The following is a 72,089-nucleotide window of genomic DNA, read 5'->3' as shown; positions in this document are numbered from 1 at the left end:
ATGCAGGGCGCTGGCACAGGAGGCACTGGGCTGTGAAGGTGCACCGGGGACACAGTGCGCAGAGCCGGCGCAGGATATCCTGGGCCGAAGAGACACACCGGAGACCAGGAGTGCTGAGCCGGCATAATCCGTCCTGGCTGAAAGCTCCCTCTAGCCCGGCAAATGCAGGGAGCTGGAACAGAGCACACCGGGCTGTGAATGCGCACTAGAGACACAGTGCGCATCACCGCATAACATGGTGCCTGACCGGTCACACGCTCCCACGGTAAGCACGGGGAGCTGGCTTAGGTCTAAACCCTGACTCCGCCAATCTCCCCGTGTGCCCCCCCAACAAATGTTTTTTGAGCTGTCTCGGGCTTCCGTCGTTTTCTTAACTCCTTGCATCATCACCGTTCCTCTCTTGCTGCCCCCGCCTGCTACCATGGCAGGGTCTTGTCCCCTGCCTTTACCTCCTCCCAGGTCCAGGATGTCCTCCACTCCATTTTCTCCCAGGCCCAGGATCCCTGCTCCTCCTGGCAACGTTGCTTGGTCCTTTGGTGGTGGGATCTTCTGTAACGGCTCTCGTCGAAAGGAGTGGACCAAAGCGCAGTGTGGAAGGAGTTCATGATTTTTATTTTCAAAAAACACTCAAACAAAATAACCAAAGTGAAAATGAACGCGCACAGTTCTGTCAGGTACAGACACGAAACAGAAAACAAGATCCCACAAAACCCAAAAGGTAAACGACAACATATATATGACCCCCAATCAGAGACAACGATAGACAGCTGCCTCTGATTGGGAACCACATACGGCCAAAAACAAAGAAATAGAAAACATAGACTTTCCCACCCGAGTCACACCCTGACCTAACCAAACAAGGTCAGGGCGTGACAAAAATGTTGCATTTGTTCATTTCCATTAACAAAAAGAGTGATCAAATTAAGATCCTACATCTGTACGGGCTAAACTGTCTCAATTCTCTCCACCTCATATCTCTCACACACACTCAACCGTGCACACACACACAAATACACATACAGCCCTATCAATTTACTTGTTTCCCGACTAGGAATTTTAGGGGTCCTCTGAAAACCATATAATAGCCATCTATAGGAATAATGCATAATAAATCTCACTTTATAGCTGTCAATTAGTTTATAGGTCCAAAGAGGAAGGGCCTTTGACTTAGTCAAAGTTAAGGAGTTTACAAACATGACCCCAGCCAGACCACCCAACAGTTACCATCATTTAAACGCAACAGAAAACACAGAGCCAACACTTTCTTAATGTAAGAATGCATTTGCTGTCTATCAAAATCATATAACAGTGGATTAAATATCATCATCTTTCGAAACAAAACATTGCTGTAATTGAGACAGCTGGGATGAATTTGGAGGAGAGGGGGCAAGATCACAGTCTTATTTGTTGTTCTTCCTTTGTGTGCAGATCTTGTTTTTTCTGGAACATGGCTGTTGCTGGTTACCAATCTTCTTCATTTACTGCATTGGGTTCAAATGCTATTTGAAATAATTTGGAATACTTTATTTGTGCCTAGTTAAGATTGCCTGGCATAATGGAGCCAATAGAATAGTCCCAAAATGGCATGCCCCTCCCATCTGGCCCTTCAGGCAGACGAAAGCAAATGCTCAAAGTATTTGAAAGATTCAAATAGTATTTGAAGCCATGTCTACTGTATTGGCTAATTGGCTGGATGGAGATTGTCTTCTCCCCTCCATGACACAGAGTGAATTAAAATGCTCTCTATAGTCCTCAGATGCAAATCAAAGGCATTTATTTGTGCATGAGAATTGTAATCTCTGGGAAAATACGCCCTCTCCAGCGGAAACTTTTCGGGGGATTTTATTTGATGCAAATCTTTCCATTCTGGACTGCATTTTCAACCGCCATAGTTTGGCTGTACTGCTTTGCTTGCATTGCTGAACTCTTCTTGACTTGGTATGGATGGGTTTATTCTGTAGGCTTACATTGGGGTTGTAATGATCACATTTAAATGTTCACATTTAAGTTCATACTCAATGTCTACTGAATCTATTGTGATTTTATTACAGAAGTAATATCCTACACACCGTTGGTGGATGTCAGTATGATGTCAGGATAATGTGGGGGAAAAGAGCTTATAGCAACTTTTGATCCCCTTTTGATCTGTTGGTAAGATCCAGTAACTGACAAAAAAATGACGAGAAAGTCGAAATGTCAGAATAAGACGAAAAAACAGCAACATAAAGTTTAGAGAAACTGCTCTTTGCTCTGAGTTTTGATTGGGGCAAGTCATTGACATCATCACTGTCTTTTCGAAGACTTTCCTCTTATTAAATATTTAACCTCAACAGAGACGGCCTCCCACTGGAGCACTCTGAGATGAACTCAATGTTTGGGCTGTGAGCAACATGCCAGGAGCTCAACTGACATTTACACTCCCAGTGGTAATTTACTTTGGTGTGTGTGTGATTGTGTGTGTGTGTGTGTGTGTGTGTGAGTGGGCGCAAGTGCACACAGACTACATATGACCATCAGTATGTACATGAGTAATGGAAGAGGGTTAAAGGCTTCAACATTATCAAACCCTCTTGATGAGTCCTGTGTTATCACGTTTATTGTTCTAACAGTGTCATCCAAAACACGAGTTGTAGTATTTTACTGCATAACAAAAACAATCAATGGCCAAATACAACTTCTGTGCTCTATGTCCCATTGAACTCCAATCAGATGGAGAGTTTGAGTCTCTGTATATTGATACTGGCCTGCCTTTAGTTTCAACAAGAAGTGTATGACATATGTGTACATCACCCTTGCCTGGAGTGTGTACATCAACATTTGTGATCACTACTGATTTTTTAGATGGCAAGAAGCCATATTTCTTGTCGCCTACTGAGCAGCACTACTGGGGCTGGGAAGCTCGATTTTACTCATGATGTTTATCACACAGTGACAGACTAATCACGAGCACATTCACGTTTCCAATACATGGTCTCTCTCGTGTTTGATTGCTGCAGATGTGATACTTCTCCCGTAATCCGCAGCCTCCACCAAAGGACACACATGTATACTCAAAGGGTTTGTCTTTGCAATATGGGCGATTTACTCTATTTTAGAACACACACGCTTGTACGCAGGTATGCAACCATTGCAAGCACACACCTCACGAATGCACGCACACACCTATGCATTCAAATACACGAATGCACACACCCACATCACACAAACACACACAAACAAACCTGAAGATACATAGTAAAAAGGATAGCATGCAAAGGAGGGATATTCCATCATTCATGTTTCTCTTTGTTGGCAACATTTCGCATGAAAAAAATAAACGACCCAGTTACCAGATACACAATCTTGCAAACTACTTTTCTTTTATCTGTAGTTGTCTAGTTTATCTTTCATTGCGGTAGAGCTTAAATAACTCTAGCATAACATTAATAACTGCTCTCACTCTTGACATGTCCAATTCAGCTCCAGATTGAACTTTCCTGATCTATGGTCTGAATGTGCAATGTCACACTGGTTGGAAAGGGAATGACATGTGAATGTGTGCCTAATGTAAATAGTTTAAAGCCACTGGTCGCCAAACATTCATTTTCAACCACAAATAGAGTTAGGCCACCAGGGATGGATGGCAGCATTTGTCTGTTTGATGCCTCTGTTTGACACCTACATGGCGGAGAGGGTGCGAGACCGTGAGCGAAAAACTCCACATAGTGAGATACGATGCAAATAAAAGAGAGAAGATCTCACTTCTTGTAAAACTCTTCTTTCAGCGAGGAAACATAGCCCCATCCCTGGGTACACTCTCTTTGTTGAACTGCTGGTGAGGAAATGCCTCCTCTGGATGCCACCTTGGCCATCAGGGCCCCATGGCATGGATCTTTGTGTGGAGAAGTGGATCTGCGTTAATAATGTGTGACAAAAATAGGGCCAACTATGTAAATGGGATTTGTGGCAATACAAAAAAATATATATTGTGAAATCAAGTGAATACAACTGTTGACTGTTATGGTGAAACCTGTGAAACCTTTATGGAATTATAAAATACTTATGGCAAACATACTTACCCTCTCCCTCAGATTCAGGGCCTGTATTCACAAAGTGTCTCAAAGTTGGAGTGCTGATATAGGATCAGGTCCCTTGTCTATTCTAAAAGGCTGGTCCTAGATCAGCACTCCTACTCTGAGACACTTTGTGAATATAGACCCTGATCTCAGTAGCCTACCTGTGACTCAGCCCCATGACAGCGCTGCTCTGTAACAGGTTACATTGGAGAACCTGTTTCTTCTTCTTCACCTTTTTCTGTTTAACTAACACTAAACGTGTTGAAATATATATTTATTGAAGTTAGACTGTGAGAGTTGATTCAGATGGTTTCAATTCATCAGCCAGATCGGACATCTGTTCCTGGCTCTCAGACGAGAGAGAAGGAGAAAAAAGAGGCTTAACTTGCAACAAAAAAAGTGTTTATTTTGGATAACTTTTTCAATGGCTTCTCCAAGCCTAACAAGTTGTCAAGTATGTCCAACAGGCAGGTAGGTAGGCTACATTATATAGGGCTGCCTGTGACATCACCATTTACTATAAAATGTAATTAAATGATAAAATGATTTTTGCATTTCAAATCGTTTCAGATTGTGGAGAAGTGATTAGAGAATATACGCCTTGGTTTTATATAAAAGTTTGTTTAATATAAAAAATATAACGTTTTTTCGATCTAGGTTTCGATCTGACCAGGTTATCTGCATGATTACTTAGGCATTAGCTGGTGAAGGCATTAGCTGGTGAAGGCATTAGCTGGTGAAGGCATTCGCTTGTGAAGGCATTGGCTTGTGAAGCGAACACAGTTCTTCAGGTTACTTTTGTAGTTTGTTGAACCATCTCTGTTACACTTTGTCTGCCATTGAACTTGATTATTCCGCTGTCAGGACCATTAATGCATCATATGCAGTGGTGTAGAGGAGGGTAAATGCACGTAAACGCCGTTCACCTACTTTATTCACTGCGAATGGAGATCAGCGCTTACCCACCTATTTTATTCACCGCGAATGGAGATCAGCGCTTACCCACCTACTTTATTCACCGCGAATGGAGATCAGCGCTTACCCACCTATTTTATTCACCGCGAATGGAGATCAGCGCTTACCCACCTACTTTATTCACCGCGAATGGAGATCAGCGCTTACCCACCTACTTTATTCACCGCGAATGGAGATCAGCGCTTACCAACCTATTTTATTCACCGCGAATGGAGATCAGCGCTTACCCACCTACTTTATTCACCGCGAATGGAGATCAGCGCTTACCCACCTACTTTATTCACCGTGAATGGAGATCAGCGCTTACCCACCTATTTTATTCACCGCGAATGGAGATCAGCGCTTACCCACCTACTTTATTCACCGCGAATGGAGATCAGCGCTTACCCACCTATTTTATTCACTGCGAATGGAGATCCGCGCTTACCCACCTATTTTATTCACCGCGAATGGAGATCAGCGCTTACCCACCTACTTTATTCACCGCGAATGGAGATCAGCGCTTACCCACCTACTTTATTCACCGCGAATGGAGATCAGCGCTTACCAACCTACTTTATTCACCGCGAATGGAGATCAGCGCTTACCCACCTACTTTATTTACCGCGAATGGAGATCAGCGCTTACCCACCTACTTTATTCACCGCAAATGGAGATCAGCGCTTACTCACCTATTTTGTTCACCACTAATTACATGAGTATAGTTCACCGAACCAAACCACCTCATTGATGTGCTACAAAGGTCTTTCATTCATTTGAATCACATAATGATCATATCTTAGGGTGACTGAAAGACAGATGTATTGCTTTTGTCATTACCAGACAAGAAAGAAAACCTGGGCACAATTTGGCTTTTGCTAAAGCACCAATTTTCTGCTTGTCCAGAGCTGAAAACTGTTGTTCCGTGCAATAATTGACAGCCCTTTTAAAATTCCCCTATTATTCATTCCTGAACCCGCCATTAGTGACCAGGGGAGTACGGGGGAAGTTATTTCAATGATTAACGGCTTAGTTTACAAATGAATAAAAATGGTCTGGTTTCCTTTTTCCCAAAAACCCTGTTCCAATTTTCCTTGAAGCCTGAAATATAAATGAAAATTCATCCAAATGAACATTTTCCAAAAGGTAAAAGGTGTAATGGATATTACACTTAATAGAAATGTCAAGTAAACAGTGAAACATTTTGATTGATCGGGATGTATCCCATATTCCATTTTTGAAATCCCATATTATTTCTTGAGCAGACAAATGATTGAATCTGTGGCACAGGATTGGGGATATATTGCACTGGACGAGAGAAACAGCAAACAGTTGTAAATTCTCATCATCATGGGTGAGCCTTCATTGCGCTTTAATGAACCTTGTCTGAAGAGACAATATGTCTGGGGCTGCATTCTCTCATATTGGACGAGTTTTAGCTTTTATTGTTTTTGGTTCAGATTTAGAAATTAGGATCATAAATGCCCTACGAATTGGAGGCAGACATCTCAAACAGTATGTATATTATTTGACTACCATGGTATCTGATTTCAGAATCGATTCATGGTGCAGACTCTGCTCGTCAGAAAATGATGACAATTATAACTTTTGACAACATGTTTTTGACACCTGGGTGTTGAAAGGTGAACTTCAAGAAACTGTTTGGTGAGAAACATTTTAGCTTCGAAGATCACCAAAATCATCCTCTTTAAAGGGGTACTCTGATGGTATTCCTGCCAAAACCAAAATAAGCCCAAGGCCCCTGCCATGGTTGATTTTCTATTACAATGCACAACAAGCTAAGTACTACAGCTTAAGAGGGCTCCAGTCCCCTTCTGTAGTTACTTACTGTGTGGGATGCAAACAAAATGTGGGACATTTGGTACATTTCTGTGTACCCAGACTATTTTCTTAGGGTCATACTTGAGAAAGGGGGTCGCTTAAGGATAGATCTCAGTGGGGAAGTCATGAAGTTCAGAATCTCCTATTGGCTCTGAATTACTGCACTCCTTTGACATCCCTAGAGCATGAGAGCAGTCCAAGTTTTCTTCCTCAATGTGGTGCGTACTGGGGTGATTCTACCCATGAGTTTTCCCTAGCAGAGGCAGTTCTAAATGCAGTCAGTATCAAATAGAACCTCAAGAAAATCCAACTTTATCCTTCATTTGGACCCCAATAGCTGACGCCGTAGTGACCACTAGTCTTCATGGAGTCTTCCAACTCCTGTTCTCTATCAGATGTCACAGACATGAAGAAAGTTACATTATATGCCATTTGAGAGGCAGGATTACTGTTAGGCGGGATTGCGATTATGGTGAACAATCTTTATTTGAGACTGTGGATATATTTCTAAAGTATTTTATCTGAAATGTTTGGATATAGGCAACGGTGTTCCCTGACCTAAGCATTCTCAAGACTTTCTTACGCTGGTCAGTTAAGGACAAATCGTAATTTGAGACCTAACTCAAATTGTTGTGAAAATATCACATTTTGAATCCGACCTTCATTCTGAGCATTGCAGAATAACAGAATGAGCGTTAGTCATTGAAATCTGTTTGGTTGAGATCTTTCCCAAATTGACACTCCGGTTAATATCGTCATAATTTCACAAGTTCGTTCAATGACTAGCAGAACAGTGTCTTTTGGGGAAACGCATTTTGTAGCCAGCTGTCCAGCTTTTGAAGACGTGCATTTTCTCATTTTACATTGTGTGATCTATCAGGAATGGATAGCTTCTGATTGAGTCTCGGAGCAGGTGTTGTCATTTGATGGCTTTTGATATCTGGCTAAGATATTGCTATTGTGTGATTGTGCAGACATCAGGGCTTTGATAGTGAATGGCCACCTTCTATCCTTATGTGGATGAGCTACTAATGAGTTATTGAGTGTCAACAGCTTTTTAAGGATTTGATGATAAGTGTAAATGTGCGAAACATGCTCCGCAGCTGACTTCAAAGCACTGCATGCCTTCAGAGTTCATCGCAGAGAACAATAAACAGCGTTAATAGCTGTGAAATAACACAGCACATTGTCCGCGTGCTACAAAATTGTAAACTATGGCTGGACCCTCTCTGGACTGCAATTAGTCAACATCTGGTGAAGTTATGCCACCATTTAACACAGAGCAAACAAGTGTCACACTCTTCTTTGAAACTGCTGAAATATTGCAGAACATTTGAGGAATCACATGTGATGATATTACTGTCAACATAACAGTCTGCTCAGATAGACGTGCTTTTTCACATTCAGAGACCAGCATAGGCAACACGTGTACTGTGTAATGCATTGTATTGTGAGTTTAAATAGATAGTTCACCCAAATTACTAAATGGCAGTCTATGGCAGCCAATTCAATCAGTATACCAAGTGGATTCTCACATTTCTTCAAACACCTGGTAAGGCACGTTAACTTTCAAAAATATAAATAAATTGTATGATTGTTATAAAGTCAGAAGGATCAAAGAAACAAAATATGGTGACGTTATCTTGGAGTACGTCCAGATTCTTCAAATGTCAAAATATTTTGAAATGTCGGTATTACTTAGACCCTCTTGAACATACTCTTGGAGAGACAACCAAACAACGACCATAAATGGAAGAAAAGCTGATTTTAATAAAATTTCCTTCGTAATATGGTGTTTTGATTTCATAACGGGATGTCTCCTTTCATGTCGGTCACAGTCAAAGATCACTTTTGAATCCAGCGTTTCTCGTCTAAAGCGTTGGCAGCTGAGGGTGTCTTCTCACAAATCAGAAACCAAATCTGACATCTGAGTTCTGGCCTCAATGTTTCCAAACTCACGGTTCAAACCCAATCAGAGCATCTCTCCCAGAAATGCCTCCCCAAAAACCCATGGAGAGCATCAAACCTGTGGCTTTTGTTTGCCATTCAAGCTAAAAGACAGCTTGGAGCTTATATAATTTAAGACAATTTCACAAAGTCACGCAAAGCAATCTAATGTCCTTGCTCTAACATTGCCGGGGCCAGGCCGAAATTGTCACGTTCTGACCTTTATTTCCTTTGTTTTGTCATTATTTAGTATGGTCAGGGGTCAGAGTTGGGGTGGGTAGTCTGTTTGTTTTTCTATGATTTGGGGATTTCTATGTTTCGGCCTAGTATGGTTCTCAATCAGAGGCAGCTATCATTAGTTGTCTCTGATTGAGAATCATACTTAGGTAGCCAAGGGTTTCACTGTTTGTTTGTGGGTGTTTGTTTCAGTGTCTGTGTTTTTCACCACACGGTACTGTTTTGGGTTTCGTTCGTTCCACGTTTATTGTTTTTGTATTCAGTTGTGTTCATGTTAAGTATTTCTTATTAAAAGGAACCATGGACACTTACCACGCCGCATATTGGTCCTCTGATCCTTCTTGCCTCTCCTCTTCGGAAGAAGAGGAGGAAATCCCTTACAGAAATCAGATTTTCAAACAAAATCTGTGTTCCCCTCCCTTCTCATTTTTGTCCCTCTTCCGTTTTTGTCCTGCCTCTGCTTCTAAGTTTGTCTGTGTTTATCTCTAGTCAAAACAATGTTTTGTAAGTATTAAAGGTAGACTCAGCATTCTGCGATGAGCGCGATGCAAGACTTTGCTCTCACACAGTACAGAGTATCTGGGGCATGTGCACGGGTTCGGGGTCACGCTGCTACAACGTGGTAGCTACAGGACCAAAACAGCAGAGAAGTTTAGCCTCGCTCCTAGTTGTAACAACCCTGTCAAACTAGTACTGTAAGTTTGATAGCTTGCATCCCCAACGTTACAAAAAGTCCTCAAATTGCTTCATTTCAGGGACCCAGAAGCTATGCGAGGAGTCACCAGCATTAATATTTTATCCATTTACATGTAACTTAACTTGCTGTCCAAACAACTGTAAGCCAACTGTGGATAATCCGCATGGTGCATGGATTCGACAACGGCCAGCCCATGCGCCTCTCCTCTGACCAACGTTGCTTATGTTTTGCCTGAGCAGAATTCTCATCCCACACAGATGTTCTGGAACTGTCCTGGGTGTTAATCACAGGTAATGTCCTCCATGGTGTAAAGTAGCCCTGACCCTCTTGTCAATCTTTTCCATTCTCCCTTCCCTCTCGCCCTCTCTTCTCTGGAGCAATGGCTCTTGTGTTTTTCTCATTGGAAGGCTAGTGTGGGAGCCCTCAAGCAACGATGCTGACTGTGCTCAACGTTTGGATGGGCACTTAGCTTCTCAATTCACAATTTTGCGTGAACTATTAAAACATGTATCTGGGATTAATTGTCTGGTATACTATTTTCTCTGTATTGTGGCCTTCCAAACGGAGAATATCCTGGTAAGGAAACTTAGTCTGCGTATATTTACCTTAGTGTGAGCAACGGTCTCATGTTAAAAAAGTCACATTTTAACCATTGTAGTTAAATGTCACCCAAGCTGACATATTAGTAATACACACCTGTTCTGACACCTGTTTGCGGGAATGTGGCATGAATTGAACACGACAGGTGTTCATGATGAAACCTGTCAAATCCCTGTATTTCGGCAGATCTCCTGGTCTTGTAATTTACATTCTTGTTGAGTTTTTTCAATTATATTTTTATTGTCGTCTCATTTTTGGCGTAGCTACCAAATTAACTCCACATGCTAATTTTATGGGTCATGTTTCCATGGTTTCAAGAACATTATGTTTTCATCATGCTTTCCATTCACTTTGTTCACAGATTTGAATGATTTGGTTCTTACACTGTACAAGGCTACTCTTTCAATAGAAGTGCCAGTTGTTACTAGTCTGTCTATATATATGCAAATAATGTGTGTGCAGTGTCAGTCTATGTTTTATATCTTGATGAGCCTCCCTGACATATTTCACACATATTGAATATTACTGTTTTTCTCACATACACAGCCTAAAATGTATCCCTGGGTTTGTTGGATGATATTGGCTTTTAATTGCATGGCTGTAGCCTACAGACAGTATATGATTCATTATGAGCAGTAGACGCCTGTCTGCAGTTATTTAGACAAATTTAGATAATTACACATGATTATTTGTGAATTTTGCAGAATCATTAGTAGCACCGAGCCATAAATATTGCTCACAATCTCTGTGGCTCTAAAGTAACCATACCATGTCATTGTGTGAGCCGTATCTGCTTTTGAATGAACATATGGTACTTGTTTACATTTGAAATGAAAAATCATACTCTGAACTTACATCAGGGCAGGTATGATGTGTGGTCCTTCACTATAATATTTCATATTTTTAAAAAGAGTGATATGTTAATAGAAAATTGAGTATTTCGTGGTATTCTATTTTCGATAATGCGCCTCAATAAAGCCATGGGTAATTGTTATTACGGAAAACTCCAAGGGAGTACATTGCTCATCTTCTCCCCTCTTAAATACCATGGCATCCATCCAGGAATAACTTATTGGGCAAACTAAAGGTCAGAGTTGTTGCTGCGTTTACCCTCATTCTTCAACCTAATTTAATTATGAAACCACACAGCAAATCCCACGTAAACAACTGCAAATAATAGCAAGTCTATCCAATAAAAAACCAAGCACTTATCACAGTACAGGGAGGAAAGGAAAAGTTCAACTCCCTAAGCTCTTGATCTGTCAGTCATAGCGACTAGGCTAACCTTATGGCTGTCACATACTACTAGACTATATCCCCATTGTGTCACTTCTCAGGATGTACAGTAGGCTGCATGACCTCTGAGACGTTTGAGGAATGTAACCAAGGGCAGTTATCTCAGCACCTTCTTAGAGATTCTAGGTAAATGGTCAGTGATTCTGTTCAGGCTGTTCAAAAGACCCTTAAAAGACACCTGCTGTTGTGGTAACATGGACAGATCTTAAAGGTAGACTCAGCTAGATGACGTAGATGCACAAAGTAAACAGCAGTAACAACAACAGGTCAATTGTTAAACCATGCTTATTTGGGGTGTAGAATCCATGATAAGGTTGTTACAGGTACTTGAGTAAGTAATAGCCACCTGTGATCAATCCATTGGCCTTTTATTTTCTAAAATGGAGGGCAGTTACAAAATGATTTCCCAGGGACTGATACGCTGTTGTTTGCAACTCCCATTTTCAACTACTTTAGTTTGAAGCTGGCAGACCACACCGTTGTAATAACGGTACTTTGGAAATGTTAAGTCGTCCATAACTTAATCACAGCAGCACTATCCATGTATCATAGCCAATCAAAATATGTTTATAGAACAATGTCTTGTTACTGCCTGTCTTGATGACAGGGAACATAATACAGTATGAGAGTGAAAAACGAATAGGTTATTTTTGAAGTATCAAAAACATTTATTTCTGCAATATGTGGTTCACATGGACTATTTCAAATCCCTTCTCATGTTGACCTAATTATCTAATAAGATCTGAAAGCGATGCTGATGTGATGAATTTTGCACATTTGCGCTATTTTATCACTCCCCCCATTTACGCAACCTCTTCCTCCATCGAGTTTCTTTATTTTTTTTCAGTCAGTCTTCTCTTAATAGCTGAGTTTGCCGTGGATCCCGTAATAATGAAATGGCTTAGATACAGATGACATGAACTATACCCTTGGGTGATTGCCATGGGTGTAGTTTATGTGAACATAAAAGCACCAGCAGTGTTTCTCTCTTAGAGGGAATCAGAGTAGGGAGATGCTAGACAGTCAATATATGAGATCAGGGTACATAGTGGAGAGATGTCGCTTGCCAGGGTAAATTCTATTTCAATTCCAATGCCAGTACATGACTTAAAAACTGGTTGAGGGAATAAACTGTTCATAAACAAATTGTATAAAGGCAATAACTATTTGGAGAACATCGATTCTGCGGGAAACTGACTACTAGCAAAGTTGACTAGGATCTCAGTGTAGGGGGTCTTGCTTAAATTAGTCAAAAGGTCTTACCAAATCTCTTGATGAAAAGGTCAAATCTCTTGATGAAAAGGTCAAATCGATCATTCTAAAATGTATCTTAAGTGTTTCAAATGTCAAGGGTTGCATCACTGTTATTCTGTATCTGCCATTTCCTTGGGCTACAGTAACTGTGACAAAGACAGGTGTATACGGTGTCCATATTAGGACATAGTAACACATTCATAGAAGTTGAGTCCTAATATGGACACTCTGCTCATGGGAATACACCTTTAAAACAATCATTTAAAAAAGAACTTACGGGTACATTTTGTCTTTCACCGTTTCTGCTTTACTCTATTTTTTCTCCCTCTGGCATTCAGATTCCATGCCACATTGGTTTAGCCCTATAAATATTTATCAGACCAGAGCTGTTTTCCGACACACTTGACAAGCGTTAAGATTCCCAGTCTGATCCTCTGAAAAGCTCTCAGACATCTCCTGTGTGGTGAAGAGTTCAAACAGAGCCACGCACGAGGGGAAGTCCAACTAACCTGGGTCAGTGTTGACATTGCACAGACATTACAACATGGTCCAATGGGCTTAACTCATCTACTTTTTGGGCTCATTTTCAGTGGCGTGTCCAGAAAATGTTTTATGGAGTGGCCAAGGTGTGGCACAGATGCAGTTTAGGGGTGCCATAACATGTTTTACCTTAACTGATGCAAGGTGGATCTTTTTCAATATACAGTAATTATGATGGTTCCATGCATTTAATGCTTCAGCATAGGTTTGGTACATTTCCCTTTTAAAATCATAAATCAAATCCAGAAGCCTAAGGATATTAGCATATAGCAGTAAATTCATTTGAAAGTGCCACCCTAAATGTGAATTATACCGTGACGTTCGGGAGGGGAGGGGGGGGGGGGGGGGGGTATTTGAATGTAATGATATTCAGCCAACTAAGTGGTACGTATTCATGGATGCCAAAACAATTTCCAATTAAAAAAATGAACAAACGTATCAAATATTTCTCATTCGTGTCAATCCGTGTTTCATAACTTTCTTTCAATTTGCAAGAGGTTGAATCTACCAGAGAAAGCAACCGAGCAAGGCAAACAGCACCCCTATGTCGTCTTAGTATCTGTAGCCCATGTATCTGATCATGTCTCTTTTTGGCCAGACAGCATCAGATACTGTACATAGCCTAAGATAGAGGAGCGTCTTGCTGTCGGTGCACATCTTGTCAAGCATATCAATATATTCAGAGACGACCTATCAGATCTCAGAATTCCTGGGTGCGGGGGCACTGGGGTGGCCAATCAGATTTCAAGGGGGGCTGTTCATTGTCTCACTGTCTCTTCTTCACGTTTTCCATTGTTAAAGCAAACTCGCCATTTGAGTCACTTCTGATGGCTTTGGTACTGACATAGATGACATGCAAATGAGGGATAGTTCCTTGCATCCTTATAGGATGGTTAAAATTATCTGACGCTATGTTGGGGAAAAGAAAACACCTGACAACATCCAATATTCAGATGGATGTCATAATTATTGGATGTCATAAGCACCATAACATTTTAGTAGGATCTTGACGAGTCATGCCAAGACATACAGTACAATAAACAAATTCATAAAATATAGTTTTGGAAAGTTTTACTGCACTGCTTTTCTGGAGGGTATCTGAAAATTAAACGGGATTTGGAAATATGAGACCATCTTGAAATCTCGGCAGCGGCCAACTTATTAGTTCACCAGCCCTATTCGTGTGTCTGTCTATGATCAATGAGGCCTTGCTGTTATGGTTGTCTGAGTCTTCATCAAATTGGCATAAAACCCCTGAGAAGTATTTTTTTATGTTCCACCAACTAATATAGATCATCCGCTTGTACCTCTGCCAAGCACTATTGCAGGTTTTTGGTACTGGTTTTCATGGCCAGCTTCACCTTAGGATGCCTTTGCCCTCACGATGGAGGCACTGGTGCAGTGAAATGAGGGCAAACACTATATGACCAGTGCTTCATACCATGTGAGGTCATACATCTTCCTCCTTTACTAAATATGTGAATGTGTCAGAAAAGAGAGTCAAGACCAACGATCTTACAAACTAATTAATTAACTTAGAGCCTGATGTTATGAATGTAACAACACCGTTTAAGGAAAGAACCTCAACCACAATCCTTCATGTGAATTGTCACGTCAGAACCAGAAAAACCTGCAGCAGTGCTTGGCTTCTCTGTCTCGTATGTTCGCTAGCCTTTTATACTGTCACGTTCTGACCATCGTTCGTGTGTGTTTTCCTTGTTTTAGTGTTGGTCAGGACGTGAACTGGGTGGGCATTCTATGTTGGATGTCTTGTTTGTCTATTTCTATGTCTGGCCTGATATGGTTCTCAATCAGAGGCAGGTGTTAGTCATTGTCTCTGATTGGGAACCATATTTAGGTAGCCTGGGTTTCACTGTGTGTTTGTGGGTGATTGTTCCTGTCTATGTGTTTTCACCAGATAGTCTGTTTAGGTTTTCGTTACGGTCATCACGGTCTTTATTTTGTAGTGTTTGTTTTGATTCGTGTTTTACGTTTGTTCATTAAAACATGGATCGCAATCTACACGCTGCATTTTGGTCCGACTCTCCTTCTCATACAGAAAACCGTTACAGAATCACCCACCACAAAAGGACCAAGCAGCGTGTCAACAGGCAGGAGCAGCGCGAGGAGATGCGCAATAAGGATTTCTGGACATGGGAGGAAATCCTCGACGGGAGAGGACCCTGGGCTAAACCAGGGGAGTGTAGCCGCACCAAGGTGCAGCAGGAGAAGGAACAGAGGCAGCAGCAGCAGGAGCAGCAGCAGCTGCAGTGGGAGAGGCTGCACCACCTGGAGAAATGGACATGGGAGGAAGAACTGGACGGTAAAGGACCCTGGGCTCAGCCTGGAGAATATTGCCGCCCCAAGGAAGAACTGGAGGCTGCGAAAGCTGAGAGGCGCAGATATGAGGAGGCAGCTCGACGTAGCGGATGGAAGCCTGAGAGGCAGCCCCAAAAATTTCTTGGGGGGGGGCTAACAGGGAGTATGGCTACGCCAGGTAGGAGACCTGGGCAGACTCCCTGTGCTTACCGGGGGGCTAGAGAGACCGGACAGGCACTGTGTTATGCAGTGGTGCGCACGGTGTCTCCAGTGCGGGTGCATAGCCCGGTGCGGTATATTCCAGCTCCGCGTGTCGGCCGGGCTAGATTGAGCGTCGAGCCTAATGCCATGAAGCCGGCTCTACGCAGCTGGTCCCCAGTGCGTCTCCTTGGGCCGGCTTACATGGCACCAGCCTTGCGCTCGGTGTCTCCGGTTCGCCTGCATAGCCCAGTGCGGGCTATTCCACCTCGCCGCACTGGCAGGGCGACCGTGAGCATTCAACCAGGTAAGGTTGGGCAGGCTCGGTGCTCAAGAGCTCCAGTGCGCCTGCACGGTCCGGTCTACCCAGTACCACCTCCTCACCCCGGCCCTCCGGTAGCAGCTCCCCGCACCAGGCTTCCTGTGCGTGTCCTCGGCCCAGTACCACCAGTGCCAGCACCACGCATCAGGCCTATAGTGCGCCTCGCCTGTCCAGCGCTGTCGGAGCCCTCCTCTCCAGCGCTGTCGGAGTCTCCCGCCTGTTTAGCGCTGTTAGAGCCTTCCTTCTCTACAGCGCTGCCGGAGTCTCCCGCCTGTTCAGAACTGCCAGTTAGCATAGAGCTGCCAGTTAGCATAGAGCTGCCAGTTAGCATAGAGCTGCCAGTTAGCATAGAGCTGCCAGTTAGCATAGAGCTGCCAGTTAGCAAGGAGCTGCCAGTCTGCAAGGAGCTGCCAGTCTGCAAGGAGCTGCCAGTCTGCAAGGAGCCGCCAGAGCTGCCTGTCTGCAAGGAGCCGCCAGAGCTGCCAGTCTGCAAGGAGCCGCCAGAGCTGCCAGTCTGCAAGGAGCCGCCAGAGCTGCCAGTCAGCATGGAGCAGCCAGGGCCGCCAGTCAGCATGGAGCAGCCAGGGCCGCCAGTCAGCATGGAGCAGCCAGGGCCGCCAGTCAGCATGGAGCAGCCAGTCAGCATGGAGCAGCCAGTCAGCATGGAGCAGCCAGAGCAGCCAGTCAGCATGGAGCAGCCAGAGCTACCAGTCAGCATGGAGCAGCCAGTCAGCATGGAGCAGCCAGAGCTGCCAGTCAGCATGGAGCAGCCAGTCAGCATGGAGCAGCCAGAGCTGCCAGTCATCATGGAGCAGCCAGTCAGCATGGAGCAGCCAGAGCTGCCAGTCGACCAGACTCTCCCAGATCTGCCAGTCGACCAGACTCTTCCGGATCCGCCAGTCGACCAGACTCTTCCGGATCCGCCAGTCGACCAGACTCTTCCGGATCCGCCAGTCGACCAGACTCTTCCGGATCCGCCAGTCGACCAGACTCTTCCGGATCCGCCAGTCGACCAGACTCTTCCGGATCCGCCAGTCGACCAGACTCTTCCGGATCCGCCAGTCGACCAGACTCTTCCGGATCCGCCAGTCGACCAGACTCTTCCGGATCCGCCAGTCGACCAGACTCTTCCGGATCCGCCAGTCGACCAGACTCTTCCGGATCCGCCAGTCGACCAGACTCTTCCGGATCCGCCAGTCGATCAGACTCTTCCGGATCCGCCAGTCGATCAGACTCTTCCGGATCCGCCAGTCGACCAGACTCTTCCGGATCCGCCAGTCGACCAGACTCTTCCGGATCCGCCAGTCAGCCAGGATCTTCCAGAACCGCCAGCCAGCCAGGATCTGCCGGATCCAACCACCTGCCTGAGCTTCCTCTCAGTGCTGAGCTACCCATCAGTCCCGAGCTACCTCTGTCCCGAGCTGTCCTTCTGTTCCGAGCTTCCCCTCTGTCCCGAGCTGTCTCTTAGGAGAATCACCTATCTAGGGACGCTAAGGAGGTGGACAAAGACTATTATGGAGTGGGGTCCACGTCCAGCGCCAGAGCCGCCACCGCGGACAGATGCCCACCCACACCCTCCCCTATAGGTTTAAGTTGTGCGTCCGGAGTCCGCACCTTGGAGGGGGGGTACTGTCACGTTCTGACCATCGTTCGTGTGTGTTTTCCTTGTTTTAGTGTTGGTCAGGACGTGAACTGGGTGGGCATTCTATGTTGGATGTCTTGTTTGTCTATTTCTATGTCTGGCCTGATATGGTTCTCAATCAGAGGCAGGTGTTAGTCATTGTCTCTGATTGGGAACCATATTTAGGTAGCCTGGGTTTCACTGTGTGTTTGTGGGTGATTGTTCCTGTCTATGTGTTTTCACCAGATAGTCTGTTTAGGTTTTCGTTACGGTCATCACGGTCTTTATTTTGTAGTGTTTGTTTTGATTCGTGTTTTACGTTTGTTCATTAAAACATGGATCGCAATCTACACGCTGCATTTTGGTCCGACTCTCCTTCTCATACAGAAAACCGTTACATATACCTTCTGGCTCCGACACTTGCTCCAATATCATGGCTTATTTCTTTGCTGCACTGCACTGTCTTTCAGCTGGTCTGGGCTGTAACCTTGGCCTTGGAATCCGAAAATACCACTTAAGCTTCAACTCAATTACAATGATGTAAATTCAATTTGCTGAAAAGTATTTAGAACCCTTTGTATGGAGTATATTGAATTTGTACCTAAATTGCTTTGAGGTTTTTCAGTCAAAATTGTTTTCCTGTTTTGAAACCTTGGAGCATTTCGCTCACCTATTTGAAATTGTAGGGCAATAAAACAGAAAATGTCTCAACATTTCCAAACATAAACACCAAGAAGAATTTAAAAGAAATCCCACGATGTTCTACTGCATTATAAAACAGAGGATTTATTCTTTACGAGACATCAGATAACAAAGCATCCACTGTCCTCACTTTCCAAAGGGCATCTTAAATCACTCCCCGTCTCTAGCTGCCCTCAAGAGTAAAATGCTATACTGTGTACTTTGCTGTACTTTGAGTCATCTCTTGCACAGTCCGGGATGACATGTCTTCAGAAAATACCGTAATTCTTAAAACCAGTTACAATAGGACAACTAAGTGATACCTGATGTAATTAAGCAATAAGGCACGAGGGAGTGTGGTATATGGCCAATATACCATGGCTAAGGGCTGTTCTTATGTACGAAGCATCGCGGTGTTCCTGGACACAGCCCTTAGACGTGGTATATTGGCCATATACCACAAATCCCAGAGATGCCTTATTGCTATTATAAACTGGTTACCAAAGTCATTAGAGTCACTGATGTGATCTTCCTGTCTGGGTTGGCGCCCCCCCCCCTCCCCCCCCCCCCCCCTTCCTGTCTCAGGATGGTAAGTTGATGGTTGAAGATATCCCTCTAGTGGTGTGGGGGCTGTGCTTTGGCAAAGTGGGTGGGGTTATATCCTTCCTGTTTGGCCCTGTCCGGGGGTATCATCGGATGGGGCCACAGTGTCTCCTGACCCTTCCTGTCTCCAGTATTTATGCTGCAGTAGTTTATGTGTCGGGGGTCTAGGGTCAGTTTGTTATATCTGGAGTACTTCTCCTGTCTTATCCGGTGTCCTGTGTGAATTTAAGTATGCTCTCTCTAATTCTCTCTTTCTCTCTTTCTTTCGCTCTCTCGGAGGACTTGAGCCCTGGGACCATGCCTCAGGACTACCTGGCATGATGACTCCTTGCTGTCCCCAGTCCACCTGGCCGTGCTGCTGCTCCAGTTTCAACTGTTCTGCCTGCGGCTATGGAATCCTGACCTGTTCACCAGTCGTGCTACCTGTCCCAGACCTATTATTTGAGGTCATTTATTTGCTGGTAATTTATGAACATTTGAACATCTTGGCCATGTTCTGTTATAATCTCCACCCGGCACAGCCAGAAGAGGACTGGCCACCCCTCATAGCCTGGTTCCTCTCTAGGTTTCTTCCTAGATTTTGGCCTTTCTAGGGAGTTTTTCCTAGCCAACGTGCTTCAACACCTGCATTGCTTGCTGTTTGGGGTTTTAGACTGGGTTTCTGTACAGCACTTTGAGATATCAGCTGATGTACGAAGGGCTATGTAAATAAATTTGATTTGATTTGATCAGAGGAGTAAAAATAAATGTTTTGTCATACCCGCGGTAAACGGTCTGATATACTACGGCAGTCCGCCAATCAGCATTCAGGGCTCAAACCACCCAGTTTATAATTCAGCTTATACCATGGCATTGAATACTTGTTTCTGATTGGCTTGAAGGGCATTCTAGAGCATGCATTATTTCCCTATAATGCACTGTATATTTGCACTGTAAAATTCAATGGCTATAGTTCATTCTTACATGTTCTATGTTTCAGCTGCGTTTGAAAGCAAAATCGAAAACATTATTGGCATTGTTGATTTCGAATTTCATAATAGCAAGCTACGACTGATGGTTTGGTTAGCTAAACTGGCAAGTCTGTTTGTTTGAATACCATAGCAACTACTGTAGCTATCTAGTAAACTTGTTAGCAACTTCAGTGCATGTTAAATACATTTCTACCAGTAAATGAACACATTTCTTGCGGCAAATGTGTTAAATTATAGCCATGGTATAAAAGGGATAATCAACTCAGGGCTGTATGCATTCTCTGTTAATAATGCAACTCCGTGGAAGGTCGTTCATTATTTTCCAAAGAACACATAACCCCTCGTTGATTATCCCAATGCATGTCTTGCCTGTCTCTTGTAAGGAGAAGAGTGACAGAATACATCACAATAACACAAAGATGACATTTTGCCATGCTGGGGATTTTATGAGACAAAGAGAACACAGGTGATTAGTGCGAGAGATAGATCACATGCTTTTTGGCAGTGAAGAGGGTGGCGTTTGCCAAAACCTATTGAATTGAATTGATTACCTGTGAGAGACTGTAGATCTCTGTAGAAGATGTCATACCTATTTAGCGTCTCTGGCACAATTCTGTCTGTGGGTGGTACAGGACAGTCCGCTTGCTACATCCTTATGACGAAACTACTGGCACAGATGCATGAAATTAAGGTGATATTCTGCCTGTTCTTATGAGGACCAATATGGCAAACACATGTTGGCAGCTGCAAATGTTCTGGGCACATTGTTTCCAGTGTGATCAATCGTTAGTTTGAAGCAGTGGGAAGAGTTTCAAAGAAAAGCTTCCCATAACATTCTTGTGTTCCACATACATCTATTCAGATGACAGGATAGCTTTTATTTGAGTGTTCTCGATAGAAATGAATAAATTGGGATGATAAATTACTGTGCGGGCCTGTGCTCATCACAGGTGGTTACAGAGTGATTCCTCACGAAAACCATTAAAAAAATACCATGAATTGGGGGATTTTCACAAAATGCAATCCGTAGAATAGTCCTTTGGAAGAATGATTGTTGACATATTTGACATTTGTGTCACGCCCTGACCTTAGAGAGCTTTTTATGTCTCTATTTTGGTTTGGTCAGGTTGTGATTTGGGTGGGCATTCTATGTTCATTTGTCTAGGTTTTGTATTTCTTTGTTTTGGCCGGGTATGGTTCTCAATCAGGGACAGCTGTCTATCGTTGTCTCTGATTGGGAACCATGCTTAGGTAGCCTTTTCCTACCTGTGTTTTGTAGGTAGTTGTTTTCTGTTTAGTGTTCTGTACCTGACAGGACTGTTTTGGTTTTCCCTCTTGGTTTATTTTGTTTGAGTGTTTGTTGATCCAATAAAATCATGGACACTTACCACGCTGCGCTTTGGTCCAATCCTTCATGCAATGACGACCGTTACAATTTGTATCTAAAAGCATAAGTGAGAAATAATTCATCAAAGTTGGCATATTTATGAAATGTTGACCTTAACCAGGCCTCTTTAAGACTCCATAATGTTTAATCTGAAGACACTACAAAGCAAAAATGTGTATCATATGAAGCTTTACCACTTTCTCTGTAATATGAGTGGTATTTTGATTTCAAGTTGGACTTTATGGACTTTAATTTATAAATATTGAAAAATATAAACATGAAAATTGAAAAAATAAAATTTTGGATTTGGCAAATGCTTCTTTATATTGTTAAATATAATATACTCTACAGTAAGTTTGAGTGGTATCCAGATTTCCATCCCTTCATACAGTTCCCATACCACTCCAGGGAATACGTTATTACCGGATTCTAAGGGGATTCTATTTCTTTTTTTTATGCTAACAAAGTACTAGCAAATTCCCATAGCGGACACTAGCTTGAAAATCATTCCGTCGGTACTTCAAAATACCCCGGTATACAGTATATACAGCATACAGGCCAAGCATGTTTTAAAGTTATGGCCCATTTTATGCAGAGAAATTGGCATAGGAAGCAATGTAACCAATCACAGCCCTCCTTTTATTTGGATTGTTGCATATCCTGCAAATCACCAGCAGAGGGTGACCATTTTGAATCCATTTTCACATTCACTTAGAAATTGGAATCATAACATGAAAACTAGCAGAGATCCCACTCTGAAACTTTGACATGCCCGTAGAGTATATTATGTTCAACAATATTGAAACATTTGTCAAAATTCTAAAATGGTATATTTTCAATATTCATGTTTGTTTTTCTATATTCATATATATATATTTTTTAAGTTCCTTAAATCAATATACTACTCATTACAGAGCAATCGGTAAATCTCTATATGACACCAATGTTTGCTTTGTAGCACCTTCAGATTAAACATCATGGAGTCTTGAAGGAGGCCTGTGTAAGGCCAAAATGTAATACATTTTAATTTTGATTAATAATTGATCAATTATGCTTTTAGATACAAATGTAAAAAATAACAATCCTTCCTCAAAAGGACTATTCTATATAGATCAAATTTGGTGAAAATCCCCCAAATCAGGATATTTTTTTCTGGCTTTCGTAAGGAATCAATCTACAACCTAATATGAATAACTTCACGATCAATATTGTCCACGATCAATATAAGCATTTGTGGAGTTATTGATAAATTATATCCCAACAATGATTAAAGCATCACTTTCTAAAATATCTCAATTTATTTGTGAACATTCTGTGTACAATCAAGATTAGCCAACAGCTGGATAGGAAACACGGGGAGGTAGGAAATGTAGTGAAAACATATGGAGCAGAGCAGAAAGTCAGAAGTGTGTAAAAAGCTCCATGGAATTCCTGTCTGAACCCAACACGGTCAACCGCAAATTTACTGAGTAAATATGGTCAGCAGTAACGTAATGACAGGTTGTATGTTTGGAAAATGATTATCTGGGATATTTTGTACATATTTTCAGGGAGAATTGGAGCTTAGAGATCAATGCCAGAAACCCTCTGTATGCCATCTAAATAGCTGATTATGACTTATCACAAAATAATGTGATCATCTGTGAATCAGTCACCTTTTGATGGAAGTCATGTAACCTTATACTTGAGATCATGCTAATGTATTTGTTAAAAACCATCCTGACAGACACCTCGTTAAGTTCGCTGATGACACTGCCTTGATCAGTCTGTTGCATGATGACGAGGAACACCATGGCCCGATCCTAAATGACTTTGTAGAGTGGTGTGACGAATCACACTCAATACCAATAAGACCAAAGAGATGTCCATAGACTTCAGGAAGCATACAACACCTACCTCTGCAACATCTATCAGAGGTCAGAACTTAGAGATTGTAGAGGAAGAATACAAATATCTGGGTGTCCTCTTGGACAATAAGCATCAGTGGAGTAAATTTACAGACCTGATCTACAAAAAGAGTGAACAGAGGGTTTCTCAAAAAGCTGGGATCTTTTCATGTTAATTGTACTATACTGACTCTGTTTTACACATCTTTCATTGAGAGTATTTGAACTTTTTGTATTGTTCGTTGGTTTGGCAATTCCCCTGTCAGCCAGAGAAATATGCTGAGAAGGATTTTCACCACGGCAAGTAAGGTACTTTGGAGTCAAATAGACAGGCCTGGATGAGATCTTTAAGGTCCCTCCGCAAGGCTCACAAAATCATTTTAGACCCAAGCCACCCCCACCCAGACTTTGAACTTCTCTCCTCTGGGCGCAGGTATAGGGCACCCCTCGGCAGGAAAAACAGAACTAGACAATCATTTGTGCCAGGTGTGATATCCCTCCTAAATAGCTCGGGCTAATGTTCCTATCGACCCAGTAAGGCCAGCAGGCTAGTCTCTTTTTATTGGTATGTAACTGTTATGAAAGTTGTATTGTCAATTTGTTTTGTTATTTAAACGCCGCTTTAAACGTGTACATGACACTGCAACAAAAATTCCCCATGGGGACAATAAAGTCAGTAAAGTAAAGTAAACCATAGCATAATCCGAGCAAGTTTGAGGAACTGATTAATTTGTGGGAAGTGTGGATTTCCGATGAAATACATATGGGTTGAGTCAACATAATATTATTTGTTGATGTCATGCCAAAGGTGTGCACTATATACCATCCATAATAAAGGCTTAGACGTGGGAAAGAGGAAGAGATCCATCAATACTAAGTCCCCTGAATCATCACCCTCCAACTCTCTCCAGCATTACTAAGTGAAACTCTCCTGTGACCAGATTCTTGTCTGCCTAGTTCTATGAATTAGGCAATGGACCGAAGTGTTCCTGTTTTGGGGGCGGGGGGGAGGGGTTATGGGAAGAAGAAAAAAATAACTTTTCTGCAAATGCTGCAGACCTCGTTTGATCTACTAACGCCACTGTAGACAATGTGCGTGCGGGTGGATCCGGAGGATTAGGGTGTCTGCATCGCACCCTGTTTGGACCACGATTCAGGACGATATCAGCCCATTCAGGGCTGCAGAATCAGTCAAGAGACAGGGCCTGTACTCACAAAGAGTCTCAAGTGCTGATATAGCATCCGTTTTAGGTTTTAGATCAACATAAATAAGATTATATAGACAGGGTGGAACCTGATCCTAGATCAGTATTCTTACTCTAAGATATTTTTGAATATGAGCCCTCGGCCCTGGTCACAGAATCAACGGCAAGCAGTCTTCCACACAGAATGGAGGATGTCCTCTCTGCAATCAATTATAGCAGGATACACTCTGTCAGCACATAGACAATTATTCTTCTCTGTGTCAGAATCAGACATAAAAGCTATCCCGAGACTGTTGTTTCAAAATAAGGCTGAATTCCATAATTGTATTATTTTTTGCAAACCCATAATTTTACGATTTCAACGATGTATAATATTCTGGCAAAGTGGTCATGCTGAAACGGCTGCAGACAAAGAGAACATGACAAAATACAGACCAGCTGATTCATTTTTCATCAGTCACACAATGCTTGTTTTGTCTTTTTTATGCTCCCCAACATTGTAGATGGTGTCCTTCACTCCTTTTTATTCACTTATAGCCCTGCACCTCCTTTCATTCTGCCCATGGCCAAATATGATATTGGGCTGTGGAATGAAGGAAGGAAGGACATAAACTTTAGGACTCGATAAGATTAGGAGGAAGAAAAAGACAAAAACATGTCTCCGATTATTATACGGGTAATCGTTAAGATCAACAGAAAGACTAGGAGTCAAGAAGGGGAAAAATAAACCAATGATACTGGAGCCAAACTGGTCTAGTGCTCAGCTCTAATAAAAATGCATTTTATGGACTCACTGGAGAGACATTCAGAGATTCAATCAGATGGATATCTCAATCATTATTACGCCTAAAACACCAGTAGCCTGTGTCTCTTTCTATCTCTAGGTAAATCAGATATGCAGGAAGTGTGTTGGCATCTCTGACTCACAGTGGACCTGTCTGCTTCAAGACTCCTAGGCTGGGATTTAATCTGAGGTGCGCTATAGAACAGCTCACAAAAACATACTTTTAAAGGTAAATTACACCTCAGCTGGAAAGCGCAGTGTGAATGACATTCTACACTAGTCACTGATCAATGTCGATATTTGTTTAATCAAATCTATCTAGTCATGTATAGTGGGGAGAACAAGTATTTGATACACTGCCGATTTTGCAGGATTTCCTACTTACAAAGTCTGTAATTTTTTATCATAGATACATTTCAACTGTGAGAGACGGAATCTAAAACAAAAATCCAGAAAATGACATTGTATGATTTTTAAGTAAATAATTTGCATTTTGTTGCATGACATAAGTATTTGATACATCAGAAAAGCAGAATTTAATATTTGGTACAGAAACCTTTGTTCGCAATTACAGAGATAATACGTTTCCTGTAGTTCTTGACCAGGTTTGCACACACTGCAGCAGGGATTTTGGCCCACTCCTCCATACAGACCTTCTCCAGATCCTTCAGGTTTCCGGGCTGTCGCTGGGCAATACGGACTTTCAGCTCCCTCCAAATATTTGCTATTGGCTTCAGGTCTGTAGACTGGCTAGGCCACTCCAGGACCTTGAGATGTTTCTTACGGAGCCACTGCTTAGTTGCCCTGGCTGTGTGTTTCGGGTCGTTGTCATGCTGGAAGACCCAGCCACGACCTATCTTCAATGCTCTTACTGAGGGAAGGAGGTTGTTGGCCAAGATCTCACGATACATGGCCCCATCCATCCTCCCCTCAATACGGTGCAGTCGTCCTGTCCCCTTTGCAGAAAAGCATCCCCAAAGAATAATGTTTCCACCTTCATGCTTCACGGTTGGGATGGTGTTCTTGGGGTTGTACCCATCCTTCTTCTTCCTCCAAACACGGCGAGTGGAGTTTAGACCAAAAAGCTCTATTTTTGTCTCATCAGACCACATGACCTTCTCCCATTCCTCCTCTGGATCATCCAGATGGTCATTGGCAAACTTCAGACGGGCCTGGACATGCGCTGGCTTGAGCAGGGGGACCTTGCATGCGTTGCAGGATTTTAATCCATTACGGCGTAGTGTGTTACTAATGGTTTTCTTTGAGACTTTGGTCCCAGCTCTCATCAGGTCATTGACCAGGTCCTGCCGTGTAGTTCTGGGCTGATCCCTCACCTTCCTCATGATCATTGATGCCCCACGAGGTGAGATCTTGCATGGAGCCCCAGACCGAGGGTGATTGACCATCATCTTGAACTTCTTCCATTTTCTAATAATTGCGCCAACAGTTGTTGCCTTCTCACCAAGCTGCTTGCCTATTGTCCTGTAGCCCATCCCAGCCTTGTGCAGGTCTACAATTTTATTCCTGATGTCCTTACACAGCTCTCTGGTCTTGGCCATTGTGGAGAGGTTGGAGTCTGTTTGATTGAGTGTGTGGACAGGTGTCTTTCATACAGGTAACGAGTTCAAACAGGTGCAGTTAATACAGGTAATGAGTGGAGAACAGGAGGGATTCTTAAAGAAAAACTAACAGGTCTGTGAGAGCCGGAATTCTTACTGGTTGGTAGGTGATCAAATACTTACAGTGGGGCAAAAAAGTATTTAGTCAGTCACCAATTGTGCAAGTTCCCCCACTTAAAAAGATGAGAGAGGCCTGTAATTTTCATCATAGGTACACTCAACTATGACAGACAAAATGAGAAAAAAAATCCAGAAAATCACATTGTAGGATTTTTTATGAATTTATTTGCAAATTATGGTGGAAAATAAGTATTTGGTCACCTACAAACAAGCAAGATTTCTGGCTCTCACAGACCTGTAACTTCTTCTCTAAGAGGCTCCTCTGTCCTCCACTCGTTACCTGTATTAATGGCACCTGTTTGAACTTGTTATCAGTATAAAAGACACCTGTCCACAACCTCAAACAGTCACACTCCAAACTCCACTATGGCCAAGACCAAAGCGCTGTCAAAGGACACCAGAAACAAAATTGTAGACCTGCACCAGGCTGGGAAGACTGAATATGCAATAGGTAAGCAGCTTGGTTTGAAGAAATCAACGGTGGGAGCAATTATTAGGAAATGGAAGACATACAAGACCACTGATAATCTTCCTCGATCTGGGGCTCCACGCAAGATCTCACCCCGTGGGGTCAAAATGATTACAAGAACGGTGAGCAAAAATCCCAGGACCACACGGGGGGACCTAGTGAATGACCTGCAGAGAGCTGGGACCAAAGTAACAAAGCCTACCATCAGTAACACACTACGCCGCCAGGGACTCAAATCCTGCAGTGCCAGACGTGTCCCCCTGCTTAAGCCAGTACATGTCCAAGCCCGTCTGAAGTTTGCTAGAGAGCATTTGGATGATCCAGAAGAAGATTGGGAGAATGTCATATGGTCAGATAAAACCAAAATATAACTTTTTGGTAAAAACTCAACTTGTTGTGTTTGGAGGACAAAGAATGCTGAGTTGCATCCAAAGAACATCATACCTACTGTGAAGCATGGGGGTGGAAACATCATGCTTTGGGGCTGTTTTTCTGCAAAGGGACCAGGACGACTGATCCGTGTAAAGGAAATAATGAATGGGGCCATGTATCGTGAGATTTTGAGTGAAAACCTCCTTCCGTCAGCAAGGGCATTGAAGGTGAAACGTGGCTGGGTCTTTCAGCATGACAATGATCCCAAACACACCGTCCGGGCAACGAATGAGTGGCTTCGTAGGAAGCATTTCAAGGTCCTGGAAGTGGCCTAGCCAGTCTCCAGATCTCAACCCCATAGAAAATCTTTGGAGGGAGTTGAAAGTCCGTGTTGCCCAGCAACAACCCCAAAACATCACTGCTCTAGAGGAGATCTGCATGGAGGAATGGGCCAAAATACCAGCAACAGTGTGTGAAAACCTTGAGAAGACTTACAGAAAACATTTGACCTCTGTCATTGCCAACAAAGGGTATATAACAAAGTATTGAGATAAACTTTTGTTATTGACCAAATACTTATTTTCCACCATAATTTGCAAATAAATTCATAAAAAATTATACAATGTGATTTTCTGGATTTTTTTCTACTAATTCTGTCTGTCATAGTTGAAGTGTACCTATGTTGACAATTACAGGCCTCTTTTTAAGTGGGAGAACTTGCACAATTGGTGGCTGACTAAATACTTTTTTGCCCACTGTATGTCATGCAATAAAATGCAAATTAATTACTTAAAAATCATACAATGTGATTTTCTGGATTTTTGTTTTAGATTCCGTCTCTCACAGTTGATGTGTACCTATGATAAAAATGACAGACCTCTACATGCTTTGTAAGTAGGCAAAATCGGCAGTGTATCAAATACTTGTTCTCCCCACTGTATAAACAAATCCATCACTGAAACCCAATTGATTGTATGCTCATTACTTATTTTTTAAATATTTTTTTACCAATCCACACAATAGCCAGCATCTGCCTTTCACAGTCACACCTATCGTTGAAATAGCGAGCGGTGTAAATAGGCTGTACTGTGAGAACGAGAACCTTCCGTCCTACAAAGCCCATGGCAATGCCAGTGCATGGTGTAGAGGTTAAACCATCCATTAGTGTCTAATCCAGCCAGTTCAGTACTGCATCTGTGTCATTCAAAGTGAGCATGGCAACTGAGATACTGTTTGTGTGCACTCTGGATATGATAACATGGGGTCATGAAGATTTTTGCACAGATGACTGGGCAGATAGCTAACTAGCTTCACCGTAAGCCTCAGCTGTAGTTTTTTTTCTGTAAATAGGAGACATCAGCAAATAATTGATTACTGACAAAATTATGTTGATCTCTTGGGAAGAAGACTGTAAGGGACCTAAAATCATGCAGCGCATACATTTAACACTTCGCCAGCCAAATGCAGAATAACATCACACGTGGGTAAACCATCAAACTCATGTGCCACATTGGAGGGTACAGTGTAGGCTAAGGCAAGCCACTATGGTAAAATGGTTACATCTCTGAAGGAGTTAAATAATGTATCCAGTCAAGCATGCACTCATCATGTGAATGAATGAGCTAGTAAGATATTGAACAGGGTTGGCAAGAAGTGTGAGCTTGGATTAGACTTTTGAAGAGATGTGCACGTTCGCATTACTTATGCTTTATTGGTCCCCGTTCTCAATAAATTGCCTCGTGCATTGTCTACCAAGCTGTCTTTGTCGCAGTTTTAAATATTTCCCAGCCAATACAAACCCCCTAAACTCCAGCAGCAGTAAGTGTGATGTCATCTCCGGTGGGGAGTTGAAAGCCCAGTTTGTGTCTGATTGAATGAGAGCTCTGTATTCATTGCATGCGGCAGTGGAAAAGCACATAACTCATTTCAGAGGGCCTTGAGCAAATTTAAAGTGGCTGCAAGTGTAGTAAGTGTGCCTGACTGAGATTTTTTTTAAAGACTCCACTGAACTCATTAGTTATATCAGACAAGAATGAGACATTCTGGAAGATAGCATTTAAGTTAAGACTTTATCCAAAAACACTTTTTTCTGCCACCCAAATAAAAACATCACAATTTCTTCCCAATTATATTGACTTACATCTAGATTGTTAACTGCTGTATACCATTTCAGCCAACATAAACTTGGGATGTTCTGACTTATTGAGCAACATCTCATATGAACAGAATATGTAAAACCAACCCCCTCTGTTTTCCGTTTTTTGGGCAAAAACGTCAACTTAACTGCAGCCAGTAGAACATTTATCCATCTACAGTATCTGTGTTTTATATGACATTCAACAATTATTCCCAGCCAGTCCCATCTATTAGTTTTGAAGTGCTCATGATCAAGCAAGGCTTTGTACATGCCCAAAAGGTTAAAGTACTTATGTTAGCACAGTAGTCTGAGAAAGGCTGTTCTTATATTCTGCATGCTAGGAACTAGGCATGTTTTTGCTATTACGTGGTGAACAACAGGGATTGTGCTTTATTTCATACATTTTTTACAATTTATTTCTTTCCTCTCTTTGGCAACTTAAGTTGATATTATATTCCTTTGTGTGTGATGGATTTGAAGCACATTGATATATTTTATTTTGACATTCATGTCCCGCTGTTCCGAACAGTCCGATTTTGGAGTCATAAACCTATCATTAGACATCATTAATCCCCAGGCCCCTCGTTAAACTGGCTCTGCTGCACTCTACCCTGGAGGTATTACGACGACCTTAACTACCGTTGGCTGATAGACTTTGACAGAAATTATGACCTTAATAAAGTCTATTTGGTAACATTTGCATGCATAAAAAAAATCTCATATCTGACACCAAAAAGACTGTCTGACTCGGTTTTAGGGCTCCCTCAGGACGTCTCTTGGCAGGCGGAGCGAGATGTGGCACTCCAACTTCGAGAGGGATTGCAGTGGATGTGTGTATGACTAAATGACCATTACGGTCGTTAACAGCGACTTATAAAGTGCTTAGGGATCTCCGGTCAAAGTGGCCCCATCACACATGGTTTGTGCTGCTTTTTATTTTCTCTCTCTTTCTGGTATAATGTGAAAATAACAGTGTTAACTAGAAAGTGGTAACGTTCCTTCTGATGCTCCAACTGAGATCTTAAGTACATGGCTTATAGAGACTGTGTGGTCACCAAATGTAAGGCTCAAGAAAAACACTGTGGTCACATCAAGAATATACAGACAGCCGGGTTGGTGGGTTCAAATGACGGCATTAACTTATTCTAATCTTTGACGTTACAATCTGACATAGAAGGTGCCAAATTCAATTCAAATGAAAAGTTGGATATGTCGAATAAACGATTAGAAGCTGATCAAGGTGGTTGTTTGTTACTAGGGCTCTGCTATACAGTGTCAATATGTATGCTTTTGTTCATAATATCTACCTATTAAAAAACAGGAAACAGGACCAAATGTATGTAAATTGAAGAATCTTTAAATTTTTCTCCCAAGGCTCCTAATAAGAATTTGCCCCTAACTTGTGCTTTGGAATGTGTACAGAGTTCTCGTTTTCCAAATTTAGACGTTTAACAGAACAACTGTAAAGAAAGTACAACAATAAAGCTGGGCTATGATGCTGTAAAACAGAACATGAGGGTGCCCCATGCTGTCTATATACACTAACTGAGTAGTTACAGGCAACTTAAGTTGAGTACCAAGTCAAAACTATAGCAAAAACAAAATCACACTTAAATCATAAAAAGGGTTATAAACCCAACAAATTGCCCAGCATGTTGTGAAGACATGCTACTGTAATTATTATATCTAGTCCATCAATCAAACAGACTTGCATCATCTTCAACTAGTGTCTGCATCCAAAACAGATAAATCACAAACAAATGTGTGGCAGACAGTACATACAATCAATCTACTACATGGCCGATCATTGGTCGCCACCACAGTGCATACTGTCCCTACCACATGATAATCCCCCTGGTAACTAAAGCTCAGCTCGTTACGGTTTATATAGTGAGGGAAGGAAGACAAGCCAAGTAGAGGCCTGAGGATAAACATGCATAGATGCTCCCTCAAACTCAAACCACATGCCACAAATCACAAATAAACAAAGCTCACTTTGAATATTAGATTATGCTCACTGTTTTTGATATTTCAAACTGATTACCCCAAATGTATTTGGTACTGTACTTTCTATATCATTGACATGTTGCAAAACTACCATCTGCCTGTCCATCTACTTTTGTGTTTACCCTCTTGAAATGATGCGCAGGACACATTAATAAAGAGATGGCTAGTGGGGAAGATTACTGTATTAAAGTTGTCCTTGGGGAGAATGTTGATGTTACTGTTTAAAGCTGAAATATGTCACTTTTCTGGCGACCTGACCAAATTCACATAGAAATGTGAATTATAGATCTGTCGTTTTCCTTGGAAGCAAGTCTAAGAAGCGATAGATCTGTTCAATGTGCACTGTTTCTTTCTAGGCTTCCTGTTCTTAAATTTCCTTTCATTTAATTTCACATCAGCTTCAAACAGCTGAAAATATAATATTTTTGATGATGGAAAAGATATTTCACAGCGGTTTAAATGGTGCAATGATTCTTTACACTATACATTGGTTGTTTTGTCACATTGACTGAAATTAAGTGAACTATTAGAAGTTAAGCGACCAGGAAATGGCGACGCGATTTGTGCATAATGCACCTTTTGTTCAAGGCCTCTTTTATTGGTTATAAAGCAATTATTCTGTTTGGCATCAGTTCAGCTTTTGAACTCCAGTCTTCTCTCAGACAACATGACGGGTCACTACTATCTTGCAGAAACTGTGAATGCCATTAAACTCATGCTGTAGGACAACCTTAAGTTCCTCAACATAATAATGGCCACTGTTGCTACACTCTTTTTTCAGAATGCATTGGATTAAACACCTGGGGGGTGGATTTCAGCAATCACAGATTATTAATTTACTCATAACTGACTGAAAAGAACAGCCTGGTCCATTGAGGAAAACTAGAGGAGAAAATGAAACTTTCTTCAGGCTTGCTTCTGCAAGAGTCATTACTGTGTGCAGTTCTTATACAAAACGGTATTAAAGGAAAAATCATATTTTTGAACTGAGACCGTTTTTCAAGCACTGTTGTATGAGTTGGAATTGCCTTATAAGAAGATAAATAACCTCTGTTCGCCTTCTTCAAAGACTGCTCCCCTTGTTGGGATCTCTCCATGCTTATTTATTTTTTTGCTTAAAATTTCACCTTTATTTATCCAGGTAGGCTAGTTGAGAACAAGTTCTCATTTACAACTGCGACCTGACCAAGATAAAGCAAAGCAGTTTGACACATACACCAACACAGAGTTACACATGGAATAAACAAACATAGAGTCAATGATACAGTAGAAAAAGTGTATATACAGTGTGTGCAAATGAGGTAAGACAAGGGAGGTAAGGCAATAAATAGGCCATGGTGGCGAAGTAATTACAATATAGCAATTAAACACTGGAGTGATAGATGTGCAGAAGATGAATGTGCAAGTAGAGATACTGAGGTGCAAAGGAGCAAGATAAATAAATAAATACAGTATGGGGATGAGGTAGTTGGATGGGATATTTACAGATAGGCTATGTACAGGTGCAGTGATCTGTGAGCTGCTCTGACAGCTGGTGCTTAAAGTTAGTGAGGGAGATATGAGTCTCCAGCTTTAGTGATTTTTGCAGTTCGTTCCAGTCATTGGCAGCAGAGAACTGGAAGAAAAGGCGGCCAAAGGAGGAATTGGCTTTGGGGGTGACAAGTTAAATATACCTGCTGGAGCACGTGCTACGGGTGGGTGCTGCTATGGTGACCATTGAACTGAGATAAGGCGGGGCTTTACCTAGGAAAGACTTGTAGATGACCTGGAGCCAGTGGGTTTGGCGACAGTACAAATTATTACAGAATTGTATATTTTGCATGTAAACTTGTTCGTCTACTACAGATTTGGAGAACTACATAATGAAAATGTATGCCTGTAAAGTAGAAACATAAAAAATGATATATACTCCAATGTACTACTATGATGATGACTATTATGATTATACTTAACAGTACATTTTTTAAACATTTGATATTAACAAGATCAGAGATGTACTGTATGTAACAAATCAAATCAAAATGTATTGGTTGCGTACACAGATTAGCAAATGTTAAAACAGGTGCAGCTAAATGCTTTTCTTTCTTGCTCCTACAGTGCAGTAATACAATAGCAATAGAATACAATATCGATACGCAAATAATTGAGAACATCCAAAACAAGCGAGAAATGCATCCCCTATATACAGTAAATATGTTTTACTAAAATTGCATTGGCCAATACAGTACAGTAATACATACCATTTATGGAGCAGAGACATTTATCCAAAGTGACAACAGTCCACACATTTTGGTATGTGACCCCAGTGGGAATCGAACCCGCAACTCTGGTGTTGCTAGTGACATGTTCTTATGAACTGAGCCACATACAGGACCACTATGACACATAAGAGTAATACAATACTGTAAATTACAATACACGATTCTACATCCGATTGCTTGCTCTCTGGGGTTTTAAGCTCGGTTTCTGTATAAACACTTGGTGACAACTGCTGATGTAAAAATGGCTTTATAAATACATTTGATTGATTGTATTGATTGATTAAAAAACAGGTGGAAAATGTATGATTACCATCCCCATGAGCAGACCACCCTCCTACAGGCCATCGATGAGGCATGAAATGATTTCAATCCAGACCTATGTTAGGCTTGGATTCGCCATGCCAAAAGGTTTTTCCCCAAGTGCATGAACAATGAGGATATTTACCGCAATTTCGATGAGAACCTAATGCCAAATGCTCAAGACATTCCCTATGAGCGTACCACCCTCCTCCAGGGTCCATTTTAATGGGTAGTGTAAGTCTATTGCCAAATGTGAAAACAGTGTAATGTACTGTAATTTACAGTACTGTAGCATACAACATTCAAAGGGCAATTTTTGCTATTGGATTAACTGGTTGCTAAAATAACTAGATTGAGAAGATATGATTATGTTGTGTTTTGGCGATTAACCAATGTACTCATTATATTTCACAGTATATTTTGGATCAATGCTCACTTACATTTTGGATCAATGGTTGTGTGGTGAAAGATGTCTACAAACAAAATGAATACACAATGAAAGGTTTTGAATGTAAGACTGGCTGTGTTACAAGTGTTACAAGTTTGGAGTTTTTACTAAGAGTTTAAAAAAATTCACCACATGCTTGTGAATATAGTACCAATGCGATTTATAAACTGTAAGTTGTCTCACATATTGTGGTTTGAGCTAGAGGAGACAGGGAACCTCTAGCCCAAAATTCACAGTTTACAAGGATCACTGCTCTGAAGAATCTCCAGGAATTGCTGTTTATGGCCCCCTGTTGGATTATGAGGAAATGGAAACTGTGTTGAGATTGATGTTAATTTAACATACACTGAGTGTACAAAACATTAAGAATACCTTCTCTTTCCATGACATAGACTGACCAGGTGAATCCAGGCGAAAGCTATGATCCCTTATTGATCTTACCTGTCAAATGTACTTCAATCACTGTATCAGGTATTCCCAAACTGGGGTACGCTCATTATAAATGTGATTCACATTTAAAATATATATATATATATATAAAATCATTTTTCAAACAGTACATTTATATTTTCCAACGGGGCTATTACATTTGTGTGAGTTTTTTTTCTGCCACAGTAGCCTCGTTTCACTGCCCAAAATAAAATATAACCATCTAGTGTTCAGTGAAATAACAACACAATGTCAAATACAGGTAGCCTAGTCAAATAATTAACATCCAATCACAGGAACCATTACTCTCTCGCCTTCACCTTCACTCTTGCGCAGAAATTTAGAAACAAAACATGACAATTTGAAAAATAATCCATGGGAGTTTTTGAGCGAGAATAAAGACCCATACTATTGTGGAGGACTTCATTCTTCCTTCTGCCGCGTATATGGCTGGGACAATACTGGGGAAAAGGACAAAAAAAACTATACAGACAATTCCTTCATCAAACAACATTGTTTCACGACGCATCAGTGACATGGCAGGAGATGTTTTGAAACAATTACAGCTTCGCATACAAGCCAGTGAATTCTATGAGTTACAGCTGGATGAGTCAACAGACGTGGCGGGCCTGGCACAGCTCCTGGTGTACGTCTGTTACTTTTATGGGGGGTCAAATAAGGAAGACATCCTCTTTTGCAAACCACTGGAAATCAGGACAACATGAGAGGATATTTTAAAGTACTGGACAGCTTTGTGACATCAAATGGGCATTGGTGATCAAGATGTGTTGGTATCTGTACTGATGGCGCAAAAGCCATGACAGGGAGACATAGTGGAGTGGTAACGCGCGTGCAAGCAGTTGCTCCCGACGCCACTTGGATACACTGCAGCATCCACCAAGAGGCTCTTGCTGCCAAGGGAATGGCTGACAGCTTGAAAGACATTTTGAACACTACAGTGAAAATCGTTAACTTTGTTAAAGCAAGGCCCCTGAACTCTCGTGTATTTTCTGCATTATACAATGATATGGGCAGCGACCATGTATCGTTTTTACAACATACAGAAGTACGCTGGTTATTAAGGGGCAAAGTATTCACCCGTTTTTTTTTTTAAATTGAGAGACAAGCTTAAAGTTGTCTTTACTGACCATCATTTTCACTTGTCAGACCGCTTGCAGGATGACGAGTTTCTCACACGACTGGCCTAACCGGGTGATGTTTTTTCTCGCCTGAATGATCTGAATCTAGGATTACAGGGACTCTCCGCAACTATATTCAATGTGTGGGACAAAATTTAGGCTATGATTAAGAATTTGGATCTCTTCTCTGTCTGCATTAACAAGGACAACACAAAGGTCTTTCCATCATTGTATGATTTTTTGTGTGCAAATGAACTCAAGCTTACGGACAATGTCAAATGGGATATAGCGAAGCACCTGAGTGAGCTGGGTGCGCAATTATGCAGGTACTTTCACAAAACAGACGACACAAACAACTAGATTCGTTATCCCTTTCATGCCCTGCCTCCAGTCCACTTACTGATATCTGAACAAGAGAGCCTCATCGAAATTGCAAGAAGTGGTTCTGTGAAAATGTTATTTAATCAGAAAACACTGCTAGAATTCTGGATAGGGCTGCACTCAGTTTCTTGCCTTGGAAAATCATGCTGTTAAGACACTGATGCCCTTTGCAACCACTTACCTATGTGAGAGTGAAGAGTTATTCACAATTTTTGATGAACAAATAAGGTTTTATATGTAAGATGGCTAAATAAAGAGCAAAAGTCTTGATTATTATTATATTGTTATTTGTGCCCTGGTCCTATAAAAGCTCTTTGTCACTTCCCACGAGCCGGGTTGTGATAAAAACTCACACTCATTCTTATGTTTAAGAAATGTATTGTATTGTGTGTGTGTGTGGCAGGCTTACAATGATGGCAAAAAACAACATTTGAGAGTGCGCTGACCCTGGTGCTAGTGGGGGTACGCAGCTGGAGGTTGAATGTTTGAATGGATACATACGGGTCTATAAAACGTTTGGGAACCACTGTTGTAGATGAAGGGGAGGAGACAGGTTAAAGAATAATTTTTAAGCCTTGAGACAATTGAGACATGGATTGTGTATGTGCCATTCAGAGGGTGAATGGGCAAGACAAAATATTTAAGTGCCTTTGAACGTGGTATAGTAGTACAGTAAGTGCCAGACACATTGGTTTGTGTCAAGAACTGCTGCAACGCTGCTGGGTTTTTCACGCTCAACAGTTACCCATGTTTATCAAGAATGGTCCACCACCCAAAGGACATCCAGCCAACTTAACACAACTGTGGGAAGCATTGGAGTCAACATGGGGGTAGGGAGGGCAACTCAATATTTGGAAGGTGTTCTTAATGTTTTCTACACAATGTATACTGTCAGTGCCGAAGCTTATTAAGCTTGTCATTTCTTCTTCGCTTGTCATTTCTCTCTATCTTCTCTCACTCTCATCCTCTTAATCTATTGGGACAAATACTCTGATTGATTTGATGGGTATCTAAACATTCTGCAACACTTAAGCAAGAGAAACAAGTGTGCTAACTATTATTCATCATTGGGAAAGAGAGAGAGTGAGAGAGATTGATGGAACTATGAGTTTCCTATTACTAAACAACACTTTAAACATGATCATTCCATGTCATGCAAGATTGGTTTATATGAGGCCAGTTCTGGTGTAAATCATACATAATCTCTTTTAGGTTGATTGGTGGGCCAAAACTCATTAGAAAACTTTCCTGCTCCTTATTAGTGAATAGCACGCACTCTCAACCTTGCCCCTCTGTTAAATGGAGAGGTGGTAGGAAGGAAATATGTGGGGAGCGTTAAGAGATACATGACCGAAGTACACCATATTAGTTGAAAAAGTCCCAGGGTTTTAGAGGTAGATATAATATTTGCAACTTTTCTGTTGAAATTGTGTTTATTTTGCTCTCTGACTGGATAGATTATTGTTCATGGCAATAAGTGCAACATTTTGGGAACTCATTGGCTTATTCAACAACTTGCCATGACTCCAGGACCACTTTCCCTACTAGTCTACACAGCATAGCCTACATTTAATAATGCCCCTTCTGTCACAGTTCTATAATCTTATGCAAAACAGGTGGTTTTAAATAAGTTATTGAACATTAGAAAAGGTAGTACTTTTATACCATATTATAGAGGGCATATAATTTGAATTGTATTTTATTTTACTTATTTATTTAACTAGGCAAGTCAGTTAAGAACAAATTCTTATTTACAACGATGGCCTGAACCGGCCAAACCCGGACGACGCTGTGCCAATTGTGTGCCGCACTATGGGACTCCTAATCACAGACAGGCTATCAATTGAGACAAATGAACTAACCTTGCTCTTCGAAGTCATACTGTATGTCCGAGTCATGCCCATGTAACAGTTTCTTCCATCCTTCTCATTGCCTTTCTTTTCTACCTGAAGACAAGGACAGTTCTTTTAAAATAATGATTGGCAATCAGTGGTGTAAAGTACTTACGTAAAAATACTTTAAGGTACTACTTAAGTCGTTTTTTTGTGGCATCTGTACCTTACTTTACTATTTATATGTTTGACTACTTTTACTTTTACTCCACTACATTCCTAAAGAAAATAATGTACTTTTTACTCCATACATTTTTTCTGACACCCAAAAGTACTCGTTACATTTCAAGACAAGAAATTTGTCAAATTCACACACTTATCAAGAGAAGGTCCCTGGTCATCCCTACTACCTCTGATCTGGCAGACTCCGTGAACACAAACGCTTAGTATGTAAATAACGTCTGAGTGTTGGAGTGTGCCCCTGGCTATCCTTAAATGAAATAAAACAAGAATATCGTGCCATCTGGTTTGCTTAATATAAGGAATGTGAAATGATTTATAATTTTACTTTTGATAGTTAAGTATATGTTGGCAATTACATTTACTTTTGATACTTAAGTATATTTAAAACCTAATACTTTTAGACTCAAGTACTTGTTTTACTCAAGTAGTATTATACTGGGTGACTTTCACTTTTACTAGTCATTTTCTATTAAGGTATCTTTACTTTTACTCACGTATGACAATTGGGTACTTTTTCCAACACTGTTGGCAATCAATATTACTTTAGCAAAACTGGACACTTCAAAAGAATCAAACATACTTAGATTAGCTTGGCATTTTTCACCTTGTTCGCACATGGCGCCAAAACGCCCAGTTCTCGTGGCAAGCACCTGTCAAGGACAGTTAAGTGTTATCAGCCACTGCAAATAAAATGACAGATGCACAACTACCATGGACGATATATTTTGGCTACTATCCTAGATAATAAGAGAAAGGTAGCACTTTTGGTAAATTACAACTTTTGTATCCTGTATAGCCTTTGGCTATGAGTAGAAAACGTTGCCCCTCAAATTCATCCAGTATGTACTCTAGGATGATAGCATGGTAATGGCATAGCCTAGCTAGTAACCAAACGTTGTTACCTCAAGTCAATACTATTTCATTTAACAATTCAAATTGGCAGTTAATATTAGCCTACCACAAATATGGCCAATTCTAAAAAAGAAACCACAAATATGGCCAAGTCTAAAAAAAGAACATTAGAAAAAATAAACGAACAGCTAACTCAACATTTGAATGGTGATTTCGATTTGGGCATAGTCTACATTTCTTTTGCATTTTTTGCACCGTTCTTACCCTGCGCCAAAACTGCACCTTGACGCGCTGGCAGAAAACAGACGTCTAGGAGATATATAAATGATCAAATGTATTCAATAGTCTTATTAGTGTAGGTCTAGTTGTCAGTAAAAATGACTAGGCCTGTGCACAGCCACTAAGGACTATGTATTTAAAAGTAAAGTCAAAATATATTATATTTTTAGGAATGAAAATATTATCGTTATAAAATTCGTTTGGCCCGTAAAATAAGATTGTATCCAATCGGTTGTCGGAATATGCCTAATTTAAATGTCTCACTTTAAACGTAAACCAATCCAGCTGGGCAAGGCTTGATGGCCGAACATTACGGATATTTTTTTCGTGCTTCATTACAACACAGATTAGCACTAATGGGATTTTCCAAGATTTGATGACATTAACAAACAGTACACTCCAATTGAGTTCCACCTCTGGTTTTTAGTCTCGCAGTCTGTGAGTTTGAGGGGTGGGGCCAACTCAACTTCATGCATGCGGAGACTCCGGCAATAGATGGGGTTGGACGCAAATAACCCAGGATTATGACTGACTTGTCTGAGTTGGAAGGTTTCCGACGCTTAAAAGTGGATTTATGTGGAAATTGCATTAAGAGAGTGACTTACTATCAAGAGCCTTCTTATAAATAACTGCGCTGACTGAAAGAAATAGCAAAATACATACAAACATTTTTCAGTGGATTGCATTTGAAAGATTACTTTCTCATTTTATTTGAAATGAGTTGCAGATTTTTGAATTGCCATAAATAATGCACATGGAGAGTCCAAATGTTTGATGGCAACATAAATTGCCAACTGATAAAATACAACAAAGGGAATGATTTGTCTCTCTATAATGATGATGGATCTCTTTCCCATCTCATGTGGAGGTGTCATGTAGGAGGAGTTCTTTGAAACCAAACAAGTTACGAATTTTCCCTTATAAAATAGGAAATTGAGACCCGACACCTCACTGGATCTCACCATAAGAGGTTCGCAATGCACAGGTAGGTGGAATATTCCAAGATGTTATTCCGCTGTGTATTCTGTATGACTGGATACTGATAATGCATTTTGGAATAGTTTAGATCTCTGTAATTATGGGAAATATTATGGGATCTCTAAGTAATATGGGAAATCAATTATATCATCATCTAAATTACATATTTATTAGGCTAGCCTATTAGCTTACTATGGCTTAATTAGCTTTTAATTAATGATGAATAATAGGCCTTCCTCTAATAAACAACCCTCATTTAAATGTCAAAATGAAAGTATTTTTGAAGTGTTATTATTATTATGTTTTTTTTCATTATGGCAATCATTTTAGTATTCAACTTTTTAAATGTCAGTGACATTGAATTTGATCTTGTTTTATTTTGTTTGCCGTTATTATGTAGAACCAGGTCAGGTGTAAGGAAAAATAGTGTTTGTCTGAACAATATATTTTATGTTATTAACACTCAAAAATGCATTTTCGAAAGAGGAATCATCTAATTTTCAGTAACCTATGTGCATGAGGAACCTCATGATGTTTAATAAAATAGATTTCTCACTTTTTCTGGAAAGAAATCTGAAATTTGAGACATCCTAAATGCCTCCGTTTGTATCCATTAGGGGTGCCCTGATTGTATGGAGGCATGCTTTTGGTTCTGCTGGTCGCTATTCAAGCATATTTAGGGAATAGAGTGCGCAGAAATTGAGCATTTATTTTGGCACTCCGATGTGGCAGCAGCAATTTGGCAGTTAATTAAAACAGCACTGGCCTCTTTTATCTCCCTCTCTCCTTCTTGCTCTCCTCATTCTCCCTCTCTTTCTTTCTCTCCGTTTTTCTGTATCTGTCTGTCTCTGTCTGCTTCTCCACCAGTCTTACATAAACACTGACCCCTTGAGTTCCGCTTCAAAGAGAGAGTGATAGGAAAGGTGGGAGACAGACAATTGGAGACTGAGATTATGGTAGAGAGAGATGCTGGAGTGGACTGGGGCAGGTGGAGATCTCCAATAGATTTTCTTTTCTCCTCAGAAGACCATTGTAGGCAGCTGAAAGTCAGCATGGTGTGCTAGCATGTGCAGCATGCAGACACACAGTGCAGCTAACCCTGACTGCTGGCGCCCCATAGACTATGAGTGCGTTTGAAAGGGCAGGGTGGTGCTGGTAACACAGAGGAATTCTCCTCCTTGTAGATCTCAGTGGGAGCTACCAGACAAGGAGTTGGAGGAGGAAGTAAGGAAGGAAGGAAGGAGAGAGATCTACTGTACTGTACAGAGCAGGCAGTCCTGTAGTGTTATAGTCAACATCTGTAGCACATTTTACCCAGCTTTCCCTGTACAGGAAGTGATTACCCAAATGGGCTGTGGAGGCTCCTGAAGCATTCCAGTGGCAGAGCCAGGTGTTTTTCAGCACACGTGCACATGCAAATGCCCTGCATGGTGCTACTACTACCTGCTGCTTTAGATTAGAGAGTGTTGATGGTGCTGAGCAGTCTTTCGGGTCTAGAACATGAAGGAGAGTGACTACTGATAACGCTTTCCTACCACCTACAGTTGAAGTCAGAATGTTACATACACTTAGGTTGGAGTCATTAAAACTCGTTTTTCAACCACTCCAAAAATTTCTTGTTAACAAATTATAGTTTTGGCAAGTCAGTTAAGACATCTACTTTGTGCATGACACAAGCAATTTTTCCAACAATTGTGTACAGACAGATTATTTCACTTATAATTCACTCTATCACAATTACAGTGGGTTAGAAGTTTACATACACTAAATTGACTGTGCCTTTAAATAGCTTGGAAAATTCCAGAAAATTATGTAATGGCTTTAGAAGCTTCTGATAGGCTAATTGACACCATTTGAGGTAATTGGAGGTGTACCTGTGGATGTATTTCAAGGCCTACCTTCAAACTCAGTTCCTCTTTGCTTGACATCATGGGAAAATCAAAAGAAATCAGCCAAGACCTCCACAAGTCTTGCTGGCAATTTTTAAACACCTGAAGGTACCATGTTCATCTGTACAAACAATAGTACGCAAGTATAAATACCATGGGACCACGCAGCCGTCATGCCGCTCAGGAAGGAGACGCGTTCTGTCTCCTAGAGATTAACATACTTTGGTGCGAAAAGGGCAAATCATTCCCAAAACAACAGCAAAGGACCTTGCGAAGATGCTGGAGGAAACAGGTACAAAAGTATCTATATCCACAGTAAAACGAGTCCTATATTGACATAACCTGAAAGGCCGCTCAGCTAGGAAGAAGCCACTGCTCCAAAACTGCCATAAAAAAGCCAGACTACGGTTTGCAACTGCACATGAGGACAAAGATCGTATTTTTTGGAGAAATGTCCTCTGATCTGATGAAACAAAAATAGAACTGTTTGGCCATAATGACCATCATTATGTTTGGAGGAAAAAGGGGGATGCTGGCAAGCCGAAGAACACCATCCCAACTGTGAAGCACGGGGGTGGCAGCATCATGTTGTGGGGGTGCTTTGCTGCAGGAGGGACTGGTGCACTTCACAAAATAGATGGCATCATGAGGGAGGAAAATTATATGAATATATTGAAGCAACATCTCAAGACATCAGTCAGGAAGTTAAAGCTTGGTCACAAATGGGTCTTCCAAATAGACAATGACCCCAAGCATACTTCCAAAGTTGAAGCAAAATGCCTTAAGGACAACAAAGTCAAGGTATTGGAGTGGTCATCACAAAGCCCTGACCTCAATCCTACAGAAAATGTGTGGGCAGAACAGAAAAAGTGTGTGCGAGCAAGGAGGCCTTACAAACCTGACCACAAACCTGTTACACCAGCTCTGTCAGGAGGAATTGGCCAAAATTCACCCAATTTATTTTGGGAAGCTTGTGGAAGGCTACCCAAAATGTTTGACGCAAGTTAAACAATTTCAAGGCAATGCTACCAAATACTAATTGAGTGTATGTAAACTTCTGACCCACTGGGATGAAATAAATAAAAGCTTAAATAAATAATTCTCTCTACTATTATTCTGACATTTAACATTCTTAAAATAAAGTGGTTATCCTAACTGACCTAAAACAGGGCATTTTTACTAGGATTAAATGTCAAGAATTGTGAAAAACTGAGTTTAAATGTATTTGGCTAAGGTGTATGTAAACTTCCGACTTCAACTGTATATCCTCACTATCATTGCTTCTCTCCCTCTCTTACTTTCTAACTACTCTCCACACTCACTCACTCACTCACTCACTCACTCACTCACTCACTCACTCACTCACTCACTCACTCTCTAAATTAATTTAAAAGGGATTTTCTGGCATGGGAAACATATGTTTACATTGCCAAAGCAAGTAAACATATAATTTCCACGTTTTGTCACCAAAGCCCCACATACCACCCACCACTGTGACCTCTATGCTCTCGTTGGCTGGCCCTTGCTAGATATTCATCGCCAAACACACTGGCTCCAGGTCATCTATAAGTCTTTGCTAGGTAAAGCTCCACCTTATCTCAGTTCACTGGTCACCATATCAACCCACACCCGTAGCACACGCTCCAGCAGGTATATCTCACTGGTCATCCCCAAAGCCAACACCTACCTTGGCCTCCTTTCCTTCCAGTTCTCTGCTGCCAATGACTTTAACCAATTGCAAATATCGCTGAAGTTGGAGACTTATATCTCCCTCACTAACTTTAAGCATCAGCTATCTGAGCAGCTTACCGATCGCTGCACCTGTACACAGCTCATCTGTAAATAGCCCATACAACTACCTACTTCATCCTCATATTGTTTTTATTAACTTTTTTTGTTGCTCTTTTGCACACAAGTATTTCTACTTGCACATCATCTGCACATCTATCACTCTAGTGTTAATTTTCTAAATTGTAATTACTTCGCTACTATGGCCTATTTATTTCCTTACCTCCTTACTCCATTTGCACACACTGTATATAGATTTTTCTATTGTGTTATTGACTGTACTTTTGTTTATCCCACGTGTAACTCTTTCAATTCTGTCTCAGAGCTCTACGGACTATTCCTTCGACCTCATGGCTTGGTTTTTGCTCTGACATACACTGTCAACTGTGGGACCTTATATAGAGAGGTGTGTGCCTTTCCAAATCATGTCCAATCAATTGAATTTACCACAGGTGGACTTCAAGTTGTATAAACATCTCAAGTATGATAAATGGAAACAGGATGCACCTGAGCTCAATTTCAAGTCTCATAGCAAAGTGTCTGAATACTTACGTAAGTAACGTATTTCTGTTTTTTGTTTTTAATAAATTTGCTAAAAACCTGTTTCACTTTGTCATTATGGGGCATTATGGGTAGATTGCTGAGGAAATTGTTTTTTAAATCAATTTTAGAATAAGGCTGTAATGTAACAAAATGTTGATAAAGTCAAGGCGTCTGAATACTTTCCGAAGGCACTGTATGTGTCTCTAATATGGCCATACATTTGACAGGAGGTTAGGAAGTTTCCACCTCATTTTGTGGGCAGTGTGCACATTGCATGTCTTCTCTTGAATGCCAGGTCTGCCAATGGCAGCTTCTCTCAATAGCAAGGCTATGCTCACTGAGTCTGTACATAGTCAATGCTTTCCTCAATTTTGGGTCAGTCACAGTGGTCAGCTATTCTGCCACTTTGTACTCTCTGTTTAGGTCCAAATAGCATTCCAGTTTGCTTTGCTTTTTGGTCAATTCTTTCCAATGTGTCAAGTAATTAAAATGTTTTATTTTTCATGGTTCGGTTGGGTCTAATTGTGTTGCTGTCCTGGGGCTCTGTGGGGTCTGTTTGTATTTGTGAACAGTACCAGCTTGCTTGGGAGACACTTCTCTAGGTTCATCTCTCTGTAGGTGATGGCTTTGTTATGGAAGGTTTGGGAATCGCTTCCTTTTAGGTGGTTGTAGAATGTAACAGCTCTTTTCTGGATTTTGATAATTAGCGGGTATTGGCCTAATTCAAATGTTATGTTAGTTTTGATGGTGTGGTGTAGAAGGCCCTTCTTGCCTGGTGTTTCAGATCGTTCACATGTTTGTGGAAGTTACCTGTGGTGCTAATGTTTAGATCAAGGTAAGTATATTATTTTGTGTGTTCTATGGCAACGTTGTCTAGATGGAATGTGTATTTGTTGTCCTGGCAAGTGGACCTTTTTTGGAACACCATTATTTTTATCTTACTGAGATTTACTGTCAGGGGCCAGGTCTGACAGAATCTGTGTAGAGCTTCTATGTGCTGCTGCGGCCCCGCTTGGTTGGGGACAGAAGCACCAGATCATTAGCAAACAGTGGACTTTCTCTCTCTCTCTCTCTCTCTCTCTCTCTCTCTCTCTCTCTCTCTCTCTCTCTCTCTCTCTCTCTCTCTCTGTTTATGCTGGACTGTTGTCTCGAAGGCAGCTGGCCATTGTGTTTGTCTCCCCTACCATCGACCTGTGGGCGGGTTTGGCTAATGCGACTGGAGCTTACAGCTCGGAGGCAGAGATGGGAGTATAATAAAATAAAAGTAAATCAAACATTGATGTACTGTATGCCTGGGTGAAAGTGCACATAACCTCCCTGTTTCTTCGCTGCCTGCAGTTGTTGAACCAAATAATCTGGATCTGAATCCAAAGAAAATAAAAAAGGCTCAGTTAAAAGCCCTTACACTGGAGCCAATCTCTCCATTCGGTGCCTATGTGGCAGGCACCACCTAGCAGTAATTTCATTATATTACAAAAATAGGAGGTGTGTTGGAGTCCATAAGTAGCACCAGAGCAGGCTCTGTAGGCTGCCACAGTTTTTAGGTGTTTCCCTGTGTCTGTGTGGAAGCAGAGGAAAGCAAAGGCAGCTTGTGGGGCGGACCGGGCCTGAAATTTGGGAGTGGAACGAAACGCTTGTGTGTACTCTTACTTTATTCAGTGCTTTAACACAGGTTGTGTTTATCGCCTGTTTACTGCTCGGCTCTTTTTCATTGGCTCACTCACACTTGCTGCTGATTGCAACTGCCAGAGTTATCTTTCCCTCATAAAGTAGTGTCTAGTGTTCTGGGTTTAAAGGTGCACTATGTAGAAATCTCTCTGCCATTTCCTTGTTGGTAAAATTCGAATAGTTCACCTAATTCCAGTTAATGTGACAAAATAAGCAAGTGTACAGGATCATTGTACCATCTAAACCGCTGTGAAATCTATTTTCCGTAACCAAAATTATTGTATTTTCAGCTATCTGAAGTAAAAGATGCATAAGCGAAACTTAAGAACAGGAAGCATAGAAATGACGCACATAGAACAGTTCCACCGCTTCTTAGACTTGCTTTTAATGAGAATGATAGCTAGAACTCATATTTCTATGTGAATTTGGTTGGGTAGCCCAAAGAGTTACATATTGCAGCTTTAAAATGGAAAAATATGATAGAGAGCTAAAGACAGCTTTTTAAAATATTGTTGGATTTAGGTGCAGTTTTTAGGGAGTTTTATTTACATAGAAGTTGACAGTGGAGATGGCTGTTTTGGCTTAATGACACTACAGTATAAGCAGTGCTTGATTTAGGCAGGAGATCACCGGAACTTAGTACCGGCACCTCTGATTTTCTATTGCTTGAGTTCTTGCACCTGTTACAGAATAATATTATTAGCTCAAAAGTATTGCTGAGTTCCTGAACCTAATTCAGTCCAAGTCAAACACTGAGCATAAGTATGTGTCTGATTTTAGGACCCCAAAAATGTACAGTGTTCTGGGAGTCACAATCAGAACATTGGTTTTGGCTAACCATAATAATCAGGACTATTTGAATGTACTTTTGGTCTCTTGAATGTCGTTGAATTAACTTAATTTACATTATGCAATAGAGTATGGTACAGTGTCACTCCATTACTGCTTTACTGAGCTCACATTTTCTTGTACTACTCCTACCACATCAGCCAGTGAATTAGGCCTCTGAGATCTAGATGACGTTATTTTGACAGGTTCATCGGTAGGCTAGGTTTCTGACTCTGAGCTCTGTGTAGTGGCACTTTGTCAGTTTCGAAAAATTCCCAGAGGGCGGGAGTTCCCTTTCACTGGAGCCTGCCTGATTTAATAATTGATTCATCAAAAGGACTTACAAAGCAGGGCAATTGAATCTCCTGACTATTTGATGAGGGAGTTCAGTTCCATTCAGATGAATGGAGCCGGCTGTGAAGAAGGGGACACAGTGCTTGTGTCTGTTTAATGGATGAGGGAACCGAGACAGAGCACATAGAAAACTGTCAAGAAATGGCACTGTGGCCCCAGAGTAGCTCAGTGAGATGTTCCTCATATCCAGAGGACAGGTCAGCTGTCAATGTGGAAGGATGACTCTCATGTTGTCATGTTGTGTGTTTTGTGTCCATCTTGCTCCTCATCTGTTTTACTGTCTTATCACTCTACGCATTTTCAACCATCTTTCGTCCTCATATCTCTCTCGCTCTCTCACACGCTGCACTCTCTCTCGTTATCTCTCTCTCTCTCCTCTCTAGCACCCCTTCTCTCTCTCTATCTGAGTATCAGTGGCCACGCCGTAATATCAAGGTAGGATACGGATGGATGGGACAGAGTGTGCTTCATTGGCGGGTAGTAAAGTGTTGTAGGTGGAGTGCGGTGTGAAACATCTCTTAAATGGCTCAGCACCTGGTCTGGACGTGTTGTTCTAGGTTGTTCATTCCCCTGGTCCAGGACATGTCTTGCTCTCCAAGCATCCCTCTCAATTAACAAACCTTATCGTTTTTGGCTCTTGACGGTAAATATAGGGGTAGGTGTTGAAGAAATGTCTCTAATATTCACCTCAAAAGGCAAATAAACCCGGGCAGCAGCAGAGGAGAAAGCTCGGGTGCGGGTGGGTGTGCGGGTGTTTTTGGAGATCATTTAAAAAATGTTTTAAATCCTTAAGCTGGTTAACTGAGATCTTTGACATGGCTTGGCAAGGCTGGTCTGCCTAAAGGAGTATTTAGGGTGTCAAACTGTTTGTCCGTATGCATGTGGACCACAGTATGCGCAATTGCCTTCATACTGTGTGCTGTTGTGGTGTGTTAGTGTGTGTGCCTGTTGTTGTTCTGTTTCAGCTTCTTTACTGTGTGTGTGTTTGAAGTTTGACGTTTTATTAGTCATATGTACAGGATACACATGGTATACGCCATCCAACGAAATCCTTACTTGCAGGTTCCTTCTCGAAAATGCAACATCAATAAGAACTAATAAAATATGAGAATATGAACATAAAGTAAATGGCTCAGTAGAATATAATACATATTTTAGCATAAGTATAATTACAAGAGGGCACAATTTACAGTCCAATATTGGGGAGCAAGTATTTAAATTGTGCAGTATATAGCAATCATAATAAGGGTCTGGTAGCAGCAGTTGTGATGTGTGTGTGTGTATAGCATGAATGTGTGTGTTTGTGTGTGTGTGTGACTTCTTCACATACTAACTCGCCGCAACAGAGGGACTCAGTCAGCGGCCCTTAATCTCAGAGACTCCCCTCGGAGAGACACTCTTATTCATCATGATGGACGAGACCCCTTAATTAAATACTGTCCCTGCTCACATTAATATTGTTTTACAATAGCAAGACATTTTTACACAAATGGGCTCACTGGGGAGGGGCTGTCTGGTCGATCTCAGCCACACTGGCTATCAATCTGGATTCATGTTCTACCGTGTAGTTCAAATCAAATCCAATGTTATTTGTCACATACACGTGGTTAGCAGATGTTCATGCGAGTGTAGCGAAGTGCTTGTGCTTCTAGTTCCGACCGTGCAGTAATATCTAACAAGTAATCTAACAATTTCACAACAACTACCTTATACACACAAGTGTAAAGGAATGAATAAGAATATGTACATAAAAATATATGGATGAGCGATGGCCGAACGACATAGGCAAGATGCAGTAGATGGTACAGCGTACAGTATATACATATGAGATGAGTAATGTAGGGTATGTAAACATTATATAAAGTGTCATTGTTTAAAGTGGCTAGTGATACATTTATTACATCCAATTTTTATTATTAAAGTGGCTCGAAATGAGTCAGTTTGTTGTCAGCAGCCACTCAATGTTAGTGGTGGCTGTTTAGCAGTCTGATGGCATTGAAATAGAAGCTGTTTTTCAGTCTCTCGGTCCCAGGTTTGATGCACCTGTACACGATCTCGCCTTCTGGATGATAGCGGTGTGAACAGGCAGTGGCTCGGGTGGTTGTTGTCCTTGATGATCTTTTTCGCGTTCCTGTGACATCGGGTGGTGTAGGTGTCCTGGAGGGCAGGTAGTTTGCCCCCGGTGATGCGTTGTGCAGGCCTAACTACCCTCTGGAGAGCCTTACGGTTGTGGGTGGAGAAGTTGCCGTACCAGGCGGTGATACAGCCCGACAGGATGCTCTCGATTGTGCATCTGTAAAAGGTTGTGAGTGTTTTTGGTGACAAGCTGAATTTCATCAGCCTCCTGAGGTTGAAGAGGCGCTGCTGCGCCTTCTTCACCACACTGTCTGTGTGGGTGGACCATTTCAGTTTGTCCGTGATGTGTACGTCAAGGAACATAAAACTTTCCGCCTTCTCCACTACTGTCCCGTCAATGTGGTTAGGAGGCTCCTTTGTTTTGTTGACATTGGGTGTGAGGTTACTTTCCCGACACCACACTCCGAGGGCCCTCACCTCCTCCCTGTAGGCCGTCTCGTTGTTGGTAATCAAGCCTACCACTGTAATGTCGTCTGCAAACTTGATGATTGAGTTGGAGGCGTGCCTGGGCACGCAATCATGGGTGAGCAGGGAGTACAGGAAAGGGCTGAGAACGCACCCTTGTGGGGCCCCAGTGTTGAGGATCAGCAGGGTGGAGATGTTGTTTCCTACCCTCACCACCTGGGGGTGGCCCGTCAGGAAGTCCAGGACCCAGTTGCATTAATGCCACATGGATGTATGGTTTGTCATTTTTCATTCCAGTCCTCCTTAGTTTATTAAGGCAGGGTAGCCTAGTGGTTAGAGCGTTGGACTAGTAACCGGGAGGTTGCAAGTTCAAACCCCTGAGCTGACAAGGTACAAATCTGTCGTTCTACCCCTGAACAGGCAGTTAACCCACTGTTCCTAGGCTGTCATTGAAAATAAGAATTTGTTCATAACTGACTTGCATAGTTAAATAAAGGTAATAAAAAAAATTACAGAGTTCACTGGATTACACTCTGTGTTTTAATTTATCTGGATTCTTTGCACAGCCACTTGAGATTAGGGTCAGAATTGGAGGCTAAACTGCCTGGCGGGGTTGTGGGAGTAATGTAAGATCTAGCTGGGATTCTTGCAGGTTTGATTCAAACTTTCTTTAGGGACACTATAGTGCGTTTTAGGGATATTATAGGTCATTATAGAATGTTAAATGGTGTCTGCACTTCCTGATTTGGCCTCGTTTTCGATTTGGTTCATTAAGAAATGCTAGCGGCCATGACTGAAGTTGGTTTTGTGGTGTGGATTGATGTGCATGTCTCGTGTTTGTTTGCAGGTGGGAAGAGATAGCTCAATTATTTTGACAATTAGCTTCAGTTGGCTGGTGTGAAACTGTGGCAAAGTTGGCTTGACTTTGAATAGCCTATCTCTGAGGCTATTTAGGGGCCGTCAATAAATTACAATAAATTACACAATGTAAATGAGACAATATTTTCATGTTGCACACCTTTTTTGTTTTTTCATTAAATGCTTTCATTATTTGTATATTAATTTGTATATGGAATTTTTACATTTTGTCCTATGTACACTTTGTAATTTACCCTATTGTCCCTAACTAGCCCCATAGGGATATCCAAAGTCAACCATGCAGCTAGCTGCACTCCGAATTGATGATTGTGCTGCCAGCTGACGGCATGTGACCAGGATTGAAACAAATCCAACTTTCATTTCCATTGTGATGCAGTCACAGACACAAGTTTAAAAAACACACAAAAAAACTATGTTTTGGTCGAGACTGACTATGACCAAAACGATCCTATTTACACTTTGTAGTACATTATGACAGTAGAATACATGTCTGTGACTCATGTCTATGCCACATAGGCTGTTTTCTGAATGAGAAGTTGCTTTATTTAGGGGCAGTTTTTTATGGGCTTTAAGAACTCAAAATGTCTTTGTAGGCTTACTCTGTATGATTCACAAGCCACAATAAGTACAACAGCCAAATATGGCCCTGTTTTGCTGTTTCACCCTTGGGGTAGGAGACCCTGTTTGTACTGTTCCAGACAAGCTATGCCTTATGTTTTCCGTATATGCAAGAGCTGTAAATATAGCTTGACACTATCTGAGAAGATCTCTGCACCACTTGTTCATTCCAAGTGTTTGTAGAAGGACTATTATGTGTTTTTTCATTATTTTACTTTAAGAATGGAGCAAACAGATTTTTCAAATCAACTCTCTTCTCCAAAGGCAACTGGAAGTGTAGCAAACGACCCAAAACTATTTGGGGTATTTTGTTTCTTTGTGCCATAGCTGCTAATACTTTGAATGAATCTGCATCGATTTCAAAGTTTGGAAATGACTGCGGTCCATTTAAATCTGGAATGAAAGTGCATTATCTTATGCTTTGATTTCAGGTCAAAAGACAAATGGACGCTGATTGCCCTAAACAAGTATTTTACTTATCAGATATAATACTGTGTATTTTGGAAATGTTTCAATACATTTTCCCTCAAAGCAGTTTAAAGAACGGAGGAGTCAAGTTACTGTTTTTGAATTCCAGTACTTATCATTGGTTCACTGTTGGTTGACATGGTTGGAATTGATATAATTTCCGTTCTTGTTACAAAACTTTGTATCTGTTTCAGTCTTGGCCAAGAGGTGGATTTTCTCTTGACATGCTAACTTAATGGCTTGGTGTTTTAGCGCTCATGTCTCATTATTTCTCTCTCCCCATCACACACACCCCTTCCCAACTCCCATTTTCCTCTGTCTGTCTGTCTGTCTGTCTGTCTGTCTGTCTGTCTGTCTGTCTGTCTGTCTGTCTGTCTGTCTGTCTGTCTCTGTCTCTGTCTCTGTCTCTGTCTCTGTCTCTGTCTCTGTCTCTCTAGCAGGTCCTGGCACAGACAGATGCGTTGTCACATGTAGGAGTCTCCAGCTTTTTTTAGCAGCCCCACTCCTGTCCCTCCCCCAACGCCTCCTCAGAGCATCTTTAATAAGACACATGCTCCTGGGCTCGGGTGCTCATTCACACCAAACGCTCCTTGGCGATCCTCCAACAGGCTGCCTGTTCCCCTGCTAGCCCCGCCGAGTCTTCATGGGTTGAACCAACAGGAGTGCCACACTCTCCTCTCCTCCTTTTTCCACCTCTCCTCTCCTCTCATACTCCACGCATCGCTCCTCCATTACATCGTCAACCGACCCCCCCCCACACCACCATTATGGCTTGTGCCCCGGGCATGCTTGGATTTGCAGCCGCAGCAGCATAATCCTCCGCTGAAGGGAGTTGTGGACACAGCAGCCCTTAGAGAGAGAGAGAGACAGTGAGAGACAGAGAGAGAGAGCGAGTGAGAGAGAGAGACCCAGCGGACAGCAGCAGCGGAGGGAGGGAAGCAGCAGGGAGGAGCAGCAACAGCAGCAGAGTGATCCACCTGTCACAGAGTGGAAGGGGCCCCCCGCCTTATCCGTCTGCCTGCAGGGGGGACCCCGCTTGGCCGGTCAGCACCAGGGACTATGCAGCTGGGACTGGTGGCTCTGGCGATGGTCTTTCTCGGATCCATGGGTCACAGCGACAGCGGCCTCAAGCTCTCAAAGGGACAGAGGCAGAGACGGAGTGAGTTACCAAATCCTCAAATCCCTTCCCCTCTTTCACTCTCTCTCTTTCTCTGGTTTCCATGCAGCCACCGAGAGCCACAGTGGTACATTTCTTATAAACATTTAACGGCCGCAGTAAAGATTACATGTTGTTTATTTTTTCTTCATCCTCATTATTTGTTTTGCCAAGATGGATTATGGTAGCCTCAGCTGTCTTTGAATGACCCTCTTTTCTTCCTCTTTTTATGATTTACGCCTCTCTTGATTTATGTTGAGCTTTTATGGGTATTAAGAATGTTTATAGTCGGGTTTTAGGCGGATTCACCCTGGGTTTTACGGCTAGAGCTTCAGCACCACAGTTCTCTCCATGTCTGCCTCTGAGGCACTGAGAGGAACAACTCTCGGACACTTCAGCTCATGGTTGTTGGACCATGTTCCATTGTTTGGTTTTCAAGCAGTTTTATAAACACTTTTCTGACCTCATGCACCCACAAATACAGAGCTTACTCTCAGCCTCAGTGTCTGCCCTCAGAGCGGGGTGAATCTCAGTGCAAGGCATTACCACTGGTTTTAATATAATGCCTTTTCCCTCAGAAGAGCTTTTAGAGGATACCAGCCTTTGCCCCCCCCCCCCCCCCCCTACACCCCCACCTCACAAAAACATCCAAGCAGTCAGAGGTCAAAATTGTATTGAGCTTGGCGTTTGGTAAATAAAGCTTGGCTTTGGCATGGCTATAGATGTCCAGAGGAAAGGCATTATCAGATGTGTCTTGTTAGAATTGTCATGTCTTTTCAATTGCACAATAAATACGTATTTCTGATGAGCAAAGTGTGTTTTACTGTACCGTAAAAGGTAAGATAGCAAGAAAGGCAAGATGTGTCAATTATCATTTAAGAGGCTTATCCTTGGTGAACAGTGTTCCCCCTGAATTTTGAAGTGATTTTAAAAAGTTTATTTTCCTGGTTATTTAAAATGTACTAGAACACCCTCTATAGAGACTGAGACACAAAGTGAGAATGACACGGCAAGGAACCTTCAGTTGGTTTAACCCACAGACGATGTTACCCGCTGCTGTTGGCTGGCAGGTAGATAATCATGTTGTTGATGTGTATGATTTAGTGTTATTCATCTTGCTGGAGTTAGGTTCAGGGAAACAGGTGCTCTAACTTTGCCATGCACAACAGGCTTTATATGTTAGGACTGAAGCTGTTCATAGATTAGAAATTAGAAATGAACATATCTGCATTGAATTTACAGAACATATTTTCATCACATCATCTCTGTATGTTCTGTGCCGGTCTTTCCTGGTTCGACAACACCTCATCCAAAGGAGTAATACGGCTCTAGTACATGACCTCTAGCAGCAGGGTCAAAAACTGTCTCAACATACTGTCCGAAAACACCTTACACCCCCCCACCTCTGGTTAACTTTTGCACAGTGTGATTATTACTTTTTTTTAATCATTATTAAAGTGTTAAGAGTCTGGCTGTGTGACAGCTACTTTGGCTGCATCCCCATGCGAGGTCACCATGACTCAGCCATGGCGTAATTGATTTGCGGGGAGAACATTTTTAAAGCTTTTACCATCCCAACTTATCTCTGGGAGACAGGGATGGCAGATTGATTGCAGTGTGAGTGTGTATATATTTAGATGCTGATACCACATAGGCCTGTAAATCAACCCGGGATGACCGCCATTTTGGCACCAAATGGCCCCTAGAAACAGGATGTGCATATTGACACGCTTTCTGAGCAATCATTTAAATTACTGACTGCAGCAGAGCAGAGTCTCCGAGTTCTAGCCTTTTTGGAAGATGAGGGAATAGGGATATGAAGATATGAAGTATGATCATGGGATTATATGTGGATGAGAGCCAAATGCAGATGGGGTGCTTTGAGACAGAGTTTTGTGGCTTAGTAGAATTCTTAGATTGTTATATTCAGCTTCATGGGCGGATGGTTAAAACACCAAAAGACGTTCGGCTCTTGGGAAGAGACTTTACGCACTTGTGCGCATTTCCCTTTTTGGCCGGCACGCTCATGTAATTGGCGAGATCCCGATGGCTGAGTCACTTTTCGTTGACCTCAGGGGGGCCCCTGCTGTGTGATGTCATGGCATGATGTGGAATCGATCATCGCAGGATGTCAGTCCGAAACACTCGGACTTCTCTAACCAAAATCTGTTTAGGATCTCTGGCGAGCAGTTTCAAGTAAACAGTGAGAAAACTGTTCAAACAAAGATGTTTGGCATGGCCCCTGGATAGATTATCTGCAACATGAACTACTGCCAGGTTTATGGCTATGTGGTGCAAAAATAGACAAGGGCCATGTCCTCACTGATATTGCCAGTGTTGAATGTAGTGTTTGTCTCCAACAGATAAATACTTATTCACTTTGTGGTAACTGGACCTTATATGCTGGTTTTTAATGACTGTTCTCTTTCTCCCTCTCTTTCTCTCTTTCCCCATATATTTCCACAGTTAGCACTGAGGGGCCACCATCTTGCTCAAATGGCTGTGAGCGATGTTCCGAATACAATGGCTGTATAAAATGTAAGCCCAAACTCTTCATTCTCCTGGAGCGCAACGACATCCGCCAGATAGGCGTGTGCCTCGCCTCGTGCCCACAGGGATACTTCGGCATGCGGACTCCCGATACCAACAGATGCATCCGTGAGTTTGGATTCTTGGACTTCATTGTTCGTTTTTTAAATGCATTGTGTCCTAAATAGGGCGACATGTTTTTCGTGACTATGATGTGAACTGACCAGGAAAGCCCCAGTAAAAAGGTTTCCTATATTTGTGTTGACATTTTTCGGTGTTGTACAAAAAAACCCACATCCAATGATGTTCAAGATATTCCCCAGTACAACATTCATATCATCACAATGTGTCACCATAATGGTAAACACACAATGGGCACTAATGTGGTCCAGTGGTAAGTGAGGTGTAATTTCCACTTTGAACTGCTGTGCCAATGTGTGGAAGGAGCTGTCTTCACCACATGACCACAGCCACAGCAATGACATGCAACACAACAACACACTCATAAAGATCAGCAAATAGCATCTGTCAAGCTGGAGATGGGCCTTGAACTGAGACATGGCAGGAACATTATTGTTCTGTTGCAGTAATATTCAGACAGTTTAAAGCTAGACTCAGCGGTAGGACACAGATACAGAAAGTAAACAGCAAATTGGGTCAATTTTCACGACAACTAAGAGCGTTGAATCGTGAGGCTCAACCTCCGCTGTTTTTGTGAACAGCGTGAATGTGAACCTGTGCATATGGGCAGATACTGTGTGTGACAGTGTGAGAGCGGAGTCCTGCATCTCGCTCGTCTCAATACCTGTGCTGCTGCACGTGGTAACGTCATTTTGCCCAGTCTACCTTTAAAGACCAACTGAATCAAAACAGGACCTTCTATTGTCAAAATTGACTACAAAGTGGAATCATAAAGTCAGTCTCGTGCAACACAGAGATTTGGAAGATGATTAAGAAAGAAAATGTAAGTCATGGAATTAAGGTGTAATTCCCATGGTAAATTTGGTTTGACTTTGGATATCCCTATCAGTAAATTACACAATATACATGGGACAATATTTTAACATTTCAATAGCTCCAAATGTCAATGACTTAAAAACCCTTAAACTGACTATAAACTGTAGAAATTCATATACAAATATTGAAAGCATTTAATGAGAACTAAAACATGAAAATATTTCCATTTACATTGTGTAATTTATTGATGATCCCTAACTAGCCTGTCAAACCTTTTTTTCAACAGTCGTACACCTGAAGCTAATTGGCCAAAGAAGTTGACTAGCACTAGCTAGCCTTGCCTAATTCCAGACACAAAAGACCTGGTTAGACTGTTTCAAGTTATCTAGAAGAGTGAGTGACTGTAACTGTGTACTGTTTTGGCAGAGTAAGTGTAGTAACACTTCCCACATGCGAATACACACCCACATTATACCACACCCATAAGACAACTCTCATTTGGCTTCAGTCATGGCAGCTGCATTTCTTAATGAGCAAGCAAAAAAATGAGAACAAATAAGTAGGTCCTGCCCTCCTTTAAGGGGTGTGGGGTGAAGTAGGGTGGAATAGGTTTGGTATACATGTGTAATGTTTACATTACTCCTCCATGTTGGTTCTGGAGGCACAAACACCTTTTTTCTGAACCAGGGGTGCCAAGGGCCCGGCTCGTGGTCTGTTTTCTCTTACTTGTGGGTGGAAAACAGGAATGGAAGAAACTCAAAACAAAAACATTTCTGATGCACTGCTGTTTGTCGTTTTTTTCTAGGATGTCTATGTTTTTTATATTTGTCTCGCGAGCCAGGGGTTCATGCCAGTTCACAGTCCATACCCGTTGTGTTTTAACATTTATGTATCAAAACATCCATGTTTTTAAAGTAAATGTATATTTTCTGGACACAACTGAGTTATTCATTTTGCATGTTCCCTTGTGAATCATGCAACTAAACTTGCCTCTCCAATGGTAAATTAGATCAACTTCTTATTTTTGAGGAAAGTGCGTATGATGATAGGCAATTAGAGCGCAAGGCAGCTTGTAGTCATTATATTTTGTTACAGGAAGAACACGCAGGCTGTTTGGTGTATGCAAGTTGTTGTTTTGTTAGATAGGTTGTTGCAACATCATTTAATACCAGATGTCTGTAATGTTTAGTTTTTTCTATTACAAACAAACTTCCTAAAAGCTGAACTCCTGACGCAATACAAATATGGAACTGAAATGGTTCAGGGGTATTTCCCTTTAGTTTTTCTCCCTCAAGTCATAAGGTACATGTCTTTGAAAACATAATCATGTCACATTTGTCACCAAACTGAAGAAATCTGACTGAAAATGGGAGGGAATACCTGGACAAATAAGAAACACTCCTTTTAGTTTTCTGTTGCAAAACATTTTTTTTTTAAAAGAACATTACCAAGATTTACTAGTAGTCTCGAAACAAACAGTAGTGTCTTGTGGTTCTCCAGTCAAAAATTTGGACACACCTTCTCATTCCAGGGTTTTCCTTTATTTTTACTAATTTCTACATTGTAGAATAATAGTGAAGACATCAAAACTATGAAAAAACACACATGCAATCATAATGTAACCAAAAAAGGGTTAAACAAATCAAAATATATTTTATATTTGAGATTCTTCAAATTAGCCACCCTTTGCCTTGATGACAGCTTTGCACACTCTTGGCATTCTCTTAACCAGCTTCATGAGGTAGTCACCTGGAATGCATTTCAAGTAACAGGTGTGCCTTGTTAAAAGTTAATTGGTGGAATTTCTTTCCTTCTTAATTCATTTGAGCCAATCAGTTGTGTTGTGACAAGGTAGGGGTGGTATACAGAAGATAGCCCTATTTGGTAAAAGACCAAGTCCATATTATGGCAAGAACAGCTCAAGTAAGCAAAGAGAAATGACAGTCCATCATTACTTTAAGACATGAAGGTCAGTCACTACAGAATATTTCCAGAACTTTTAAAGTTTCTTCAAGTACAGTCGCAAAAACCATCAAGCCCTATTATAAAACTAGCTCTCATGAGGACCGCCACAGGAAAGGAAGACCTAGAGTTACCTCTGCTGCAGAGGTTAAGTTCATTAGAGTTACCAGCCTCAGAAATTGCAGCCCAAATAAATGCTTCATAGAGTTCAAGTAACAGACACATCTGAACATCAACTGTTCAGAGGAGACTGTGTGAATCAGGCCTTCATGGTCGAATTGCTACAAAGAAACCACTGCTAATGGACACCAATAAGAAGAAGAGACTTGCTTGGCCCAAGAAACACGAGCAATGGACATTAGACTGGTGGAAATATGTCCTTTGGTCTAATGAGTCCAAATTTGAGATGTTTGGTAACAACCGCCGTGTCTTTGTGAGAAGCAGAGTAGGTGAAAGGATGATCTCTGCATGTGTGGTTCCCACCGTGAAGCATGGAGAAGGAGGTGTGATGATGTGGGGGTGCTTTTCTGGTGACACTGTCTGTGATTTATTTAGAATTCACAGCACACTTAACCAGCATTGCTACCACAGCATTCTGCAGCGATATGCAATCCCATCTGGTTTGCGCTTAGTGGGACTATCATTTGTGTTTCAACAGGACAATGACCCAACACTTCTCCAGGCTGTGTAAGGGCTATATGACCAAGAAGAAGAGTGATGGAGTGCTATATCCGAGGACCTGGCCCCAACAATCACCCGACCTCAACCCAATTGATATGATTTGGGATGAGTTGGACCACAGAGTGAAGGAAAAGCAGATGAGTGCTCAGCATATGTGGGAAGTCCTTCAATTCTGTTGGAAACGCATTCCAGGTGAAGCTGGTTGAGAGAATGCCAAGAGTGTGCAAAGCTGTCATCAAGACAGGGGTTGGCTACTCTGAAGAATCTCAAATATAAAATATATTTTGATTTGTTTAACACTTTTTTGGTTACCATATGATTCCATATGTGTTATTTCATAGTATTGATGTCTTCACTAGTATTCTACAATGTAGAAAATAGTACAAATAAAGAAAAACCCTGGAATGAGTTGGTGTGTCCAAACTTTTGACTGGTACTGTACATACTGAGTTATAGGAAGCACTTATTGCTTTCTTTTAAACAGTGTTTCCCTACTCTTTAACCCTGGTATTTTATAGCTCTTACATTGAGAGGAAGGTGAGATAGCATACAGATTTACACAGCTCCTCCTGGACGAGTTGTAACTGTCCAGATGCCTTCGCAGCAGAGAAGCTTACTGTCAATCAGCAGGTTGAAATAAGGTTGGAATAAGGGGGGCTAGTATGTGTGATACTCCTCATACCAGCAACATGGTCCGAGATAGGGGCCTGTTCAATTAAACAAAGAGTTATTATCCCACATAGCGTTGTTTACACATGTGGCTACCTGAAATCACATTACAAGATACATAATGAGGATCCACCTGAACATATTGGCCTTTGCTTCAAGATATTTATTTGAAATAGCCTGACAAACTTTGTACATGTACAATATGTGAACATAAACACAGGGCCATAACCTCAGAGCATGTCTGTCTGCTAGGTACTCAGGAAGACGGTTTTGGAAAATAGTCCAATTTGGATAAAAACAACAAAAGTTCTGGCTCACTCTACCCCACATTTTTGTTCATGTTTTACTGTCACTTGAAATTAACTTAACCTCAGTCTTTATTGTTTCAATGTTGTCCACTGCATCCCGAAAGGCCGCTGAGCATGCTGGTTAGTCTCCTCAACCTCCTCCTCAAGCCTCTCCGTGGCTAACCTGCTGTTATTATCCAGTCAGCCGCTTCAATTTCGGACATATCGAAATCCCCAAGATGTCTTGTTAGCCACATGTATTTTACATTAGGGCTACATTTGTCAAAGTATTTGCTCTCGAACATCAGTAACGTCAAATTTAGCTGTCAAGAGCTTAAAGTAATAATTGAGGTTAGGGCATTAAAATCCCAACGAGGATTCTTCCCTTTGGCTCGTTTCGAACTCCTGGCAAGACTCCAGCCGACTAGACATTCTTTATTTTAGTTGTTTATGGGAAAGGTGTCTAGTGTTTTGTGACTGGATACTCACCGATATTCCAACCCAGAGATGTAAGGATTACATCTGTGACCTTCGCTTAGCGTGCCTCTGTCTCCACACTCTGGTTTTGGCAGAGAAAATGTTATTATTTCAGAATAAGATAATGATGGTCGTGAAATAAGGGGGCTAGGAGAAGGGTTGGGATGAGAAAGGGGGGGGCTCTTGGTAGTCCTCTAAGGTGTCTGTTTTTCATTCTCCCACGCCCGTAATTACCCTCAATTTAAAGTAGTTGCTTGTTTGACTGGAGAAGCTGTGTTTTTAACGAGGCAAAGGTGCGTGGAAATCCGCTGACGTGCTCTCTACTCTTGGCCCGCACCCGGCCACCCGCTTTCCAAAAAATATAGCCGTGGTATGCATATGCTTTTAAGACATGGGTGTTATTCATGCAAAATCCCCGAAGAGTCTCTCCCCATTGTTTTATCACTAATAAATCTCTCATAGTAAATACAAATCAGGCCACATTCTTGTCCCTCCCCCGAGGAGAAGAGGATCCCTTAGTGCAGAAGGAAGGCTTCGCATTTTTTAAACATACTTTGCTGTTTTTGTATGGTAATACTGTATCATTCTGTATTAACGCGGAAGCTTGAAGCCAGAACAACGAACAGTGGTGTGTTATGCTGTCAGTTAATGCAAAGTGTGCGTGTATACTATGTTAACACAATGAACATGAACTAAACTAAGTGTGATTTGATTTTCCTCATTCCCTCCTCTCTTTGACTCATGTTTTTGTCTCCCCTTTTCCTTTCAGAATGTAAAATAGAGAATTGTGAGGAGTGTTTCAATCGAAATTTTTGCACAAAATGTAAGGAGGGCTTATATTCACACAGAGGGCGATGTTACCCCAGCTGCCCTGAAGGCCTCAGCACCACCAACGGGACCATGGAGTGCGTAGGTGAGTGACCTCTCACCTCTGACCTCTCTTCCTTTCACCCCCTGCCACAGCTTCACTCACAGCTGACACTGAACTGGATTATGAACAATGAGTTTAAGGGCACATAGCCTTTTGACACATATTAGCTTTTCAATAAGATAATATTACTGTAAGTCCCACACTACCCATACATTGAGTATTAAGCATATGAAGTTGAGTATGATGAGTTTTTGTGGTGAGAGCCTGTCACAAAGTCTTGAATGTTTGATCCCATAACATACCCAGTTCACCCTAACCCATCACACATGGTATACTAAATACCCTTCAGCTATCAGCAGCCAAGTATGTTCTGCCTGTCGGATGAATATCGCCTGCCATATGAGAGTTCAGTTCGAGACTTCAGTGACGTGGAGAAGCTGTGTTCTGTTGAGCTCTCTTCCTCCGCTGTTCCTTTTTTCTTCTTTCTGCTGTTTCTCAATCACCAGCGAGCCAGCTGAACTTCGGAGGGAGGCCGGCAGGATCATTTTGTTGATTTCTTTTGAAATTATTTCTGTCACAAGTAAGCAAATATCGCACTAATGGCATTACTCTGCAAGTCTAGTGCTAGCTGGCTGCTCCAGCCCACTTGACTTCTCAGAATGTCAACCCCCAGGTTGACATTCTGGCATTGCCCCTGCTCCCTTACCTTACAGAAAGTGCTCATTCCAGCCGCTCTTGTTATATATTCTCTAATTTCCTTGTTATTGTTTTTGGCAGTATCAAGTTTGCTTGCTTCACCCCCACCCACCCCCCAACCCTTAACAAAAAAGTCAAAATATTTTCCCAGAAAAAGTTTGACATTTCCCCCACAATGGAAACCAGCTCTTGACAGATAGAGTCATGACTTAAGCTCAACATTATGTCACTAGCGGTAAAACAGTGGAGGTCTCTAGATAAACTGGACAGACTTGGTAAGATAGAGGCTTTGCACTTGACAAGGCCAAATGAGTGATGTCTGTTTGGGCTGGATAAGTTCCTCTGCATTGCTTTCTCACTGTGAACATGCAAGACCTGTTGAAATCTAAAACTTAATGGGTTTCAATTTGGGCTTGTTGCATGTGTGTTCTATGTGTGTGCATCTAAAACTGTATTTAACTTCTGTCCTCTTTTCTATCCCGTCTGTAGAATGTGAACTGGGCGAATGGAGCCCATGGGGTCCCTGTATGAAGAAGAACAAGACGTGTGGCTTTAAGAAAGGCACACAGACCAGAGTGCAAGAGCTTCTTCAGGCCCCCAGCCCTGACACGGTCTCTGCGTCCTCCCCCCGGCCCTGTGCTCCACAGACTGAGAGACAGAAGTGCACAGTGCAGAAGGCACCATGTGGGAAAGGAGGTGAGCACTAACACATACCTACATTAGGAGAGTGGCAACGAGAGGAAATAGAGTGAAACCGACAATAAATATATGGATGGATAAAAGACAGGAATGAGACAGTAGAGGAAAGATGACAAAACAACAGTTCAACACAACTACAGAGTCAATAATATTGTGATCAGCATCTTTTCTGATGAAGTCATAAACTCCCTGTACTAAATAAGATTTTTTTTTTCTCTGCAATATTATAAATGTCCAAGGCAATACACAACACCAAACCCCTGTATGACCATGACCTGGCACCTCAAAGGTGTTTGTTCAGTAAGGACACGGAGTCTCTGACTGAGAACCATGTAAACAAACATTTCAAAAGAGCCAAACAGGCAAGACAGATGGGAGGGTGCCATGCAGTGCACTGCAGTGTTGGATGACGATAAGAGCTGGAGTTGGACTGTTTGTTTTGAAGCTCTGCGAGGCGCGAGTTTTACACAGTTCTTATCATTCGTCTGCCGTCTTGTTTCAGAGCTGGCTAATGTTGCTAAGCTAGCAATCTGCCCGGTAACACTCAATTTGATAACAGCTTAATCATGCTGTAATTAGTACTACTCCGTTGTTGTTCTTTGGCCCATAACACATTTCTAGTTGTAGTTGATATTATAGGATGGAGTTTATTCAAGTAGTTGAGAAACCAAAAGGCCTCTCCTTTGGTCAGTAAGTGTTTTTATTTGATTATTTTTGTATTTTACCCCCCTTTTTCTCCCCAATTTCGATCTTGTCTCATCGCTGCAACTACTCAATGGTCTCGGGAGAGCCGAAGTGGTCATGCGTCCTCCGAAACATGACCCGCCTAACCGCGCTCCTAAACACCCACCAGCTTAGCCCAGAAGCGAGCCTCACCAATGTGTCGGAGGAAACACCATTCAACTGGCGATGGGAGTCAGCCTGCAGGAACCCGGCCCGCCACAAGGTGTCACTAGAGCGTGATGAGACAAGTAAAGCTCCCCTGGCCAAACCCTTCCCCAACCCGGACGACGCTGGACTAATTGTGTGCCGTCCTGTGGGACTCCCAGCCACGGCCGGTTGTGGCACAGCCAGGGAAGGAACCTGGGTCTGTAGTGACGCCTCTAGCTCTGCAATGCAGTGCCTTAGACCGCTGTGCCACTTGGGAGGCCCGGTCAGTAGGTTTTAATGAACTCTGCCTTATAAAATAAAACGGACCAGTCAAACCTTTATTGAACAGCATGGCTGGGATACTTAGCTTTGTGATCGACCCAATAAAAAGGTAGAGAAAGGTTTGGAGTGGATTTGTTAATGTTGATTTGAAGTGAAAGGAGTTGTTTTGTATGGCTGACAACGGTGGGCCCATTTGGCCACAGTTTCTATCTCCTAATTTTCCCACTGTAATTCCTGGTTTTAATCCATGTGAATATTTTATTTGGCAGCTAATTCATGTACATGTTGAATCAAAGTTGGAAGCTTCCATTTCTTTACAGGGACTTAGTGTGCAGTAAACAAGCAATATTCTCAAACTTTATGAGCGGGTGGTACGCTTATTGGATTTCAGGGCTGCTACTATTTTGAGTAACAGCTTTCAACGAATGTCAGTTTACCCATTGTAAAGAATCAATGAAGAATCAAGTCAGTTATGAAATATGTAACAGATGGAGTACGTAAAAATGCACACAGAAACAGCATTATACAACATTAGATGAAGAAATCCTTCGAGGGAGGATATATACGAGCTCTTGCTTGTAATTCTTCAGGGAGGAGTGGACTTGCTTCACACTGGACAGGACACTGGACAGCACTGTTTGATAAATGAGAGGCAAATTTACACTGCATGACGCCTGCATCCTGGAAAGAATTTCCACCACGGATTGAGAAGAATAATTAACGGTGAAATATTATAAACTGACCCATAAATGTGTAGTGCCGGATGCCAAATTTCTAAACTTAGCGAGTGTTGTGAAAGGAGGGAAAATGAGGGAACGGGATGCCGTGTTGGAACAGCAGAGTGTAGTGTGTCAGGACTCAGGAGTCACCCGCATCTTGAAGGAGATTGAGACGTATGATGTGACTCCATTTGTGAAATGTTGACAGTTTGACTTTGAGAGATGATAGCCATTAGCTTCAACTTATTTTCCTTATTCTGGTGTCAGAATACACCGTTGTGAAAATGAGTAAGGATCTCCTGTCAAGGCACATAACAAATACATTTTCTTCTCGTGTGAATTAACTCATAAGCGCTGGTTATCATGACCTTGTCTAAGCCCTTTTTCATGTGCTTAAAAAAACTTGCCATGTGCTAAATTAGCGAGGCCGCGAATCCATCTGCAAGACTTGGCCGACGGGGCCGCTGTAAAAAAACACAGGGGGCAGTGCTTGTATAACACAAGTGATTTACTGGTCTGCAGATCTCACGCTTTGTGTCGATTTGGCCAAGCTCTCCCTTTTTCTTCCTGTAGCTTTTTACAAATGGGCCCACATGAAAACAGAATTTGCTAAATGCGTGATTGCCTTTGTCAGGCCACAGTTGTTTAGCTTGGATGGAGTGGAGCTGCAATCATGGCTGTCATAAATTGATGGAGTCCCCCTCGATCCATTAGCGGGCTTGTCAGAGGACTAATTAAGTCCTTACACAGTGAGAGAATCAGCCCAGGTCCTGCTGTGCACACTCAACAAATGGCCCTTACTGTAACTCCCCAGGTTCACTGACTAAAGCACATTACTCTAAACAGAAACAAATGTCTTCCAAATTCAAATGGTCTCCATTTTGTTTTCATTAGCGGGAGAAATTAATCCCCCAGAAATTGTTTATTTACTCAAGGCAGGCAACACATGCATACTTTACAAAGCTAGAAATCAAGTCTTGTCAACACTCCCCTAAGAAATGTGACACAGCCCCCAATGTCAGGAGCCAACTGGCCAATAGGGCCCTACAGTGACAGATGCTTTAATGACTTTGGCCCCTCGTGTCTCAAGAAAAGTTACATCAACTACTTCTAGTTAGTGGACTACTGTATTGGGTCTGCCTCTGCCTGTTTTCTACCAAACAAAGGGAAAGATACTGCACACCTGTGCTCCTGCCAGGTCCTCGTTAAATAAATGATAGGAATGCTTATTGAAACTCATTTAGTTTCAGGGGTCTCTTTATTCAAAATATGTGCCATTAAATACGTAAATGTTTGCAGGTTTACTGCCAAATAGAGATTTTCATTGGTTTATACTGAGATACATGTCTATGGAGCAAATTTGAGTAATAACAAGGCTTTTTTTCTGTGCGTACTTTCAAATACACTCAAATATAGAAAACAAGCTAAAAGGAGCACGTGGTGCAGAATGGAGGAAATAGACGTAGGCCTATTACAACAGTTATATAATTAAGCAATAAGACACGAGGAGGTGTTGTATATGTCCAATATACCATGGCTAAGGGCTGTTCTTACGCACAACGCATCACTGAGTGCCTGGACACAACCCTTAGCCATGGTATATTGGCCATATATCACAAACTCCCGACGTGCCTTATTGCTATTATAAACTGGTTGCCAGCGTAATTAGAGCAGTAAAAATAACTGTTTTGTCATACCCGTGGTATATGTTCTGATATACCATGGCTGTCAGCCAATCAGCATTCAGGGCTTGACGCATTGCGTTGTGCATAAGAACAGCCCTTAGCCATGGTACAGTATATTGGCCATATACCACACACCCATGTGCCTTATTGCTTAATTATTAACTGGGTGGTTCAATCCCTAATTGCTGATTGGCTGACAGCCATGGTATATCAGACCGTATACTACAGGTATGACAAAACATGTATTTTGACTGCTATAATTACGTTGATAACCAGTTTATAATAGCAATAAGGGTTTGTGGTATATCGCCAATATACCAAGGCTAAGGGCTGTAGACAGGGCACTCTGCGTTGCGTTGTGCATAAGAACTGCCCTTAGCCGTGGTATATTGGCTATATAACACACACCTTCCGGGCCTTATTGCTTAAATATTATATTATATTATTAAAGCAAACGAACAAGAATGCTCCATGAGCCTCCTGTTGTCAAACAGTTAGCCTTAGCGAATGCTCTCCAGCCCCCTTAGTGAGTGTTTTGAGTCTCTGTTTCTAGGGAACATGGAGACTCAACACACAAGTTCATAGCAAACATTCCTCAGCCTAACTTCCTAGTTTCCTCTCATCGTGGGAGCACTCATCAGCCGAGTATAAACAACCACTGTCTGACACCTGACACAAACATCCATTCCCGTTTATGTGCGTGAAAGGTTGTTCACACCCGCGCGAACACACGAGCAAGCCACACACACACACACACGCACACACACACACACACACAGACACACACGCTGTCATGAGAGCTCCGACGTGTCAACGTAATTGTAGCTTAGTGGTGTAGTGGCATAGCGCAATTTACATCAACAATGTCAAGAGGATGTCAATGAGTGCTCGTATGTTGAACAATCTATAGCTGCATGTACAGGACATGAAGGACTCTTGCACCCCACTTCAACAGTGTTGATTTACTTTAATTCCTCTGTTTAATCCTTCCCGAGTTCCTGGAAAACTACTCTTAATGGATGTTTGTATTTAGGGAGCAATTATGCACTTAAACTGTGTGACAGGTGGAAGTCCAGACAACAGCCTATAGCGAGAGTGAGAGGAAGAGGAGGGGAAAGACGAGGATGCGGGGGGAGGTAGAGTGGAGAGGGAAGGCAGACGTTCAGAAAGGAGCTCACCTCGACCGGTTCCCAACTGTTTACATGAACTATTAAGTTCCATCAGCCGTTGTCTCTGCGAGTGTTAAGACGTTTCCGGCTCGGAGTCGTGGCCACACTCCTCACAAAGGCTTGATTACTGTTTTCCGGCCTGTCGTTATGGCACTGCTGTGTGTTTCCTGTCAGCCCAATGCAGCACTGTGTTGCATCATGGTGGCATTTATGAAAGGCTCTGGATCCTGAGCTGCATGTCTGGGGCTTAGCGGCAATTAGCCAGTATTAAAAGGGCCTGTTAGGAAGCTAGAAACCGGGGTATCCACACAATGCCACTGAGAAACATGTTGTGAATATGGGCTAATGGGCTAATGTCAAGGTCTACCAAGCAAATTCTGACTCTACTGTACTTAAAACACACACCAAAAGCCATCAAAGCCCTGTTTATAAAAGCTGAGCCCAACTACCCTGTTATTTTGGTGTCGTAGTCCATGTAATAATGCATTTCAATCTGTTATTTTCCTCTCTCTATCCAGATGGGAATAAGAATAAGGGCGAGCGACGAGACCCGCAGAGGAGGCAAGACAAAGAAAACGTCCGAGGCCATGGCCACGAGGGCAAAGAGGGTGGCAAAGAGGGTGGCAAAGAGGGTGGCAAGAAGGGGGCCAAAGAGGGAGGAAAAGAAGGAAGCAGAGAGGGTGGCAAAGAGGGCGGGAAAGGAGGCAGAGAGGGTGGCAAGGGAGGCGGCAGGAGGAAAAAGGGCCAAAACCAGGCCACCACCACGCCCAGCCTTACCCCTAGCACTGTAGCCTAGGCTTTAGTCACGCTGGGTCTTGGTGGGGACAAGGAGGGACAAAAAACTAGGCAACACCCACCTGCATTGGCCATTATTAAGAGACAGACAGTGGACTGAGGTGACAATATCAAACTGATGAAGAAAAGGATTAATGCTGCTATGCATTCTAGAAGATGCTGTAAGAGAACTGGAGGATTGCTGCAATACATGAGGAACAGGACTTGGACTTATCAGACTTGGAGGGAAGAGGGGGAATGTGCACTGTGGAGGGTTCCACTGTAAGCCTTGCAGTAGGGTCAACATGTTTCATTTCACCGCTCCCAGGTTTATCTTAGAGTTGGCAGATGGAGATCCCAGTGGCTGAACAGTGGAAGACACTGAATATGAATATGAGCATTTCAAGATGGAGGCTTCACAATGATCAAGGATCTCTTCAGTCCATTAGAATCCCTGATGTGCTTTTCAAAATCTATTTTTCATTGTTGACTTGACTCATGTTTTGTGAACGGTAGCAAGTAGATATTTCTAAGGAGATGTTGTTGTAAGTGATATAAAGAAAATGAACAGTATTAAGATTCTTTATTTTAATTATATTTTTTGATGAAACAAAAGAAAGGCACTGGAACAAATGTGTGGTTTTGAAGGAAAACATATTTTAATAATTTTTTTGGTTTGAAGGGGAATCCGCTCCAAAACAAACCAGCAACAATATAGAGGAAGTTTAGATGGCTTTAGTTCAAATCCTGATCTGGTGTTAGACAAAGGTTACCCACTTAATAGCTTAGTTCTTAATTTCAAGTAGAATAATGTTTTGGTATCTTCAGCATAAAAAGTTTAGATTTGAAAACTGGGTGCGTTGTGTATGTGTGTTCTGAGTGTATGTCTGCGTGTGTCTGTGTGTGCATTCGTGCCTGTCTGTATCTTTACAAAATTTCAGCAAAATGTTTTTGTGAAGTAGTGGTCACACAAGCCTATGTATACTTGTGTGGGTGTGGGTACATTGTATGTGTTTCTGCACGTAAGCTTAATGTGTGTGTGTGTACGTATCAATCTGGTAGAATGGGAAATTTGATATAGACGATGAGAGAGACCATTGTAAAGGCACAGTTATATATCAACGCATCAATATTTCCATAATCATATGGCTCTGGTTACATGTAAACCCTCGACAGCTGCTCAGTAATCATGTATGTTTGCAACAGGGTCCGACATATCTGTGTTCTGTACTATATACACCTCTGTCAGTGGAAAGAATCATTGCATTACACAGCTACTTGTCAGCCTGATACGACAAGAGCGACAAACGTTTTAGTACCATTTGTCACTAATCTTTGAGCAACCGCTGTCACGTTTTGTTTAGCTTTCCCTGGGTCTATTTGCTTTACACCAACAAAAAAAAATATTAGCTTCGTGAGAAGGTATACGTTAAATATGCGTTCGTATTGTGGATAGTGGTACTGAAAATGTCAACATCAGTATATCATTGGTATATCTTATTACTTCTGTGAAAGCTTGAATAAAATGCAGATGCAGTAAACATGGCAGACACACTAAGCATGATCATTGTATATTTTATGGTAGTCAGTCTCTTCCTGTGCAATCAAATATTACTGTGGTCTTTCCATATCCATGTTTCCATTCCCTTTTTGTTCTCCCGTGGTCTCTCAATGGTTTTCACTTGTCACACGTACAGTAGTTGGCCTGTATATGATCTGTATTTGTGTACTATACCAGTAAGTATACGGTCACCATAATAATTGACACACATATAAAGACGGCCTTTCACAGGCTCTTTAAATGTATAATGACGGCACCTGAGGAACTCAACATTCACGGCATATGTTTGTCATTGCTGTAGGAAGTGCACAAATCTCATGTGATGTCTCCATAAAAACTGAACCACAATGCACAAGCCCAAATTAAAATGATATAAATCTGACAACGTTGCGCAGTCCCCTCAGTCAATCTCTCCAACCGCTCTATTATGTCAACATTATAAGGTTGATCTCATTCAGTGTCACAATAAGAGTAGAGCAACGGCAGGGATGGGCAACTGGCAGCCCACGGCCTGGGGATCAATTTCCCAAAATGTTTTAGGGGAAATCAAGTCGAGTCTCAATTTACTGTTGAGAGTGAGAATAGTAGAATACACAAGGTGCAATTCCAAAATGTGGTTGTGCATCAGCATTTTCTCTCTTGTTATGTCAGTCACTGACAGTCACTCAATTAGTCTATGTCAGCTAAAATGTTTTGGATTTGTAAGTTAGTCTAGACAGCTATCTAAACTTGTAATAATCATGGTGGAATTACCGATTGGGGGCCCCCACTGATTTTCTTAGTCACTTTCACTCAGATATATTAAGGATTGCAAACATTTCTCTCCACCGTATGGCAAAATGTGTACAATCGTAGGAAATTTGCTGTAAAATTGCACATTTTATCTCTCTGCCCCATGGCAAAATGAGTAGAATTGCATGAAATCGGTTGTAAAATTGCTAAATCTTTCCCACCTTATGGCTACATTTGTAGCATTGCAGCAAACTTGCTTAAAAACTGCAACATTTTCTCTACGGCCCGGGCAAAATGTGTAAAATTGCAGGAAAAAAAAGTTCCGCTGTCAAGAGGGAGATCCCTAACAACATTTCACTTCGGGCCCCCAAAAGGCTAGGGCCAGCTCTGAGGCTGTGGCCCCAAAGTTGCCCAAAACTGATATAAAGTATAATCATGCTGGGCTGTGTTGGTGGTACATTCAACGCTGGAC

At 41.8% G+C, this 72,089-nt stretch overlaps 1 protein-coding gene across 1 annotated transcript; it reads left to right on the top strand.

Moving 5' to 3' along the window:
* The first annotated feature begins 40,763 nt into the window (after positions 1-40,763).
* rspo1 (R-spondin 1) lies at positions 40,764-70,883 on the top strand. Its single transcript, XM_021595405.3, has 6 exons — positions 40,764-41,272; positions 53,279-54,000; positions 56,464-56,655; positions 62,329-62,472; positions 63,616-63,822; positions 69,069-70,883. The coding sequence occupies exons 2-6, from the start codon at positions 53,901-53,903 to the stop codon at positions 69,344-69,346; spliced, it is 921 nt and encodes a 306-aa protein (XP_021451080.2). The 5' UTR covers positions 40,764-41,272; positions 53,279-53,900; the 3' UTR covers positions 69,347-70,883.
* Positions 70,884-72,089: the final 1,206 nt, after the last annotated feature.

Source organism: Oncorhynchus mykiss, chromosome 3 (genome assembly GCF_057628025.1).
Source record: "Oncorhynchus mykiss isolate SJ-2025 chromosome 3, ASM5762802v1, whole genome shotgun sequence".
Classification (NCBI taxonomy): Eukaryota; Metazoa; Chordata; class Actinopteri; order Salmoniformes; family Salmonidae; genus Oncorhynchus; species Oncorhynchus mykiss.
The sequence above is the reverse complement of the archived record's forward strand: the minus strand, read 5'-3'. Positions and strand labels throughout refer to the sequence as shown.

Coding starts and splice junctions, on each gene's coding strand:
- rspo1 (XM_021595405.3), top strand. CDS start 53,901: ATGCAGCTGGGACTGGTGGCTCTGGCGATGGTCTTTCTCGGATCCATG. Junction 56,656..62,328: donor CGATACCAACAGATGCATCC/GTGAGTTTGGAT, acceptor TTTTCCTTTCAG/AATGTAAAATAGAGAATTGT. Junction 63,823..69,068: donor GGCACCATGTGGGAAAGGAG/GTGAGCACTAAC, acceptor CTCTCTATCCAG/ATGGGAATAAGAATAAGGGC.